At 37.9% G+C, this 62688-nt stretch overlaps 2 protein-coding genes, 1 long non-coding RNA gene and 1 other non-coding gene across 4 annotated transcripts; 2 read left to right on the plus strand and 2 right to left on the minus strand.

Annotated features, from left to right (window-relative positions):
- Positions 1 to 2009: 2009 nt before the first annotated feature.
- LOC121382042 (caspase-3-like) lies at positions 2010 to 4077 on the plus strand. Its single transcript, XM_041511517.1, has one exon. The coding sequence runs from the start codon at positions 2506 to 2508 to the stop codon at positions 3421 to 3423; it is 918 nt and encodes a 305-aa protein (XP_041367451.1). The 5' UTR covers positions 2010 to 2505; the 3' UTR covers positions 3424 to 4077.
- A 7572-nt stretch (positions 4078 to 11649) lies between these two features.
- On the minus strand, positions 11650 to 11872 carry LOC121382393. The gene has a single exon (XR_005959165.1). It is a non-coding gene; the product is annotated as a small nucleolar RNA U3 (small nucleolar RNA).
- Positions 11873 to 25267: 13395 nt separating this feature from the next.
- Positions 25268 to 27645, plus strand: LOC121380444. The gene is made up of 2 exons (XR_005958933.1): positions 25268 to 25836; positions 26820 to 27645. It is a non-coding gene; the product is annotated as an uncharacterized LOC121380444 (long non-coding RNA).
- A 1048-nt stretch (positions 27646 to 28693) lies between these two features.
- LOC121381685 (visual pigment-like receptor peropsin) lies at positions 28694 to 60337 on the minus strand. Its single transcript, XM_041511028.1, has 3 exons — positions 59528 to 60337; positions 43512 to 43716; positions 28694 to 30065 (listed from the first exon to the last, which is right to left on the minus strand). Exons 1-3 carry the CDS (start codon positions 60335 to 60337, stop codon positions 29716 to 29718), a joined length of 1365 nt encoding a protein of 454 aa, XP_041366962.1. The 3' UTR covers positions 28694 to 29715.
- Between the last annotated feature and the right edge of the window lie 2351 nt (positions 60338 to 62688).

Genomic DNA, 62688 nt, shown 5'->3' on the forward strand with positions numbered 1-62688 from the left:
AATTACGCGTTTTTCATTTGTTAAAGCGTCAGTATGTCTTGGTGGTCCGGGTATGCATCTTTCCAACACATAAGGCTCTTGTTGGAGTTTAGTCTACCTTTAATGCCAGAAATCCACTGCTGAGGATTTCCTCACCAAATTGTTCAGATTATGTGCGAAAGGATCCTATTGTTTTGAGTTATTAGTTTTGTAATAATTATTTGCCATTTTCATTGAAAAATATAAAATAGAAGTTAATTTAGCAATCATTTAATTTGTTTTAATGAATAATGGATTAAATTGGAGAATGCACTCGGGAGTGTAGATTCATGGAAAATAATTAACTCTACGGCGCTCGTGAATAATATTTTACGAATCTACACCACCGCGTACATTCTGCATTACGTAATTCATTATTTTAAAATCATACATGAGTATGATAACCTCATTTTAACTTATTCATATATCCATTTTATAATTTTATCTATATATATTTTAAATCATTTCAATGAGACACTATCAATTATTAATTAATGGGAAGTGTACCTATAACACATGTTCTGTAAAGAAACGGGATATCCAGTGAATTAGGTTGTTTTTTCCTTTTTCAGATTGTTGTTGTTGTGGGTGGTTTTGTGTGTATGTGTGTGTGTTTGTGTTTGTGTGTGTGTGTGTGTGTGTGTGTGTGTGTGTGTGTGTGTGTGTGTGTGTGTGTGTGTGTGTTGTTTGTTTGTTTGTTTGTTTTTTTAAAGGCCAAAACGGGCTTGGGGAAACATTTATTTATTTATTTATTATTATTATTTATTTATTTATTTCGGGTTTTAACGGCTTAGGGAGATACTGACTTACTCACACTTTATTTATTTATTAATTATGTAATAGCTATAGCAGGGTTTTGATGAGTTAACTATTTAGACGGGGTCGAGTAACAACCGTCTAAATACCGTTAACGAATCAAAACCCTGCTATAACTGTTTTGTACCGTGTCTGACACACATCAGTCACGCCTCTCACAGTAACAACTGACAGCGCAGTCTTTGGGACGGTTTGGGATCGATCCCCGTCAATGGGCCCGTTGGGCTATTGCTCGTTCCAGCCAGTGCACTACGACTGGTATATCAAATGCCGTAGTATGTGCTATCCTATCTATCCCTTGCTACTAATGGAAAAATGTAGCGGGTTTCCTTTCTAAGACTGTCAAAATTACCAAATGTTTGACATCCAATAGCCGATGTTTAATATATCAATGTGCTCTAGTGGTGTCGTTAAACAAAACAAACAAAATCTAACTAACTGTTGTCATTTGCTATCCTTTTGGTTTAGTCAGTAACCTATAACCAGTGTCGTGTACTCAATTAATCACCGACAAAACAATTGTTAAAAGTTTTTTTGGAAGTCTGTTTTGTACGTCTCAACCGGCCTCGGTGGTGTCGTGATTAAACCATCGGACATAAGGCTGGTAGGTATTGGGTTCGCAGCCCGGTACCGGCTTACATGCAGAGCGAATTTTAACGACTCAGTGGGTAGGTGTAAGACCACTACATCGTCTTCTTTTACAGTAACCACTAATTGCTAACAACTAACCCACTGAGCTGGACAGACATCCCAGATAGCCGAGGTGTGTGCCCAGGATAGCGTGCTTGAATCTTCGTTGGATATAAGCACGAACATATGTTAAAATGAAATGAATGTACGTCTCTTTAAATTTAGCGTCATGAAATATTAGCTCGCTAAATTCACTAAAATATTATGCTGTCTAATATTTTCTGACTTACAGTATTGAACGAAACATGATAATTAGTTAGTTCAGTTCTACATTATTTTGGTGCTTATATCCAGTTAATGTTCAAAACGTGGTAAGTGTACTAAAAGGAATATCCGTTTAGATCTTTTTTATTTTATTTATTATGTTTGAATAGCTTAATTTAATATGTGCATGTTATTATTAGTTATGGGTATTTCCATGTTTATAAATGGGTATTTCCATGTTATGACACGGCCACTCTGTTTAGTCATAGTCCATAGGCGCCCGAGAAGTTTCTACAAGACGACGATTGTTACCCCGTAATATTTAACAAAGTCGTCCGTAATATCTAACTACAATAAGTAGTTTGTAAAGAGACATTTCATGGGATTTGTAGTTACTACGAAACGGCGGCGTAAATAAAGGTATACCAGCTGTGCCTGTGGTCTCGACATTTCCATGGTCACACTTCATTCTTTATGGAGATGATGTACTACTGAGATTTTTAAAAAGGTGCAGAGCTACTAGAACACAATTCTTGGATTCCACCTAACGAACGACAGTTTACAGAAAGACAACGACTTTAAAATAATTGTTGCATACCCGGAGAAACGAGTTTCAAAACAAGTTTCTATTTCCTGGATTGCATACCCGGAGAAACCCATTTCCTGTATTACACATAGGTGACATTCAAACAAGGACACAACGAATTCCTTTCTGGATTTCAGGCAACAAACGTTTATTAAAAAGATACTGAAACAAAACCTTTGCATTACCGTGAAATGATGGAAATTATTTTTTATATGAGCAGATTGTTTCCACAAATAGCTTTGAATGAGACTTTGATTTACTACATTGGACTTATAATTTCCATTTTCTTTTTAAACTTGTATTTCGAGTGTGTCTCAGCAATTAATGAGCATTCCACAATGCAGGAACAGCCGAACGATGGAGACCGTGACATACGAACTAGAAGTGACAAATACTACGACATGGAAGCAAATCCAAAAGGCATCTGTTTAATTATTAACAATGAATGTTTTACAAATAGCCCAACCCGAAAAGGTAGCGCAAAGGACGTGGAAAGACTGAAATGTTTGTTCGAAAAATTCGGCTTCGTGGTGGAAATCAAAAAGAATCTGAAGAGCTCGGATCTGTTAGAGGAGCTGAAATCCGTATCTGTTGTTGGCGTTAAACCGGAGCACAACTGTTTCGTTTGCTTTATTTCCTCCCATGGAGTCGGAAAGTCCATTATTGGCACAGACGAGGAGCTGGTTTCGATATCGAAAATCAAAGAGTTCTTTTCTGCCTCACAGTGTCGTGCCTTGGTGGGAAAACCAAAAATGTTTTTCGTTCAGGCATGCCGAAATGACCAAAAAAAACCAGTTTCGTTGTGGCGTTCAGATGTAACAGGTGAACCACAAAGTGATTTCAGTGACCGACACACGGACTCCGATTTCCTGTTAGCCTTTGCAACCACACCTGGTTCAGATGCCTTTCGAGATGAGGCTCATGGGTCCTTGTTTATTTATCACTTGGTGAGAATTTTAGACGAGAACAGTCACGAGGATTTGTTAAGTGTTTTAACTCAACTGAACGACATATTTTCTGTCCCGGCCAAACTTGGGGTTAAACAGATGTCAAAATTTGAGTCGACACTCACAAAGAAAGTTGTATTGGGAAAACGCTCATGCAACTGAGGAAAAAAGAACAGAAAGGGAGACCAAAAGAGTGCGACGCGTTAAGCAAGACTAGCTATCCAGCAGTGGAAGGTGACCTCCCAACCGCAGAAGCGAATAAAGACATTAGCACCGTCGTAGTAGGTTTTGTTACCCAGCTTAAACCGTGTATATTGTGAACTGCATGTATATGTTATACTTTAAAAATAATTTATATACATTTGTATGTATACAACCATCCTGTAAACCATTCTGTCAGATAGGCAGGGCTCGAAATAGGAAGTAAAATATGGCTTTCTGTTATTTTAAAGCCTCTTACACATACAACAGTAAAATATACAAAACATGTTCACGCATTGATCGCATTCTAATCTCAGGTCAGTTTATTTTTGGGTTGAAAGAAGTTGGTGTTACTCAGTGCTTTTACACACAAGCTTGTATGGGTTGAGTTTATTTTTGACAAGACTAACAAAGGACCAGGACTGTGGGCTTTTGATAATAGTGTTTTGAAAGATAAGAATTACGTAAATCTAATTAACAACTTTTGGCAAATATGGCTGTGACGGTACATGCTCTTAATTTCTTTTCGCCTGTGGCGATATTAATTGTTTTAGAAGGCCGTGTGCAGTTCCATATGCACTTAAGCCCAGGTGGCCAGTAGTTACGTAATACCTCCGCGAGTGCGGTTTTTACAACCGTGATTTGGCGACTAGGCGTCATTAAGTCTGACGATCTGAGAAAAATATACCGACTCTGGGATAGGTGGAAATATCAGATGATAGATGAGGTACCGCGTTGTGCCCCCAGGCGATATTCGCTGTCTCTGAGAGTTTTGAATAAATAGCTAGGGTTTTAGAGATATCGCGGAGAAACATAGGAAGGCTTCCAGGGATCGCTGTCCGTCCGGACTGGTAAATAATTTTATTTCTGCTCTGTGTATAACCTTGATGTGATTGATGTGACTTTAAATATTTTAATACTGTATTATACCAATATTATTTAGACGGTGCTGCCGGTCATCTGACGCAGTATTCTGTAGGCTCACTGTCCTAAATAATTATAAAAAGCTTAACCAGTCATCCTAGAGGACCTAGGTAAACTGTAGGTTATTGTCTTTATTGTGATAGGTACCAGTATTAATTCTGTGTTACAAGGTTACTGAATGAGTAGTTAAGGGTTAATTAAAAATTAACCAGTTAGGAATAGAGTTGTAATTCCTTTATTAATTAAGTTCCCCTGGAAGCGTTTCTCAATTATCACACGTTATTGAACGAGTAGTAAGGGTTAATTAAAAATTAACCAGTTAGGAATAGAGTTGTAATTCCTTTATTAATTAAGTTCTCCTGGAAGCGTTTCTCAATTATCACACGTGTGGGTGTTGTTTCACGGTGAAGTGATTAGCATATTGTGTAAACTAGACACCTAGAGATTAACTAATTAAGTGATCAGTTCTGGGTTGTATTATTTGTTGTTGTTAATTAACTACTGCGGCAGTACATTTGTCAGCGTAGGTTAATACAGATTCCAAAGTGTATTGTGTTTTTGTTGTGTTTTCTAGTGAACTAAACGTGCTATTATAATATATACTTTATATAAGATCGTATCTCTGATCATACCTAGAGACGAGCCACAGCGGGTATAACTGCCTGTTACAGAGAGATCTAATAGATATACAGTTAGGAGAGATGTTTGGACAATCGTGTTTCATTCAGTTACGGGTATTATAGGATCCCCGTGACAATGGCAATTCAAAAAGGGCGATTATAATGATTTATTGTTTTGGTGGGATTTGGGTAAAAAAGAAAATTAAAATACTGACTGTTGATTATTGTAAACAAAAAACGCAGGACTGAACGGACTTACATTTATAACTTATAACAAGACGAAAAATTCTTAACACAGCTACATGTAGACGAACTCGGACAGTTGGACGACTACTCAGAATTAACTAATGTACAGGGAGCTAGAATTAGGGCTAAGGTTAATGAAATTGAACAAGGTGAAAGATGCACTTCTTATTTTGTTAAACTTGAAAAACAAAAAAGCTAAAAATAAAATTATGCATTCATTAATAACCGAAGATGGAACAGTAATTGACACACAAGACGAAATTTTAAATGAAACTACTAAATTTTACAAAACATTAAACACATCTGAAAAGACGGACGTTAAGTGACGAAGACAGACGAATGTGAAGGAGAAATAACTCTTGACGAAGTTTCTTCCGCGATTAAATGTTTTACCAATTATAAATCACTGGGCTGTGATGGCTTGACTGCCGAATTCTACCAGAATTTCTTAGGTTTAATTGGTAGTGATATGGTAGAAGTAATTAACGATGCCTTTGAAAAACTAACTTTCAGCATGCGTCGAGCTGTAATTGTACTAATTTGGAAAGGTAACGAAAAACAATTCCTCAAAAATTGGCGACCCATTTCTTTACTAAATAGCGATTACAAAATTATTACAAAAGTTTTTGCTAGAATTAAAGAATTTTTACCAAAAATTATTTACTCAAATCAAAAATGTTCAGTTAAAGGCAGATCAATTCATGAGGGAGCATCACTGATAAGAGACTTAATAGAATATGTTAATCGTAATAATTTACCTGGGTTAATACTTTCTTTAGATCAAACAAAAGCTTAGATAAGAGTAGAATGGGATTTTCTGTTTAAAGTTTTACAAAAATTTAATTTTGGGCCAAACTTTATAAAAATTATCACAACATGTTATACTGATATTCAATCAGCTGTTAAAGTAAATGGGAATGTATCAAATTTCTTTGATCTTTCTCAGGGTATTGAACAGGGGTGCCCGATCAGCACTGTTCTATATATTTTGGTAGCTAAAACTTTGGCCGAAGCTGTTCGGGAGGATTCCAAAATTAATGGGATAACTTTAAAAGATGGCTTCGTTAGTAAATGGGTAGGGTACTCGGACGACGGTAACGCAACCTTATCAGACTTAGACTCAGTTAAACAACTTTTCAAGATTATATTTATGAACATGCATCTGGAGCTAAAGTTAATTTTCAGAAAACCAACGGTTTTCTAATGGGGAAACTTAGGTACGAGAAAGACACTCCTCTTGGTCCAATTATAAGATTAAAATATTAGGTTTTTACTTTGGTAATAATATTGATGTTTCGGCAGATAAATGGGAACCCAAAATTAAAAAAATTAAAACAATTCTAAATACCGTTTAACCGGAAATTTGTTTGTGGGTTTCGAGAGTAAGTAGTCAGCATACTTGAAAATCCTTTAAAATATCTGAAAACATCAACAAATTCTATCTAAAGTATTTATTGTGAAAACCATAACACACTGACAATTTACCGGAACATTTTATTTCCTGACATGCGCAGTCCACCGGATACGACAAGAGAATAGTATAGTCAAGACAACAAGTGATAATTTAAAAAAAAGTTATTGCGTGAATCTCACTGTTTGTAGAATATAATGAAATATTTTTAAATTTCTATATTATTTTTGTCAATGTCTGTCCTTGATGGTTAATCACAAACTGCACAGTTACATAATAATAAATAAACATTACAGATCATTATTGATCAAATATGCACAAAATGTAGAAAAAAAGAGGCCGGGACCTCCCGGCTTGTAGCTTTGGAGGCCAGGCCCGCAAACCAGTTTAGAATTTTGTAAATAATTTTTAAACAACATACACTAAAGAAATTAAAAGGAAACAAAAACACAAGCATGCACTACATTATTTATTATGATACAAGCACAAACACTTCTATATGCACATATACATATTTTATCATTCAACGAGAACTCGTTCATTGTATATAGGTAGGGATTTCGTTGAATAAATGGGGTACCTGGTTTGTTCTTTGTTACTTGAAAGAGAAGAAAAACATGCGCGATGGAGTGGACTCAGTCTTACACGCCTTTTTTCACTGCGACAAAACTAGATCATTCATTAAACAAAGCGAACCTATCTTTAAAAAAACTTTGGGATACAAATTCAGATTAAATCCATATAGAATTATCTTTGGAATCAAACATAAACCTGGCAACTATGCGTCGAATTTAGGGATCTTTCTCTGGAGTAACGTTATAACGGTAATTTGGACTACACGAAAATTATTAGAGGGTGATAAGCCATGTAATAAAATGGCACTTTTCAAATATTTAGCATGCCTTTTGACTGCCGAGGGGCGGGATCTATTTAACTTTTTTTCTCGTTCCAACCAATGCACCACAACTGGACAAAGGCCATGGTATGTACTATCCTGTCTATGGGAAAGTGCATATAAATGATCTCTTGCTGCATTATGAAAAATGTAGCGGGTTTCCTCTGATGACTACGAGTCAGAATTACCGAATGTTTGACATCCAATAGCCGATGATTAATTAATCAATGTGCTCTAGTGGTGTCGTTAAACAAAACAAGATTTGTTTACTGTTGATTTGCAGGACGACCGGACCGAAATACAAGAACTCCGAGGAGAACTGTTCAACGTGGTAGCCCAACATTGATAAAATTAAACTTTTATTACATATTTGGACCAGCCTCAGTGGCGTAGTGGTAGGTACAGGGTTCGCACCCAGGTACCGGCTCCCACCCAAAGCAGTTAAACAACTCAATGGGTAGGTGTAAGGCCCATACACAGACGTGTGTGTGTGTGTGTGTGTGTGTGTGTGTGTGTGTGTGGTAATAGTCATTGTACATAATTCATATTCAGGCTAGTCTTCTTTTAGAATTTAATGCATTTACCAGTAATTTGTTTTATTAATTTACATAATTTCTAGAGAACACTTATTTTTGTTATTGGTCATCAATTGGTTCTGTTTCAGCGTATAATAATATGGCTTAAAACGATTTTCTGTTAGCCAAACAAGTTAGACTAAATTAATTACATTATAATCGTAGTTTATTTGTTTAAAACCAAGCTTTAAGCTACACTACCGTACTTTTCTGTTCAATGATATTCAAATTTTAGAACACATGCAATGGTCTCAGCAATTTTAAAGTTAAAATCCTATTTATAAATCCTTTGAACTATTTATTTTGTTAAAAAATCTGTGACTGTGTTTTTCAAGCTAGCATGAACGTTCAGGCAGCTTTTGACATCCATTTGGTACGGACAGTTTATATGTGACAGTGGAAAAGGGAATACAGAGATACAGACAGACACGCATTTTTGGCGTTTTGTGTGTGTGTGTGTGAGAGAGAGAGAGAGAGAGAAAAAAAGAGTTTGTGTATATCTGTGATATACATATATATATATATATATATATATATATATATATATATATATATATATATATATAAAATTAAATTTTATTTGCGTCTATATACTTTACGGCAATCTGATTGGTCCAGAGGTACTTACTTTTTTTCGTTCATATCTCGATGAACCGAAAAAAATTAAGCCACGCCTACTACCCCCCCCCCCCCCCCCCCCCCCCACTGACTCGCACTACTTTTGTAAAACAAGCTGGATTATTCTGGCAATCATATTTAGATATCTTGAAAAAAAAAAACGTGAAAGCTACACAAATTCTATACGATAAATTAATAAAAAAATGCTATAGCAGAGTAGACATGTAGATATATATATTATATACGCATTGATTTTTTGTTAAAAACACACCCAAAAACCCCAACCTCTTCGCTAATCATGACGAGACTCGGTCGGTGGCCAAAGAAATCATGTAGGAAACTTCACTTCTGTAACTTATTTTTTGGTTCATGCAAGTATGAACCGAAAAAACGATGTGCACATTGTATGAGCCCGCGTAGCGGGTCATACAAAAGTTCATACTTGCATGAACCAAAAAATAATTGCGGTCAATTCTTAAAAATATATATATATATATATATATATATATATATATATATATATATATATATATATAGAGAGAGAGAGAGAGAGAGAGAGAGAGAGAGAGAGAGAGAGAGAGAGAGAGAGAGAGAGACTGTGTGTGTGTGTTATGATTTGATTTGTTTAACGACACAACTAGAGACTAATTTATTAATCATCGGCTATTGGATGTCAATGTGTGAGAGAGAGAAAATGAGAAAGCGCGTGTGCGTGCGTACGTGTGTGTGTGTGATTTGACCATGTGAAAGCAGGTAATTAAAATGTCATTTGAGAACAAACAACCTGTTCGCTGGATGACTGAAGGTCATCATAATAAGTTATCGATAGAAAATCCAAATCGTCTCGTCTCGGAGATGGAAATATCCTAACAAACATGTCATGCTGAATTTATGTGTCCAGTGAAAATAACAAATTAAAAATATAAATTCCTTCTGACCAAAACTTAATTTCGAATCCAGATATTTCATCAATACAGCATTCCTAGGATTAGAAAATGATAATGAACGGGTAATTGTTATCTTGTTATTCCTTTAATCAGAAAGGTGTCCCGACACAAACTATAAATATATGTATATAATTTCCTTACAAAATGCAGCATTTTATCTAACATTTAATAACTTTAAAAAAATCAATACTACAAACCAAACTCCAAATAGAAAAAAATAAATTGAACGAGGAGACCAAATTTAATTTGTAGAAATATTTAGACGCTTTTTCCACCTTGGTAAAATGTTCTATTTTATGACGTTCTGGCAGCTATATTTAATTACAGTACACAAGGAACTAAATTACGCTGCATCATTCGATCTTTCAGAGACATGTCTATGGAAAGCGACATTGGGAATTTCATTATTTCACAAGTATATTTGCGTCAGAGTAAAATTTGGTCTTGTCGTTAAAAGATCGGGTCGGTAGCTAGACTGAGAGGAAGTCGTATGATATAAAGAAGGCATCCAATCAGCGGAATTATTAACAGTTTCAGTCTACTCGCGACGTAATCGAATCGGCGGAACTCAAGAGAGATTAATTCATTGAAACAAATTATGTTAAATGTAACAAGAAGCCGTCAAATGAGAAATCCTTTTGAACCCTTAACAGAAAACTGAACGAATAAAAATGTCCTGCCACAGTCGCGTGCTTTCATTAACTCTAAAGAATCAGGATCGAAAGAGGAGAAAGGAGGAAGGGAGGGAGAAAGAGATGGATAGAGATAGATAAACAGAGGAGAGAAAGAAAGAAGTGTTTTATTTAACGACGCACTCAACACATTTTATTTACGGTTATATGGCGTCAGAGAGAGAGAGAGAGAGAGAGAGAGAGAGAGAGAGAGAGAGAGAGAGAGAGAGAGAGAGCGAGCAGTAGTGCCACACGGTATTGAGAGAGAGAGCAGTGGCGCCACACGGTACTGAGAGAGAGAGAGAGAGAGAGAGAGAGAGAGAGAGAGAGAGAGAGAGAGAGAGAGAGAGCAGTGGCGCCACACGGTATTGAGAGAGAGAGCAGTGGTGCCACACGGTACTGAGAGAGAGAGAGAGAGAGAGAGAGAGAGAGAGAGAGAGAGAGAGAGAGAGAGAGAGAGAGAGAGAGAGAGAGAGAGAGAGAGAGAGAGAGAGAGAGAGAGAGAGAGAGAGAGCAGTGGCGCCACACGGTATTGAGAGAGAGCAGTGGTGCCACACGGTAGAGAGAGAGAGAGTGAGAGAGAGAGAGAGAGAGAGAGAGAGAGAGAGAGAGAGAGAGAGAGAGAGACCGGTGGCACCGCACGGTATACGTCTTAATTTTCCCACTGACAGGATAGCTCATACCACGGTCTTAGATGTATCAATCGTGGGACATAGGTTGGGACGGGAGAAAACCCCCAAGTTATCTCACCTCATGCGAGCAATACCACTGGGTTACAACCGGCCTCCAGACAGAAAGAAAGAGACAGACGGAGATAGTTAAAAGTGTGTCTTGTTTAACGACACCACTAGATGACATTGATATATTTATTGTCGACTACTGGATGTCAAACATTTGATAATTCTGACATACATATATTAGAGGAAACTCGCTACATTTCCCCCGTTAGCAGCAAGGGATCTTTTATATGAACTTCCCCAATAACAGAACGGGACATATCATGACCTATTATATGCCAGTTGTGGGGCACTGGTTGGGACGGGGAAAACAAAAAGAAATCGAAGATTTGACCCAACGACCACAGGCGCTCCATCCACCCTAACCCGTGTTGTCATCTGGATGATGATGACAATGACAATGATGAGAACACATTCAGAATGGACGTGCCTCAACACTAAAAAAACCCACTCAATTTTGACTGGATCTGTTTAGGTTACGTAGTACGAATCTGAATTAGGTTCTTCTAAACTCACTATTTTAGATTTATAAAAAAGGGTTGAGCCACTCAGAATGCCTCCCCTTCCCCCAACTCTCCAAAATAGAAGATGAGGAACGGTCATCATTGACCGGGAGCAAGTCACCGAGAAAACGGCGACACTCCCAGCCCGCTTCGCGCTCAGAAGAGGAGGCCGTGTCTCGTCCTTGTGGTCTCGATCGTTCGTCAGTGTTACTTGACGTCTTGGCGATGCATACTATAGAAATGATCCCTAAAAGTATGATCTTAAATAACTCACCTGCATATTTTCTTGTATATAGAAATTGTTTATGACTAACTATATGGTAGAAAAGACTCGCATATGAATGTGTTAATATTCATGTTAAATAGCTTCTATATTGTTAATGTGAGAACACCGCAAAACATACTACATAGTATGTTTTACGTTCTAGTTACTTTACTATATTACTGAAACTAAATGTGAAAATAATAATAAAATACGGAAAACAACAACAACAAAAAAACCGCAAAATATCTTGAAAGACTGAATTCTAGCCTCGGACTCATCCTTGTTTCTGATATATATATATATATATATTTTTTTTTTTCTGTTTCAAAAATTTATTTTTTCTATTTCAGATTCACGAAACAACAGGGACTTCTGGCAGCCCTACGCCTCACAGAACCTCGGAACGAACCGGTAAGTATATTATTTACAATTATTGACATAATTTAAATTGTTTGTTCAAAGGTAAGTATGAATTATTAAAAAATTAAATGTGCAAATTATATATTATTATGAAAAGGTGAGTATAAACATTATATGTTATTATTGTTTAAGTTCTTTTCATCATATTACATTAATTAAATGTTTCAATCACTGTTCCATAATGTCTGTGTTTGTATATCATTTTTTTAAAGCTATTTCTTTTTTGTACCTTTTAGTTTCCATGAAACAATTACGTTTTCTGTCTGGGTTTAGGTTGTATCTCTTTACTATTTCTTGTGTAACTGTCCTTCCTGTGTTTGTTTTGAATGTGTCGTTTGTTTCTGATAGATAGATAGATAACAATTTAACGTGTCCATATACCACTAGGGTTTCGAACACGCCCATCCAGAGTCCGGCCTCCGATAAGATCGGTGGCCTGACTCGGGATGAGGGGAGGATAGAGTTGAAAATGGGCAGAATTTTGAAAATAGCTATTAGTAAAAAAGTTAATAGAATAAAAAAAAGAATAAAAAAGAAAAGAAAAAAGTTACAAGCCAAAAATAAAAAGAATTGACTGCTCGGCCGAATATTTATATAATTTGGAGCATTTTAGATGGACAGTCCAAAATGACATGCAAGGTAGACCACCTTTCGTAAGATTGGATTTCAAAGGAATACACGCGCATGACGTTTGTACTGGTATGCATATTCAACGATATATAATGCACATTATTGCTTAATATGAAAAAGTATATTATTATATTTAATTAATAACACGGTTAAATGTGACGGCTATTATGTATAACGGGCGCAGCCATTTTGTTCCATCGCAGTGAATACGCTTTCTGGCGAGCCGGTGGTTACGTAATGCTTAAAGCGTCACGTCAGGAATTAGTCCTAAAATTGAAGAAACAAATGTACCTGATTTTTGAGTGATGATGAAACAGGCTGGCGTCGCAGTGTTCTGTAATAATATCCATGTCAGTAAGCCAGCAATAAGTATATATTATTTTTCAATACCAGACTAGGCAATTAATTACCGTCGTCTAGACACATACCGATATTATTAACATCACATGGTATGGTGAAATAACCTGCCAACCCTAAAATAGCAATAGACATTAGCCGTCATGCGTTATTACTGAAAATATTTCTGTAAAAAAAAAAACTTGATTAAGTAGACTTTTCCATCTAAAATCACAGAACTGACCAATTACGTAGTCACAAAGAAAAGAAAATTATCACTTGGGTAGCACGAGTGGTCGTTTTTGCTCCAACGTAGCCTACTAGTATGCTTTTGTTTCTTTGGTTTTTAAAGAGAGAAAAATATATAACCCCATTTCGTTCTGTTAATAAAAATTGAAATATATATAGTTATATAGTTTCCTATATTATCAAGTAATTTATGATGTTTTACAAGTTCGGTTGATCAAAGGGAAGCAGCGCATTGTCGTAAATTACTGCGTTTGTTTACACTGTGCATACAAGAGTTGGTAGGAGCTGACGTCACTTCCTTCCACCCTAGATCACCTGACGCGACGAAAACGAAACAAAATGTCTGCGCCCAGTTAGCAGGAATAATCACGTTTTGTTTTTTTATTAATTCTACAATTACGCGTTTTTCATTTCTTAAAGTGCCAGTATGTGTTGGTGGTCCGGGCATGTATCTTCCAACACATAAGGCTCATATTTGACGTTTTCTCCCATTCTTCTTTCTTTTAACTTATATTTCGTGCTTATATCCAATTAAGGTTCAAGCACGCTGTCCTGAGCACACACCTCAGCTATATACGCTGTCTGTCCAGGATAGTGGGTTAATGGTTAGATGTTAGTGAGAGAGAAGAGGGTGTAGTGTCCTCCCCTTTAAAAATGGATTTGTTGAGTCGCTGAAGAATGACCTGGCATTGTTTAGCACCTGCTGCAGTATTCATTAAGTAATTTTAACATATTTTTGTTCTTATATCCAATTGAGGTTCAAGCACGCTGTCACCTCGGTTATCTGGACTGTTTATCCAGGACAGTGGGTTAATGGTTAGATGTCAGTGAGAGAGAAGAGGGTATAGTGTCCTCCCCTTTAAGATGGATTTGTTTAAGATAAAACATTTATTAAAAGACAAAAACGGTGGTAAACATATGTATGATATGTTAAATTCACAAACTGTCATTCCAAAAGCACAATTGAAATATGCAAATGAAGGATACATGTATGATACAAAGAAATGGGAAAAGTATTATGTTATTCCTTTTCGATGTGTAAAAGACACAACATTATCATGGTTTCAGTATAGAATAGTACACAGAATCTTAACTACTAATACATTTTTGTATATGATACATTACGTGGATTCTAATGCTTGCGACTTTTGCAAAGCTTCATGTGAAACGTTACAACATCTTTTCTTTGACTGTAACAAGGTTAACCACATTTGGGAATCAATACGAGAATGGATATTGACTGAAACAGGAATTGACATTATTTTTAGTCAAGATATTGTTATGTTTGGTATGATCAATAACGAAAATAGTAACTTTGTAAATTGGTTGATTATCAGCATTAAATATTATATCTATCGTATGAAAGTACAGAATTTTTTTTAAAATATCAATGGAGTTAAAAACATTTTGCGAAACAAGTTTGAAATAGAAAGATTTATTTTATACAAGAATTGCAATTACGAAATGTTTAATCAACAATGGACACCATGGCTGAATCTCTTTGACTGAAACGTATTTCCTAACAATAGTTTGTTTCGAATTCCAGGTCTTTTTCATTTCGCGCTAGTATAGATTTACACCCCCCCCCCCCCATGTATTTATTTATTTATTTTATTTGTTTATTTATTTATTTATTTATTTTGTTTTGTTTTGTTTTGTTTTGTTTGTTTGTTTGCTTATTTATTTATTTATCAATTTATTATTATGTGTTTTAACCATTATATCTTCTTTCTTCTTCTCCTATATTTCCCAGTCCTTTCCATTATATGCGTCATAGCAATTTGTTTTGTTTTTTTTACCAATCTTTAATTTATACAGAAACATTACAAATGCATTTATGTATCAAATTGTTATATATGACTATATAACATTATTATACCACAAATTAGATATATGTACTTGTATATAAATTATATTACTTTGATGTAAGGCCATGAATTCAAGGCTCCCCAACCTTGACATGGTCAGAATGGACTGGGGAAAATATCCAATTGAGGTTCAAGCACGCTGTCATGGACATATACACCTCAGCTAGCTAGACTGTTTATCCAGGACAGTGAGTTAAGAAAGAAGTCGGTGTTGTAGTCTTACACTACCCACTGTGTCGTTAAAACTCGCTCTATGTGAAAGCCGGTACCTGGCTGCGAACCCAGTACCTAGCAGTCTTATGTCCGATGGCTTAACCACGACACCACCGAAGCAAGTTAATGCACTAGACAGTGTTAGGCTGCGTTAAGCCAGGCCGAGCGAAAAGAAACAAAAAACGTCCGCTAGACTGGTTTATGCGCTTCACGGTAAACCAAATGACCACACTGGGAACCAATCAAATATTTCGCGAACGTTAGCGAAAGTTTGTGGCTGAACTTGGAGTAGATGACTGTATACACGTCTCTGCTCTGGACTCATGGGAATTGTCACCAGTAATTCGGAGTAATCAGTAAGCGCATTAAGTAGGCTAAATGTTTTAATAATTGCGAAGTCTGAACTTGGAGTAGATGAATCATGGGAACTGTCACCAGTAATTCGGAGTAATCAGTAAACGCATTAAGTAGGCTAAATGTTTTAATAATTGCGAAGTCTGAACTTGGAGAAGATGACTGTATACACGTCTCTGCTCTGGAATCATGTTAATTGTCACCAGTAATTCGGAGTAATCAGTAAGCGCATTAAGTAGACTAAATGTTTTAATAATTGCGAAGTCTGAACTTGGAGAAGATGACTGTATACACGTCTCTGCTCTGGAATCATGTTAATTGTCACCAGTAATTCGAAGTAATCAGTAAGCGCATTAAGTAGGCTAAATGTTTTAATAATTGCGAAGTCTACAACAACACTACGGAAACTACCATAATAACAAGAAACGATTATTTGCTAACGATACCGACTAATATGTAATCTAGTATATAAGTGTGATATTAGATAGAAAGAAAAATTCAGCAACATCATATTGACTATCGCCCTTGCAAGAGGTTTTTAATATGCACTTTACACGTATATATCCCTTCTGTAAACCATCTTGTCACATACGTAATTTTAATTTTTGTATTCATTTATTTAAACCCCCCAAATCCCTCATATGCCGTTGCTAACGGAAACTGTAAATATACTGTTGTTAATTGTCAAATACATAACATAGCTTTTGATATACCAGTCGCGGAGCACAGGATATAAAGAAATGTCGAAATGTAGTGTGTCAAAACCAAGGTCTGGTGACTGCTTCATTCAATGCAAGTCTAGTGGGTAAAAATCCCCACCACTACATGGTGTAAAAATTAATTAATTCATTTATTCAGGGATGAATTGATAGGTGGTTCCGGATGGATGGATGGATGGATTGTCTGATAAACCGTAGCTTACCATGTATACGCTTCTCTCCATACACGTTACCTCCACACACAACAAAAAACCAAAACCAACCAAACAAACAAACAAAAAACAAACAGACACAACAACAACAACAACAAAACTTTAAAACACCCCACCAATCATATTTTAAATAATATAAATACATTGTATTCTAATTCCTGAGTTTGCTGCATTGTAAGATGTTTCCGACTAATAAAATATTTCTACGATTAAACTTACATATTAAATATATTTTCTTATTTAGAATATCAGTGTCTGTATATTCAGTGTGTTTCTGGTCGTCTTAATATTTGTAAAAAGCCCAATCTGGATTTTGTCTTCAAATAATTTCGTACGTATGAAAAAATATATTTTAGGAAATTAAATGAAATTTAACCTAGTACGAATTTTAGAACGATCAGAAACACGTTTAATATGCAGCCACTAATATTTTATGCAGAAAAATATATTTGATATGTAATTACAATCGTTAAAAAGTCTCTGTTAGTCGATAACATCTTAAAAATTGGAGCAAACTCAGAATGTCCATTTAAGAGTGACTACGTTCGTAATCGATGGAAAGAAGTAACACAGAAACTGAAATCAACTTCAGCAAAGATACTGTCATGTTAGCATAATATAATATCAGAAACAGGGGTGGGGGTGGAGTGGAGTTTGAGTTTGTAAGAATTCACAGTATAAAAGTATAAAGTATAAAATCAGTTTTGAACAAGAGTATCAAATCAACTATTTTGAAAGAGTATCAAATCAGCGCTTCTAAGACTTCAACAATACTGCCGGTTATTTTTGAAGCTGAAGTTGCAAAATGTCAAAATAGTTTCAAATCAGCGGTTTAAAGACTCTTAAAGATAAATATTAGTGGCGGATCCATAAAATCCCTTGGGGTGGGGGATGGGTGGCAATGATATATGGTGAAAAGCTAAAAACTTTCCCGGGATTCCTCGGATTCTCCAACATAAAACAAACGAAAAACGAAAAAATACAATAAAAATGTAACTGTCGCAAAATTTGGGGGGGGGGGGGGGGGGGGGCTTCCCACCCGCCCCAGATCTGCCACTGCACATGCTTACACGAGTAAACTGATTCTTGCGTTTGGGGTATCGTTGCTAGGACACCGACGTTCTCTCATTCAGACCATATGTTTGACGTCCAATAACCGATGATAGATAAAAAAATCAATGTGCTCTAGTGGCGTCGTTAAATAAAACAAACTTTACTTTTTCTCTCATTCAAGACTAGCCGTTAGCCTGATTCTGGACAAACATCCCAGATAGCTGAGGTTCGTGCCATACAAAACTTGCTTGAACCATAATTATGTATAACTACAACAATGCAAATTGAAATAAAATAAACTGTAACTAAACGTTACCAACTAAATATATCAGCAAACTTATCACCACGATCGTTTACCGCGTAACGCAAAACACATTATTTAATGAAACAACTCTAATGTCGGAATAAAATCTTATTAACTTGGCACGTTAAATAACAATCATTAAGACGATTTAGTGCGAAATATTTCCGAACAGCTTATATAACGATCCGACGTAAACACGTTTTGAGTAATGTTTCAGTTCCTGTGGCAATAGTCATCACATCGAGTAATCTCCCTTGAGTCTAATTTCTACTAACGCACCAATCAGATTACGAATCTTTATGCAACATCTATCTATCTATATATATATTTTTTTATGGACCATAGTTTCTTGCTCGAAGAAATATGAGACACTTACAATTCTCTCGTCACTGATAATCGAACAACAATAAAATAAAAGTTAATGGACGACACTGTCATAAAACCCTTGTTATTATGGAGAGCTATCAAATTACAATGCAGTTTACGATTCTTGAATGTTCGCGTCAGTTTCGTTTTTTCCGTCCTATCCAATGCCCCATGACTGAAACATCAACGGTCTTACGCGTGTGGTATGTGCTGTCCTGTCTATGGCAAAGTGAAGAATGGGATTTCCTGTTTTTTCGTTTTCTTTCTCACAACCGAATAACGAAATAAGCTTATATGAGAGAGATAAGAGAGAGGAGAGATAGAGAGAGATATTGTGCTTATATCCACTTAAGAGAGGGGGAGAAGAGAGAGAGGGAGAGGGAGAGGGAGAGGGATGATGGATAGAGGGAGAGAGAGATATATAGACATATAGACAGACATATATATACACACAGAGAGGAGAGAGAGAGAGAGAGAGAGAGAGAGAGAGAGAGAGAGAGAGAGAGAGAGAGAGAGAGACATACAGACAGACAGACAGACAGACAGAGAGGAAGAGAGAGAGAGGGGGAGACAGCGATTTAGAGAGAGAGAGAGAGAGAGAGAGAGAGAGAGAGAGAGAGAGAGAGAGAGAGAGAGAGAGAGAGAGAGAGAGAGAGAGACAGACAGACAGACAAAGAGACAGACAGAGAGGGACACAGAGAGGGGGAGAGAGGGGAAATAGAGGGACAGACAGGGAGAGAAAGAGGAAGACAAAAGACAGAAAGACAGACGTGCAGAGGATAAATATAGACACAGATAAAGACACACACAGAAAGAGAGAGAGAGAGAGACAGACACGGACAAACAGAATCAGAATCAGAGACAGACAAACATTAAGACAGACAGACAGACAGACAGTCAAACGGGCAGATTTTAAACGGAAGGCACCCATCAAGTTGTGCTCTCACACTAGTTTCTAGCCGGTACACATATACGAATCCAGTACCTACCAGCTCTACATCCGATGGTTTAACCATCTCGTGTTCTTTTATTGCAAAACGACACTCTACAAAGGTTCTTGTATGTGGACATTTCCACAGAAAGGTCTGTACTTACCCCGTTCTTTGATATGTCAGTCGTAAAGCAATCGTCAGAGTATTTGCTTTCACACGTCCCCGTTGAACCTGCCCTAAGCCTGGCATCTGAAAATCAGTGGTCCAACCTATGGTGGGCGTGCTTGAACCTTCAGTGGATATGGACATGTTAACGAATGCTCTAACCCAGTTCACTTACCCCAGACTGGATTCGAACCCCATGCCCGCAAGACGTTAACCTGATCACATGGTCACTACGGAGAAATCGATTTCATGCTCTTTTATTTTGCCTGTAAACAGAATTCTCCGTATCGTATTGAAAACCGTGTGATGAAACCAGGATCGCGCACTTGGCAGTCTGGCAAACAATGCCTTTTGAGTACATCATTTTACGTCATGGAGCTTCATTCAGTCTTAGATATCAATAATTAATCGTTGTCATGGTATCGTCACATAAGTATACACTTATTATTTTGTCAAAAAATAAAAGGATTGCTAAAAATGCTTGCGTACAAAAGCCTGGGTTCAAATAGGTACTTTATTGTCAGCAAGATGCAATAGTAAAAACACAAAGCGTGTATTGATGGGATTTGAACCTCTTGGGATCGATGTCCCGTTGTGGACATCTAGGCTCTTTCATATTGTAGCCAGTACTCTACGACTGGAATTTTTACGAATGCGTTGTCCTTTGTGTGAGTGAGAATGTATAAACAAATGTACTGATGCTAAAAAATCTGAACTATTACATGTGGTAACTGTCTATCTGGTCCTGAGTTGCAGCCGTAACATGCTTTTTTAATAATCGTCTTTTATACCAGTGTATAAACAGCGTGTTTGTTGTTTGTAGTGCCCAAACTGAATTTACCTCCAAATAATAGCGTACAAAATATTGTATATTACGAAGTTTGTACAAATGGCTGCTACAAATATTGTGACCGTTAAACATTTTTATCATTCATTTGTGAAACCCATTCGATTTCATTTTTGTCTGGTTTGTCGTTAAACATTCATTCATTCATTCATTCATTTCATTCATTCATTCATTCATTCATTGATACATTTGATAAGCAGATACTGGTATTCCTAACAAGAACATGTATTTAATATGTTATTTTAGTCGCCAAAAAGGTTCCGATAGTGAAAAATATCTTACAATGACTGCAAACGCAAGACAGTCCCTTTAAATCTACTAATAAGCTACGTATGACAATTTATTTAATATATATATGTTTAAAAACATTTTTAAAATCTGCGGGTTTTCCTTCAAGGGACAGTCATGAGATTGCTGCCATTGCAAGATGGTTTTGACTAACAAAGCCTTTTTGGCGATTAAAATAACATATTACATACATTTTCTGGTTTAGAATACCAATATCTGCATTCTAATGTGTTTGCGGCCGTGTGCTAATATTTGTACCAGTCATTTTTTATTATGTATACATGTACATTTTAACAATTAAAATCACGTAATATTCATTTTCTTGTTTAGAATATCAGTCTGTATATTCAATGCAGTGGCGTATCTATGGAAAATAGCGCCTATGGCAGGCACTGAAATTGCACCCCTGTCCAAACATCTGACACCCATCTTTTAGATAACGTCTGACTTTAATAGAAACTGCTCAGCGGCGCCCCCCCCCCCTTCAAATGGCGCCCAGAGCACCTGCCATACCTGCTATACCCTAGGTACGCCACTGATTCAATGCGTTTGTAGTAGCAAAAACTTCATATTACTTCCTAATATATATATTTTTTAGTATTGAAAAGTAAAATCTAGTCTAATGCTCGAAGCTTTAGTAGCATATGAGCATGTCTAAAATTTATCTGAATCTAGTCTAAGCTTCTAGAAGCATTCAAGAGATCAGAAACACTTAGAACATAGAGGATAATAAACGAGTTACCAGCTGTTATCAAATGTATGTCCCGAGTGAAATAATTTTCAGTTGTCACAAGCTTTAGTAAACCACTTTACACACTGTTCTGAGAATTACTATAACGTTGTAATTTAATCACGTTCATAGATAATTAAAAAAAACCCCAAGTTCTCTTTATTCTGCTTCCAAATGTATAATGAATTGCATTAAAATGACATTTTGTTATTAATTTAACACCAAAAAAAGAGACCCGTAAAGGCAAACTCTTTAAACTACATGACGTCATTTTGTGTGTTTGTCAAATCGTGATGACGTCATATTTAGTACCGACAATGAATGAATGAATGTTTAACGACACCCCAGCACGAAAAATACATCGGCTATTGGGTGTCAAACAATGGTAAATGCAAAAACAATTGTTTTATGATCAACATGAATATAAAAATTTAACAGTTAAATAAAAACACAGTGTAAAGGACTGTGTAAAAATAGAAATATCACTGATAGATATAATTAAAGAATAAAACTCGGTGTCACGTAAAAATTGTAAAATGCGTTCAGGATGGAATCGAAATGATTCCATCACATTACTTTGACCAAAAATATCTTTTCGAATTTCATGAAGATGCTTACACTCCACCAAAATGTGGTGTACCGTCAGAGTACACTGACAGTACTCACACTGAGGTGGAGGATCTTTCTTTAAGATAAATGAATGGGTGAAGTGAGTATGACCGATGCGGGCACGACACAAGACTACTTCATCCTTCCTGCACTGTCTATAGGAGGAGTACCGACAAAGTCATTGGTTTGTAAGCGTCAAATTGTCCAATAGTATTGTTCGTTAGACCAATGCAGAATATTTCTCACTGAGAAAATATGGAAAATATTTTCCCTGTTATGAGTGACCGCTGGGGTAATAAATAGAGGATAATAAACGAGTTACCAGTTATTATCAAATTTATGTCCCGAGTGAAATAATTTTCAGTTGTCACGAGCTTTAGCGACTGACAAATGAAAATTATTTCACGAGGGGCATAAATTTGATAATAACTGGTACCGAGTTTGTTATTCTATTTATTACCGTAGCTATTTTTTCGCTAAAAGCCTTTATTTTCGTCGCATATGCACGAAGGCCAACCTGTATAGGAACGATGTAAACCACTTTACGCACTGTTCTGAGAATTACTATAACGTTGTAATTTAATCACGTTCATAGATAATTTTCAAAAACACAAGTTCTCTTTATTCTGCTTCCAAATCTATAATGAATTGCATTAAAATGACATTTTGTTATTAATTTAACATCAAAAACAGAGACCCGTAAGGCAAACTCTTTAAACTACATGACGTCATTTTGTGTGTTACCTGGGATAATAAATGTATTTATTACCCTAGGGGTCACTCATAGCAGGGAAAATATTTTCAATATTTTCTCAGTGAGAAATATTCTGCATTGGTCTAACAAACAATACTATTGGACAATTAGACGCTTACAAACCAATGATCTTGTTGGTACTAAACATGACGTCATCACGATTTACCAAACACAAAATGACGTCATGTAGTTTAAAGAGTTTGCGTTTACGGCTCTCTGTTTTTGGTGTTAAATTTATAACAAAATGTCATTTTAATATAATTCATTATACATTTTGTAGCAGAATAAAGAGAACTTGTGTTTTTGAAAATGATCTATGAACGTGATTAAATTACAAAGTTATAGTACTGTAATTCTCAGAACAGTGCGCAAAGTGGTTTACATCGTTCCTATACAGGTTGGCATTCGTGCATGTGCGTCGAAAATAAAGGTTTTTAGAGAAAAAATAGCTGAGGTAATAAATAGAATGACAAACTCGGTACCAGTTATTATTAAATATATGTCCCTCGTGAAATAATTTTCATTTGTCACTCGCTAAAGCTCGTGAATACTGAAAATTATTTCACTCGGGACATAAATTTGATAATAACTGGTAACTCGTTTATTATCCTTTATATACAAACACTGATATTCTGAACAAGAAAACGTATTTCATATGCAATTTTAATCATTAAAAATGCTGTCGGTAGGAAACGAGCTACATTAGCAAAAATCCCTTTAATTCCTTCCCAGTTAATAATTATGTCTAGAAAGATCGCAACAGGTTTATTTGTTACACTGATTTGTCCAAAGGCTACGCTCTAGGTCATGAATTGTAGACTGGTACTCAGTAAAGAGAGCTTCTCACAGTAGCGTAATCGACTCCGTCATTTGTTCATTATCGTGGATGTAGTGGCGTCAAGGATATCTTATCTTACACTTGTTAGATGAGAGTGTTCATTAGGTTTGTAAATGTTTTCCATTAATAAGAATATAAGAATGAGACGTAGCCTATTGGCAAAGCACTCGCATGATATGCTAGCTGTCTAGGATCGATCGCCGACGGTGAGCCTTACTGGGCTATTTCTCGTTTCAACCAGTGCATCACGACTGTTACATCCCTTGCCACTAATAGACAAAATTAAGAGCGTTTCCTTTTTAAGACTATATGTCAGAATTACTAAATGTTTGACACCCGATAGCCGTCGATTTATGAATCAATGTGCTGTAGTAGTGGTGTCGTTAAACAAAACAAACTTCACGTCAGTCGAGCGCCCTACCAATGAAGCACACACAACTCGTGGCTTTAAATACACTCTAAGGACGGAGACGGTGGCAACATGATAAATGTTACTACTTCTTAGAAATGTCAGAAGCACCAATTAATCACTGATTTTCGCTGCAGGATGAACATTATATTGTTAGAACGCGAAACTTGTCACGTTTTGTTTCAACCCAGAATATGGTGTCATGTTTATCTTTCAAGTGATATGAACATGCGCTCAGAAAAAGAACACCCCATCATGTCATACGTTTAATCGATGATCTGACCTGCTGTTACGAAATATTCTGAACCGCCAGTGTTATAAAGATCATTGTTTTTGTAAAGTAGCAAGCAAGAAAGAATGAAAGATAGAAAAAAGAACTAAAGAAAAGACATAAAAAGAAATAAAGAAATATTTGTGTAACGACATCTCAACACGCTTTAGAGAGACAGCGAGAGACAGACAGACAGACACACACACACACACACACACACACACACACACACACACACACACACACAGAGAGAGACATAGAGAGAGAGACAGACGGAGCGATATAGTGAGGCGGAGACAGAGAGAGAGAGAGAGAGAGAGAGAGAGAGAGAGAGAGAGAGAGAGAGAGAGAGAGAGAGAGAGAGACTTGCTGTTACCATACATAAATATGAAATCTGCTAACGAAAAAGCGCGAAGGCTTTGGTTTTTTAATTTGCCCATAAATAGGAGATATACCGCGGTATTTAACATACAAGTCGTAAGGGTTAGGACTGGGGATAGCCGAGTACAGTGACGACGACCGACTTTAAGACCCATCTCACTTCAAGGCCCTTTAACTAAAAACATCCCATTTTAGCCAATGTTCTATGACTAATAGATCAGAAGTCGTGGTGTATGCTAACTTGTATACTATTTTATGGGTATATGCTATCGTTCGTAGGTGACACGTAAGGATGTATTCTAGAAACTCAAAGAACATGTCTATAGGAGCATGGTAGTAAACTTCCAGACATTCACCGTACTAAATTGGCGGTTACGTGTTCGTGACTTCAACGAAGCGCAGTCTTTTTCAGCCTTTTTTTTTATTTGTTTACTTCCAGGGCCCAGGTGAGCGCTCTACCATTGAACTACATCTCGCCCCTGATAAACGCAAACATTTGTTATCTGATAAAACTGCAGCCAGTCCAGCCGTTGGCGGACGTTTGTGAAACAATTCGTGTACTGAACGGAGATTGGTATAACATGTATATGGTTAATGAGAAGGAAAAACAACACGGTAACTCAGTTCGTTAGATTTGAAAAAAAAATCTGCTGAAACATATTTCTTTCTAATGATGATGGATTATGGGAAAACGACTGGTGGCATTTGTCTTTCTTATTCGACTACAAATTAATCTCTTAATTAGAGAAAGTTTCCATCATCTGTGAATCTGTTCAAGATGGCTACCTCGAGTAATCAACCAACTTGGCCATCGGCAGATACATATGCCATGCACTCGAGCACACTTGACCAGCAAGTGAAAACACCGACTCGATGCTGCAGGCAGTCACGTTCTTGTCATTATTCTGCGTGGTTGAAAGGAAAGAAAAGGAATATTACTTTAGCACAATTTTTGACCAAGGCTATTTAGTGTGTAGCAGACAAAAGGACGGACGGACAGAAATTCAGGAGAAGGTAAAGGTAAACAGAGACAAGGGAGAGAGAGAGAGGGGAGGGGGGGAAGGGACGGAGAGAAAGAGAGAGGGGAGTGAGAGGGGGAGGGAGAGACAGGGGAGCGAGAGAGAGAGGGTAGGGAGGACGAGAGAGAGGGAGGGAGGGAGAGAGAGGGAGGGAGGGAGAGACAGGGGGGAGAGAGAGAGAGAGAGAGAGAGAGAGAGAGAGAGAGAGAGAGAGAGAGAGAGAGAGAGAGAGAGAGAGAGAGAGAGACCCGTATATATATCCATCGTTTTTGCCCAAATTCGAGGATTTGCTTCAGTATTGGGGAGGGGGTCAGTTGCCCCCTGGTACCATCACCCCAGTCTACTCTAGTGTGTGCTCAAGACAGGCGTGCTTGAACCTTCAGTGGACGTAAACACGTGTCAAACGTTTGAATGAAACATTAATTAATTAATTAATTAATTAATTCATTCATTCATTCATTCATTCATGATTCCAGATAAATTTCAGTTTTATTCTTCTTTTGTGCCGCCGCCCGCCGCCCGCCGCCGTGTGACCTTTCTATTATACTGAAACAGCTAATGCAATATATTTGTTAGAGCTATTTATTCCATGTTTCAAAAATACATACCGTCAAATATCCATAAATAGCGATAGACTTTGTAAATAATTCACACGGTTCTGATTTAATATTTTATAATCATAACATCTCGTTTCGTGGTAGTGGGTTCTGAAATATACACTTGGCTAATCATACAAAGTGATAAACCATTTTGTAAATAGAGTTTTTAAAAGGTGGAAACGTAACAACCATGATGTATATTACGATATTCACGTCTGTAAAACGAGTTTATAAACAACTAATCGTCAATGTTCAGGCGCAGATACGGGTGTGGGGGTGGAGGGAGTCTGCCATTCCCCGCTCACGACAAAAAAGTTGTTTTTCTCTCTCTCATTTATTTCAAAGTGCATACACGGTTAATTTACAACTTCCATTTCAGCAGTTGCACGTAGACCACTCCCCCTGGAAACAATCCTGGATCCGCACCTGAAGTTTACTATCCATTTGCAACAGCAATTGTCCCACCGATGGTAGTTTACATTTTGTTTTATACTCCTGTTGCAGAGAACAGCATGGACTATTTTGGTATCACTAGTGGGATACCAATTTGATGATATCGGATTGGCTGCTCCACGTTGCAGACCCGGTTACTACCCTTTGACGTATAAATTATATTGAAACTGATTGCTCTGTGACGTACGATTAAATATAAATCTCTCGTATAATATAAATTGAAAATGACTGTTCTGTGACGTAGATCTGTAAGTTAACCAGCAAACACAAGCGCCGTACGTACATATTAGCTGGAAAAGACGTTTAAATTTATTTATGAGGATATTTAACAAATAAAATATTACAGTCGTTGTTTCAAAGCGTATCCGACTCGCTTTCGCTCGTTAGATACGTTTCTAAACAACTCGAGGTAAGATCAATGTTATCTAACGGACGCTCTTGTAGTATTCTTTATTTATTACCTACATGGATTACAATAAATGGTCACATAAATATCGTATTTTCCCAAGCTATCTTTACGACAAGGGTCATAAAAATACACTGAATATTGCTGTGGCACACTTTTGACGTAACTATAGCAGCGGCATGCTTGCGGCAGTTGCAATTGGTAAAACCGACATCATCCAGTGTCACTGTAAATTGTAATTGACCTCGTTGAATGTTTTTAACATCGATTTGTGAAAATATTACAATCATACTTAACGTCTGTTATAAACCATAGTTTGTTGATAATAAATAAATTATAACATTTGCGTTAATGCCACACGAAGTTTATGTAACTCGTTTGGGAATTGTCATCATCATCATCATCATCATCATCATCATCACAATCATCATCGTCATCATCATATCATCATCATCGTCATTATCGTCATCGTCGTCGTAGTCGTCATCACCATCAATAACATCATTCTTTTAATCATGATAATGATGATTATTGTCATCATTGCAGAAATTATGCTGTCGTCAAGGTTACAGATTGCTGAAAATATCGTCATCATTAAACACATCCATGACTGTGAAATGTGAAATTCATTGCACTGTGTTCGTTGTTCTTTGTTAATTAACGCAGCCTACGGGGAATACAATCCGAAAACCACTCCTCGGGGCTACGTTACAATGATGACTTTCCAAGAATGCAGCATTTCATTACGACTGTTTCAAAATGACCATATTGGGAGTTCGTTGGGATAAGGACGCGATGCATTGAAAATGGGTCGAGGTTTATTTTATTTTTTATTTGTTTCTCAGACTGATCTCAGGTTCGTCTACTAGTGGATCTGCTCGATTCATATTTTATGTATTCAAAATAATACCAAATTCAGTGGCATAGCCTGTTGGAGTGCGTGCATGCAGGGGACATATTATTGAAGTGTGTGGTGCATGTGTGTGTGTGGTGTGGTGTGTGTGGGTAGGGTGGGGGGTTATGGGGTGTGTGTGGGAGCAGCTAAACGTATCCTCACAACTGCGCGTCGTCAACAAATTGTTTGATTTAATTTAATTTTATGAGTGATAAATTCGCCTTCTGGAATTACCATGAATGTCAGTTTCCTCAAAGCTATGTCCATATCAAAATCTTCTAATGTCAGATTTCTATTTTGCCACACACTTTCTTTATGTTGCGAACTTAACCGCATGACCTGTTAAAGTGACAGACGCTAGTATTTAAGCACCACGACATAGTTGTCACCATTACAGCCGTTTTTGACAATTGAAATCAGATATTACTTCGATTTTAGTGTTTAAATTGTCAATTTCCATACATCCGTAGTGTTTCTGGTGATCATGGTGCTTCTAATACTACGAAAAGCATTTTTATTATTTTTATTTATAAACGCACGTATCTCTGTGAAATAACTGTTGTGGAGACGAGCTCTAGTCTACTTTTAAAGGTTATTTTCCCGTTCCAACGTCACAGACTCTTGTTTCACTCTGTTGAAAACTTCATCGAACTGTTTATAGCTACAGGTTTGTAGCTTGACCAACCCTATTGTAACTTTTTTTCATGATTTGAAACTAGGGTCTGTGACTTTAAGTAAAACAGCGAACAGTTTCAGATCTGTTTTAGCTGTTCTAGAAAGCACACCCACCTCGATGGTATAGTGGTTAAGCCATCGAAGTTAAGGCTGGCTTTCACTCAGGGTGAATTTTAACGGCGAAACATAAGCATAAAAAAATCGAGTTAAAATAAAATTTAAAATGTCACACATAGTGTTGGTTTAGCAGGCAATGTTTGTCAGTACCAATCATCCGTGGAAGACAGGGCTGTCAAAAAGAACTAATGTCAGCATCTTGTCCAGACACCTTCACCACACTATGCAGTAATCCACTAGATTACTTTAATATGTAGTTGCTTGATATGCGTCATATGCGCAAATTAGTTTATTCATCTACTATCTTTTTCGATATTTTAATATTGAGCATTTGTTGTTTAATTGTTTAATTTGTTTCCACCTTGAACCAGCAGACAGTGTTCTAATCTGTCTAAATTAAGGCGCCGACACACAATACGAGTGCCCCGTACGATAATAGCCACAAGAACAGCTGGCTGACAAGACAAACATTACGATGTCATCCGTGTGCAATCTCGTTCCAGCCAGTGCACCACGACTGGCATATCAAAGACCGTAGTATGTACTACCCTGTCTGTGGGATGGTGCATATAAAAAATCCCTTGCTGGTAATCGTATAACCGTAACTAAAATGTGTTGAGTGCGTCGTTAAATAAAACATTTCCTTCCTTTCTATGTGCAATCAGCCAATCTCACGTCTATTCTCGCATGAGGCAATCGTATGGTGTGACGTCGCCTTTAGTTAGTATGTCAAATAGCACTTTCATCTACGTAATTAACATGTATATTCGAGTCATCGGAGCCCAAAAGATATTCCTCACTGCTACACGATGACGTCATTTCCGCCTCGGATCCAGAATGAACCAATATTTCTTGATTTGTCTGGTCACGTGATGCCGTCGCGCCGTTCTTGTTGGTTTCTACGTCATTAGAAAGTAAGATCCCATCTTCTTCTGCCGCGGCGCCGTGAGTGGACAGCAGACAGCTGCGTGAAAGCCCTGAAACTAGGTCACCTTCAAACAGTGGGTTGTCAGTCCCACCGGTCTGTTTACAGTTCGTCTGAACGTCGCCGTCGATTATTATTCTGCAAAGACGACCACCTGTAATAATACAAATAATAATAATAATAATAATAATAACAACAACAATACTAATAATACCATTAACAACAACAGAAGATGATGATAATAATATTATTAATAATAGTAGTAGTGGCAGTAGTATTTATGATGATGGTGATTATGATGATCATGATGATCATGATGATAATAACAACAACCATAACAACAGCACCATCACAGCAGAACGACAATACCAATAACAAACAATATGCTTAACGTTTTGTAGTTGAAACACCTGAAAGTCAAACACATACAATTATGTGTCTGTCAACATATGATTAAATTTGTTTATCTTGATTTAAAAAAAGAAAGAAATAAAGACAAAAAACAACAACCCCCCCCAAACCTCCCCCCCCAAAAAAAAAACCACACACAAAAAACAAAAAAAACAAAAACAAAAAAACAACCCCAGAAGCCAAAATACTGGAAGAAAAATGCCCACAAATCTCCCACTAAATCTGTCAACAGTTTTGATGCTACAAATATAGGTTCCCCTACTCAGCAAAACCAAAACGTTGGGATGTCCCATTAATACAATGATTTATTCATAAGATATAAAATGCAATAACATGTCTGCCAAATCTAAAACAAATTGTTATATTTATTATTGATTAATGACGGAAATAAAACAAAGTCATTAGTTTAAGCTTTAAACCAGATTATTTTTCCACTTACACTAATAGTAACGGGAAATGCGTTTCAGAGCCAAAACCCCCTGAAGTGTCGTTAATGAAACATTCGTTTCCTTTCCCATAGCGAATGCTCAACCAAATCATCTTGAAACACAGTACAAACAAAAATATAGTTGTTTATCGATAGCTCATCACATTAAATTTAGGGCTGTTTGGATTCCAGAAAACCCTCTCGAATTCAACAGATCGTTTTCGAAAGCTCTCCAAAAACAGCAGAAACAGATATTGTGCATGCATTTATTCATGAGAATTTCCCCACAAACAGGACCACATATGCAACAGTTTTTAATATAATAGTTGTGGGACAAGGGTTGGTACGGGGGAAAACCCAATGGATTCTTCAAAGACAATCAATCCTTGAATCCATCACACCTCATTCGTGAAGTGCATGCGGCTGCCTCAAACGAAAACAATACAACACAACTTTACCATTTTGTAGTAAACCGATTGAAATGGAAGAACGACATATTCAACTGGTGCTCTGAATTGGATTGCTTCTTTTTTGACTGAATCTGTATTCGATCGCGATTCAACCCACAGCTGACAATTAAAGCCGCACGCCCTAGTTCCATCCAGCGAAAATAAATTATAATTTGGTTAATCTACAAACCTGTAACACACTTAGATCACGTTTTTATCAAATGGAGTGAAAAAACCAGGTTTTATGTCGATAAATACCATGGGAATCCTTATGTCCCAATTGCTTGAAATAATTTTGAAAGTTAGTATTCTGATGTCACCGGTATATGTCGCACGAAGCACAACAATGCCTACGTCACGACAAATTTCACAGAGTGCGCACAGACTTGGGGTGCGTTCCTTTCACCTCTCCTGGACATGTTCCAACTGTTCTGTCCTGGTTGTATCTTCTCTCCAGATATCGTAAGACTTAGCAAAATTATTGGTTTTAAGGGTTTGTAACGTTTTGTATTGAGATACTTACTTGTCTGAACTTTATTGTTACTGAAAATGTTCACGAACTGTGAAGAAAAATCTCACAAATGAACAACAAGCAAACGACAACAAATCGGATGTTGATTGCGCGAACCGTGCACGAGAAAACAAACCGAACCAAAATTATAACGGTCACGTGGTATACCAAGGTCTGTGACGTTTACACAGGAAGATTCCCTCTAAAAATAGATTGGACCTCGCTTGCTTTTAAGGGTTTTTTCTCGAGTGCACGCGGATTTTTAAGAAATACAAAAAATGCATTTCGTTTTTTTACAAACATCAGGATTACCAGGATTACCAAAAAGCACTTCAGGTGAATGGAAATGTGTATTCTAAATAATAAAATGTAAGTAAAGTGCAATTTTATTTGTAAAAAAAATGGGTTTAATAGCGAAAAACAACGCCGTAATGGTTAACAACTAGCCGTAACTAGGGCGTGTCCCTTTAAGAGTGACAATGTCAACTCCTCGCGAAATCCGAAGCTATATAACAGTAAATAAAATGTGTTGAGTGCGTCGTTAAATAAAACATGTTTTTGCTTCCTTCCTTCTAAAAAGTTTGCAAATTTTCTATCTTTAAAAGAAGTGTTTTTTTAGGTGAGGTATAGGTGGGGTGTTACGAGTGATATGTTAGACAAAGCTATATAAATGGAATAAATAAAGCTTCTTAAACGTGAAAGCTTGTTTTTTCTTCTTCTAAAAAGCACGAATTTGGATATATCCAGTCTATCATCCCTCGCACTGAACGCAAAACCTTCCTCATGAATAACTAATTTCAATGGAAGAAACTTTTAACTAACCCACCGACAGGGATCTATCGTACATCCTCTCACCTCTCAGCCACACGCTCCACCACGGAGCCAAATTTGACCTCTTTCGAAACAAAACGAAAACAATTCAATAAAAGATCTGCCTTGAATACTCGAACAATTCATTTAGGCCGGTGTAAAAGGAATGCAGGTCCGTAGGACCTCGGTTCCTAGGAACAGTAGTCCTATTGGACCTCCATAGCTTAGGAACCATAGTCCTACCCGGACTTTCATACCTGGTTTATTTTTAAGTTGTTTTTATTCTAGGACTTGTATTCCTACCGGACTTAAATTCCTTCTACAGCAGTGTCAGAAATACAAGTCCGGCAAATTAGATGTCCGTTTGTTATACTCTGCAATTTGCACGAGCTGCCAGAAAGACACGAGAAAAAAAGTGAGGTTTTGGCAGCCTTCCCTCGTAGTGTGATATATAAGTGTATGAGTCTCTTAAGAATATTGTGGGTTCAAATGTCTATGTCAAAATATAATTTTTAAGTTTGTGTATCAACTTAATTATTTTTTTACATCATAGACTTGTGGATCAGATACGTGAGTGAATTTTTGTAATCGTCTTACATTTTTGTCAGCATATTGAAGCAGGACGAATATCTTGCTTTTTTCAAATGCAACTACAGATATAAAGTAGGCTATGTGTTCATGTGTTCAACACGTAGAAATATATATATATATATATATATATATATATATATATATATATATATATATATATATATATATATATATAGCCCAAATTAAAAAAGTAAGTCACAATCTGATTATTTGTGATTTTTTAAAATCTTTGTCCGATCAGACTTCCATTCCTCGGAATCCTAGTCTGTGGAATTTAAGTCTGTGGAACGTGCAGTCCGTGGGACTTTTATTCCTGGTACTCCTAGTCCACAGGACTTTCAATCCTAGTATTTCTAGTCCTCTGGAATTTATTTCCGATATTTTTATTATTACATATATATGTGATTCCTGAAAATCCCTGAAATAAAACTTTGAAAACTGTACTTAGTTCTAGTAGTTAGTACTAATAACTAATACTATACATATGGAAATTAATTAAGCAACACCCGTATTTGCTCAGACTGAGCGACTTTATTGAACTGGTGCATGAAATGTGTCAAAGATTTCCATACCATATGAAATTTTCAATGAACAGAAAAGGATGAGGAGAAACAAAGCCAATAATACCATGACATAATGTGGTTTATTTGAAGATGGTACAGATTTGGAAAATGTCTTCATTTCATTCAAAAACATTACGAATTTCACTGTTGTTGCACAGACTTAACTGCCTGTACCATGCACACATCTGGTTCACGGAATTGAAGAATAATGTCTGGCAAGTCCAATTATTGACTTTCCATCAGTACCTCGTGTAACCTCCCTGCACACGAACAACTACTTCAAGACGCCTCCTCATTCCTTGGATCAATCTCTGGATTTGATTTTGAGGAATCCTGTTCCAATCCTCATGCAAAGCAGCAGTCAATTCATTGAGAGTCTAGACAGGTTGGTTTCTCTGTCGAACACGACGGCCAAAATGTCCCAAAGATGCTCAATGGGATTGAGATCTGGACTCATGGCTGGCCATGGAATGGTCTCAACAGCATTCTGTTGCAAGAATTGGGTGACAGCACGTGCTCTGTGAGGCCTGGCATTGTCATGCATGAAGATGGGTCTTGTGGCTAGAGGATGATTATCAAAATGGGAGACAATAGCTCTCTCAAGGATCTCGTTGATACCGAGGCCCATTAAGGTTACCACGAATGGTGATGAGGTCCATCTTGCAACCCAAGGAAATGCATCCCCATACCATGACTGACCCTCCCCAAAAGGGAACCGTCTCCTGGATATTGCGGGGAACCATGGCTGTGTTCCTTTGTCTCCAGACACGTGTACGACCATCCACCATATGCAATAAGAACCGACTCATGTCGGAAAAGTGAACCCTCCGCCATGATGCAATGTTACAGCGAACACGTTGACTACACCAGGAAAGTCGTGCTGCTTTGTGAGCTGGAGACAGTTTTATACGCTTGATGGGTCTTCTGGCCCTGTATCCTGCTGCTTTCAGCCGATTCCTGACAGTCCTGTAGGAAATAGCTCTCCCTGGTAACCACTGTTGTTTTAAAGATGTGCTTGAGTCCCATGAACGGCGCCTAACAAGTCTCAACAATGTTCTATCCTCTCTTATTGTTGTCTTACGGGGTCTGCCAGGTCATGGACATTCTTTAACATCATTGGTAGCCCTGTGTTTGTTCAATAGTCTTGAAATGATGGAAATATTGCGCCCAAGTTGACGTCCAATTTGTCTGAGGGACATTCCTGCATTTCTCATGCCAATAATTTGCCACCTTGTCGCCTCTGACAATTTACGACGTGCCATGACAATTATGGTACTGAATATTCAATGCAAATTGACAGGAGAGAGTGTGACATGTAATCATTACAAACTTGATTTCAACACTGTTGAGGGTATGACATTTCACATGCATTGTTCGTCGTTGCACGTGCATTAAATATCTCCACGAAAATCATGCTATTCAGCACGATGCCACATGTCAATAAATCATTCAAGAAAATGCTCTATTTTCGTAATTCACAGAATTATAGGTCTATGAGTTGGGTGTTGCTTAATTTATTTCTATATGTATATAATGACCAGTTAGGCCCTAATACAATATAAAAATAACAGGAATAATAAGCATGAAAAATTGCCTTTTATTGATGAAATTAATTATCACTGACTGTCTTATGGCTGTTTTGACCATCATAAGCATAGGAGACGAGTTTGGGAAAGGGTTTCTGTATTGTTATACCTGGCCGTCAGGAACATCATAAGCGTTCGAGACTGGGTAGAGGTGGGGTCGGGGGGAGGCGGTCACTTCCCCAGTGCTGTGGGGGGGGGGGGGGGGGCAATGGACACTTTCAGGCAAAATGAGCTGGTCTGAAATCTTTACCATGTATTTCCATCATTCTACTCACAATATTAGTTGTAATTCATGTACAAATGCAGACTGATTTGTTTGGAATCCTATATATGCGTCTTGGTAGTAATGCGAATATAAATATACGTTGTGTTCCTGATTCGGACATTTTCGTTTCATTCGGGCAGTAAAAATCAGTCTGCCCCCAGCCCACCCCTACTCCTAAAAAGGAAGCCGGAATGCCTATTGTGACCAAAACTGTCAGGTGTAAAAGTGTCATGAGTAGTTAGTCTATTTAAAAGTATCTTTGTAAATTGTGTGTGCATATTATTGACCGTATGATAATTGTTCAGGGGTTACTGATTTGTCTTAGTCGGTGTAGTGTCCCATTGAGCTGCTAAAACCCACTATTTCTATTAATTGATAAACCTTAATGAAAACCATTTAACTTAGTTTGTTGTCGATGGTATGGTTGGTTGGGACAAAGGTATCATAGAGCCAAAGAGTCTGATAAGTCATAATATGCTAGACCAAATTAATTTTTGAAAACGAGCAAAATTGACAAAGCAGGCACATGTTCAGTAAAATATGCGGGGGGGGGGGGGGGGGGGGGGGGGGGGGGGGGGGAGGGTGTCTAGAATGTGGCAAGTAGAAATTTGTTTTGAAGAGGGGTGTTTAGACCACGCCACCCCACACCACACCCTATGTACACGTGCCTGCAACATTATTTACAAAAAGGCACAAGCTTATTATTATTATTATTATTATTATTATTATTATCAAATACCAGTATATCATGTCTAACAGATAATTGTGTTGGTATATCAGATGGGCAAGTTATACTTATTTGCGAGTACTAATACATGCTTCGAATTATGGAAAATCTTTTCGAGTTACTTTTAAATGCTTAAACATTTATTAGTTGGAACAACACGCAATGAATAAAGACCTTAATTCTGCTCGTGTAATAAGGTCAACACAATGTGTACATACTCTTGCAAATGATATAAATTGAAAATATTGGCATGCATAAAAAATATTTAAATAAATAGAGGCGGCAGTATCCTAAGTTAATTAAATAAACGAGAAAGGAAAGTGCTGTTCGTTTTGTTTACATTTATATTTTTTTTTTTTACGTGTACCACCGGACTTAAATTTTGATTGTCCAGGAATGCAAGTCCGACCTGGACTTGATATCCTGGCAGTCAGACCAGTGTTCCTAAGGAACGTAAGTCCTAGGACTTGCATTCCTAGGTATATTAGACATAGGACATGCATTCCTAGGAGATTAAATTCGGGCAGACAACTGTTTCTACGGACTTGGACCGGGACGTGAACGGCTCGTGGAGAGTCACTGTAACAGATAGGACGAGTCACCAGAGTGTGATGGCGTGACATCTCCACCGCTATTGACTCCGGGGCACGCGGCGCCTGCCACGTTTGACGACCTCGTTGAACACTATTAACGCTTGACGTATATTGCTCTGCTATACTATAATAACCTCCTCTCTCGAATTCAACAGACTGTTATCGAAAACCACTCGAGAGTCAATTTCGGAGCAAACGGCAGCATGTCACGGAGATATCTATTTAGATAAACCGACGTTTCGAAAGAAAAACCCTTTTTTATATATACTTTTTATGTATGTTGTATATTGATCTGCTTATAAAAAGTCCTCATGTTTCGGTTTTGGTGTCTAACATATGGTTATGTCAACACTCGGTCGAGTCCAAGAGAGGAAACCAGTTTCCGCCACATGCGTTACTGCTTTCGAAAAGTAGCAAATGATTTTTTAAATGTATATTTTTCCATAGATAGGACTGTACATACCATGGTCTTCAATATACCAGGCATGAAACACTGGCCCATCAAAAGTGATCGAACAAGCGACCCATCGCACCTCAGGCGAGCACTCAACCAGAGAGCTTCCTACCTCCCCTGGTACCCAACACAAATGTACAGGGTATCACGAGAAAGTAACGCAGTCATCACCATCGTCATCATCATCATCATCATCATCATCCTTAACAGCAGCAGCAGCAGAAGCAGAAGTACAAAAGAGGAATATAATCATCACCATCATCATCATCATCATCAACATCATCATCGTCATGGGGCGAGACGTAGCCCAGTGGTAAAAGTAAAGTTTGTTTTATTTAACGACGCCACTAGAGCACATTGATTTTTTTATCATATCATCGGCTATTGGACGTCAAGCATATGGTCATTCTGACACTGTTTTTTAGAGGAAACCCACTGTCGCCACATAGGCTACTGTTTTACGACAGGCAGCAAGGGATCTTTTATTTGTGCTTCCCACAGACAGGATAGCACAAACCATGGCCTTTGTTGAACCAGTTATGGATCACTGGTCGGTGCAAGTGGTTTACACCTACCAATTGAGCCTTGCGAAGCACTCACTCAGGGTCTGGAGTCGGTATCTGGATTAAAAATCCAATGCCTCGACTGGGATCCGAACCCAATACCTACCAGCCTAACCACGACGCCACTGAGGCCGGTTCAGTGGTAAAAGCGTCCGCTTGATGCGCGATCGGTTTGGGATCGATCCCGGTCAGTGAGCCCATTGGGCTATTTCTCGCTCCAGCCATTGCACCACGACTGGTACACCAAAGGCCGTGGTATGTGCTATCCTATCTATGGGATGGTGCATATAAAATATCCCTTGCTGCTAATCGAAAAGATTAGCCCATAAAGTGGTGACGTCGGGTTTCCTCCCTTAATATCTGTGTGGCCCTTAACCATATGTTGCGTCGTAAAATAAACCATTTCCTTCCTTCATCATCGTCATCATCATCATCATCATCATCGTCATCACCAGCACCACCACCACCATCATCATCAGCAGCAGCGGCATTATCATCATCAGCAGCAGCAGCAGCAGCAGAAGAAGCGTACAAGTTAAAGTACAAAAGAGGAGCATTTGCAAATCGATACTTCCAGTTTGCTAATATCACAAAACATAACTTGAATTTGAAGCATTTTCTTTCATTTTATTTTTAAACCTGGTTTTTGAGGATATTTAAGAAATAGAAAACTACATTCGTGTCCGTTAGATACCATTTATCTTATCATTGTTTAAAAAACGAATCCATCTCGCTTTCGCTAGTTATATATACATACGTCTTAATCTAATCCAACTCGCTGTATTAAGATAAATTGTTTTGTAACGGCCACTCATGTTGCATTCCCTATTTCTAAAACGAGAGCCCGCTATATTTAAGGATTGTCTTTATTTCTTTTACGTTCATCGGGGTATGAAACAAAAATCATCCGCAAACTGTGTGAATCGGCGAAACCGTTCTCACATACGTTTGCAGATAAAAAAAAAATCATACCCAGATGAACGTAAAGAACATAACAGACAATACTTATAATTAAATTAGAATCATACTTGTTAAGAATAACACTTCAAACTTCATACTTTATTTCGAATTATTTTTGGTTCGTAAAGAATAACGCTCAATAAGACAACTTGCCCATATAAAATGACGTCATCAGATATGTCGTTCCCCGATGACATAATTTTTACGTTCATCTAGAAATGAACAAACTGCCGTTACTACGTCTGGACCAATTGGATGACGTTATATTGTAATGAATGTAACGGGAATTTAATTATATATACACGCATCTCATGCTACCCTCAAGCTACAACTATCAGTGGATAGACGAATTTTAATTAAAAAACCAGCGCTACACGACTGGTAAATTAAAAACTATTATTAGTTATTCATCAGTCTTTAGAAAAATTGAAATAAAAGACTCCTTGATAACAAGAGTAGCCCAAGGAGCGCGGGTGTCCTTTCTCATTTTCTAAAACAAAGTTTCGCAATTTTCGTGTGTTCATATAACCGTTGACCTAACAGTGTGCTAGAATAACGTTAACAATAACGAACTATTCCCCCACTCAACTGTTGCCTTTCCCATCACTGTTCCAGACCATGGCTTTACTTAGCCCGAGTACTCTGCCGTTCGAGAGCAAGACGGACATTTGGATTGTTACGATCGCTCTCTCAGCCAGGGATAACTCTATAGCGAAAATACGGAATTGCTGCCTATCACCAGTGTGACGGACCATGCTCTTATCTTTTCGCCTGTGGCGATGTTAATTGTTTTAGAGGGCCGTGTGCAGCTTGGTTACGTAATATCCCCGCGCGACGTGGTAGAGCTGCGTCCCAATATGCACTTAGACCAGATGTGGAGGCCATGTGGCCAGTAGTTACGTAATAACTCCGGTAGTTCGGTTTACGACCGGGGTAATTCTAGTGAACTGGCGACAGTAAGTCTGGCCAGCTAGAAAATATACCGTCTCTGGGAGTTGTGGAAATATCACATGATAGGTGAGGTACCGCGTTGTGCCCCCAGGCGATATTCGCTGTCTCTGAGATTTTTGAATAAATAGATAGGATTTTAGATATATCAGGGAGAAACATTGGAAGGCTCCCGGGGAACGTAGTCCGACTGGACTGGTAAATATATTTTTCTGCTCTGTTGTATAACCTTGATGTGATTGATGTGACTTTAAATATTTTAATACTGTATTGTACCAATATTCTCTAGATAGTGTCTCTGGTAATCTGACGAAGTAAATTGTAGGCTTCACTGTTCTAATATTTTTATACGAGTATTTGGTAAGATAAAGCTTAGCCGGTCATCCTAGAGGACCTAGGTAAACTGTATGTTATTGTCTTTATTGTGATAGGTACCAGTATTAATTCTGTATTACAAGGTTACTGAATGAGTATTTAAGGGTTAATTAAAAATTAACCAGTTAGGAATAGAGTTGTAATTCCTTTATTAATTAAGTTCCCCTGGCTGCGTTTCTCAATTATCACATGTGTGTGGGTTGGATCACGGTGAAGTGATTAGAATATTGTGTAAACTAGACACCTAGTCATTAACTAATTAAGTGATTAGCTCTGGGTTGTTATTATATTGTTGTTGTTAATTAACTACTGCGACAAGTACATTTGTCAGCGTTAGAGTTAATACAGATTCCAAAGTGTATTGTGTTTCTGTTGTGTTTTCTAGTGAACTAAACGTGCTATATTAACTATATTTATATAAGATCTTATCTCTGATTACACCTAGAGCCGAGCCACTCGGGTATAGACTGCCCGATACAGAGAGATCTAATAGATATACAGTTAGGAGAGATATTTGGATAATTGTGTTTTATTCAGTTACGGGTATTATAGGATCCCCGTGACAACCAGGTAGGCAAAGATTCCAGCTGCAATACAATAATAGCCCTATATGTGTTTGACGTTACATCACCCCCTTTCAATGATGTTCCGGGTTTCTTAATGTAGCGTGTATATTAGTGGTTAATATGTGAAATATTTGTTATCGGCGAAATCGAAAATTATCAATGTAATGGTATTTCGCGTCAAACATAGGGTTATAGTTGTATTAAAGTGGGAATCTTTGCTACCCTATGGTAGGCAGCAATTCCGTGTCGGACCGGCCTCGGTGGCGGAGTGCTTAAGCCATCGGACTACAGGCTGATAGGCACATGGTTCGCAGCCCGGTACCGGCTCCAACCCAGAGCGAGTTCTTAAGGGCTCAATGGGTAGGTGTAAGGCCACTACACTCTCTTCTCTCTCACTAACCTCTAACCAACTAACAACTAACCCACTGTCCTGGACAGACAGCCCAGATAGCTGAGGTGTATGCCCAGGACAGCGTGCTTGAAGCTTAATTGGATATAAGCACGAAGATAAGTTGAAATGAAATGAATTCCATGTCTTTGCTATAAAGATATCTCTGGCTGGGATCATAACCATTCAAAGGTCTGTCTAGCTATCGAACGGCACAGTACTCGGGCTAGCCTTTACTGAGAAGAGTTAACACAACCCGCATCCATAACCAATCACAGACGTCTTGTGGAATGCGATTAGAAACTAAACAAGAGTAAAGAAATGCACAACGCTGCCACATACATCCAAGTGATGACTTCATTACGTCTTCCAACACACGTGTTTATTATTCTCAAATACCCCGTGATGATTTATTGTGAAGTCCACATTGCATCGATTGGGTTTAGCGGGTTCCAATTAAAGAACTCGCCTGCCTGCAAGCAAATGCGAGTGCCACACGCATGGTGATGTGACACCGTCGTCAGATTAATCAAAGTGTGGGATTTTCAGAGGTATTAAGTACAGTTAACTTGGAGCAATGCGTCAGCCTCGATGGTGTAATGTTCAAACTATATCGGCCTGAAAGCTGGTAGGCACGAGGTTCGTATACCGGATGCCGCCCAGAGCGAGTTTTAACGACTCAGTGAGTAGGTGTAAGACCACTACACCCTCTTTTCTATCATTAACCACTAACAACTAACCACTAACACCTAACCCACTGAGTTGTGTGTCCAGGACAGCGTGCTTGAACCTTAATTGGATATAAGCACGACAATAAATTGAAATGTCATTAAATGAAATGGGTTCGTATGCCAGTACTGGATCCAACCGAGAGCTAGTTTTAAACTGTTCAATGATGCCAGTCCTGCCACTACTCCGACTTCTCTGTCACTAGGGGGCGGGACGTAGCCCAGTGGTAAAGCGTTCGCGTGATGCACGGTCGGTTTAGGATCGATCCCCTTCGGCGGGCCCATTGGGCTATTACTCGTCCCAGCCAGTGCACCACGACTAGTATATCAAAAGCCAAAGTATGTACTATCCTGTCTGTGGGATTGTGCATATAAAAGATCCCTTGCAACTAATTGAAAAATGTAGCGGGTTTCCTCTCTAAGACTATATATCAAAATAACCAAATGTTTGACATCCAATAGCCGATGATTAATATATTAATGTGCTCTAGTGGTGTTGTTAAACAAAAACAAAAAACCTCTTCTCTCTCACTATCCACTAACAGTTAGCTACCCATTCACCAAGTAGTTGGGCTGTGCGTGCAGGACTACGTGCTTGAACCGTAACAGGATATTAGCACAGAGAAATTGTATATGTTAAAATGAAAAGGAATAGTTATTAAACCATCGGGTTCAAGGCTGGTCCTGGCATCGATCGTTCTCCGTGTACGGGCCTGTCTAGTTTACGACCGTAGTGTATGCTATCATTCTTTCTCTTGAAAGTATCTCACCACCAGATATTTTACATAGAAAGATTAGCCGACGTAGCAATAAAACCTGGAAAATAATGTTCAATATTCTGCCTTAGGAGAATTAGAATATTCCTTGTGTAGTCGTTCTGCAAAAAGATAATAACAACAAGTTCGCCACCAAGAGTTTGTTAAATATTACTACCCGTTAATACGAGGAATCCGAAGAGGGAAGCAACGCTCACGAACCTTCAGTATACAGACAACAAACCATACAATTTGACAATCAGTTTTAAATGCAAATAAATCATCAACCTCGTTTTTACACCATGATATGGGACTCGGTTGTTGAAGCCCAATTGGGACTTCTTGGGCAAATGGGACATTTTAGGCTTCAACAGTCGGTCCCTTTTCAGCATTGCCTAACGTAACTGTTAAATCGGACCTCATTCCAACAAGATAAAATAAAGAAAAGGGCCACTCTTTTTAGTAAAACGACAATTGATTGGCTGCAATAGTGTCGTGAGTCCTGAAAAATGCGAATACATCCCTTGTTGATAATTGGCAGAAGATTTTTTTTTCTCACTATCTAAACCGCATTTTCATACGCACAGTATCGTAAAGCTAGATTCATACCGTACTTCACAGCCGACCCTTGTTGGTGAGTAGTTGACTCGCCCAGTTCTGCTTCTGTTGAAACATAACCCTCATTTGTCAGTCAATTCAGTGTGGTTTTAACACAGTTCATATTAAATTTTGGTGCGCGTTCGTTCAACATTTTTTATTTTACCTAATACAAATTTCAATTTCAGTTACGCATGAGGTCGGCAATCAAACTATAAATTGACCTTATTAAGTCATGCGTAGCTTACTAGGATATATCTATTCAACACCTAATTCTTCATACACATTTGATAGGCTTTTGGTTATTAAAAAAATTATTCTTTTTATACATACCTCGTAATTCCTGCGTTTGTACATCCTTGGGTTTACAACAAAAGAAGATTTTGAAAATGATCTTTTTATAACCATCTCTGTAAGAATCCAGGACGAGGCCATACAGAAGTGGGTTGAGCAATCCTGGAAGTGACGTTGCTAACAAGGCGTACATCATGGCTGCTTCACTAACTTTGAGTCCAACCTTTTGAAAAGTAATCATCGTCTGAAAAGACAAACAAAACGATGCATTTGGATGGGATATCTGGAAAACATTCATTAATGCTAATCCCAACCTACAAAATAATAATAATAATAATAATAATAATAATAAAAACTACACAAAAACCAAACAAGAAACACCACCACACACACACACACACACACACACACACACACACACACACGCACGCACGTATACACACAAAGAATACGAGCAAAACCTTCATTTACTCCCATTTAAAGGTAAACTCAAACAAGAGATTTATGTGTTGGAAAGATGCATACCCGGACCACCAACACATACTGACACTTTAACAAATGTAAAACGATTAATTTTAGAGTTAATAAAAACCCATTTTGTTTCGTTTTTGTGACGTCCGGTGGTATAGCTTGAGGCGAAGTGACGTCAGCTCCGTCCATCTGCTCTATGCACAGTGTAAACAAACGCTCTAATTTACGACAAGGCGCTTCGCTTTCATCAACCTGACTTGTAAAACAACATAAATGACTTGATAGTATAATAAACTATTTAACTAAATATATTTCAATTTGCATCAATAGAACGAAATGGAGTTATAGTATTTTTCTTTTTAAAAACAAATCCAAAGAAAAAAAAGAGCATATTATTAGGCCTATTGGTATGCTATGTTCGAGCAAAAAACGACCACTCACGATACCCAAGTGATAGTTTTGTTTTCTTTGGGACTACGTAATTGGTCAGTTTTGTGATTTTAGATAGGAAAATCTACTTAATCAAGGGTTTTACAGAATTACTTACAGTAATAAAGCAGGACGGCTGATCGATTACGATTAGAGGGGTGTCCGTGCGGTTAACACACAATACCCTGTGATCTTAATAAAAGAGGCACGTCTTTTTAGTGTGTCTAGACACAGTGTCTGGGGACCGTCTAAATATACACCTGCCAATCAGGAACCACAGGTACAGCCACGGAAAGAAAAGACCAATTAACTAAGAAAACACTCCGATTATTACTTCAGTACGTGGGTTAATTTATGTACAAACCATAATACAGTTATTTAAACACTTTGACAATGGTGGTTTATTTTGTATTAAAATAATATATAATTGTTGCTGGCTTACTGGGATGACTATTATTACAGAATATTGCGATGCATCCGCAAAAATCAGATATGTTTTGTTTCTTCAGTTCGAAGACTAATTCCTGACGTGACACGTTAGGTATTACGTAACCACCTCGCGTATTCACTGGGATGATACAAAATGGCTGCGCCCGTTATATATAATAGCCGTCACATTTAACCGTTTTATTAATTAACTATACGATTATACTTGTTGATATTAAGCAATAATGTGCATTATATATCGTTGAATATGCATACCAGGTCAAATGCCTTGATTGTCCCTCCCTTTAACTGCCATCCACCCCACAAAAGACAACAAAAACAACCCCACAACAACAAACAACCACCCACCCCACTGTTTCCCTCTGTCTGTCTATCTGATTGTCAGTTCGTATGTCTGTTTTTCTGGCATTAAACAATCATTCCTGTCCTTATTTCAAGGTAAAAACATTTACACGTAACATGTTTTATTCAGAATCAGGATTAACCATCATCCACGAATAATTCATCACTGTCAAACGTGCTGACGTACTTGCTAACTTAAAATACATCTAATACAACGATATCACCATTTTATCAGTAAATCTCGTCTGTGATGGCCACCCAAGAGATTTGAGACAGTCGGTAGCAGATGGTCGTCGTGTGCTTGTTAGCTAACATGTATTCACTTATAGCCAAACGGAATTATATCTTAAATAACTTCTATATAGATTGGTTTTATGAATAGGAAAAAAAGACTACAAAAAAAAGACAGTCTTGATTGTATAGTTGTTAAGCAATCTGTCTTGTGCAGGTTTAAACTTGTCGAACATGTAATATAATTACTATTTTAACAGTGATTGATGAATGCAAGCCACCAAAGCTGTTTATGTATGTATGCATCGAGTTCTATATTGTGCATATTTAACCTTGTCGAACATGTGCTATTATTACTATTTTGACAGTGATTCATGAGAGCACACAATCACAGCTGATGCTGTATGTATGTGTCCACCGAGTTCTATCTTGTACAGTTTTATAATTGTCGAACATATATCATTACTATTTTGACAGTGATCCATGAGTGTACGCAATCACGGCTGCCTGGGTACGTATCGACAGTGTTCTATCTTGTGCATGTTTAAACTCGTCGAATCAGTCCTGCAAATGGCGGCTAGTCCTCCAACTGGCGGTTTAGGAAGGATGCGTTGTCCAGGGTATTGGCAGTTCACCTATACACACGACACATGACTGTAACTACACTTTGTGGTAGAAGTCGCGATCATACAAAATGTTGAATTAGCTCTGTCTTGTGCACATATATGATTTTTGTCATTCAGATGGAGAACTGTATGTTAGGTGTTCGAGTCTCAGTAATACCGCTTGTTCCAGCCAGTGCACAACGACAGGTACATCAAAGGCCGTGGCATGTGCTATCCTGTCTATGGGATGGTGCATATAAAAAAATCCCTCGCTGCTAATCGAAAAAAGTAGTCCATGAAGTGGCGACAGCGGGTTTCCTTCCACAATATCTGTGTGGTCCTTAACGATATGTCTGACGCCACATAGCCGTAAATAAAATGTGTTAAATAAACCATTTCCTTCTTCTTCAGTAATACCAACGAAAGAGGTGGATTTTGTGCCCAATCCAGTATTATTATCCAACAAGTGGGTTTTTCATATATATGTTCAAGACCGCCATTAGTCAAGAAGGAAAGTGGGGGTTGGGGAGGCTGTCAGATCTAACATCCCTATTTGCCGAAACTGCCTACGCCTATCGCCCTCTATCCTGCTTTCCCATCCAACCCGATCCACCCAGTCCATTTGAGTTGCGTTCAGCGTATGACCAACAGAAGAGGTTGAAGTTATTTTATTCTTGAGAATTCCTCTTCAGATGGTGGAGATAACAAACGCGGAAGAAAATACGGGGCATCTAAAAAAAAAAAACATACCTCACTCAAGTGAAAATTTCACTGCTTTAATATTAATGTTGATACAAGTCAATCAGTTTAGCCATTTGTTCATCGGAAATATCCGCCATTCTATGCCTTTGGTAACCCTGAACTTTTGCTCATGTTCCTATTGGATGCAACATCCCTACGTGTCACACGAAATAGAATCGTTTCCATTCCGTTCCACACGCGTTGCTTTGGGCCGCGCCACAGCCAAGCAACGTTTTGTTCTGTGACTTCTGTCTTGCACACGGTGCCACAACACAAAATCTTGCTTCGTGCCGTGGCGTGTTACCTACGTGTGCAACAGTCAGGGTACCTGAAGTGTAACAATCACCTACCAGATACGATGAGTACCTAACACACATGAGTATGCCCGGTTGAATTTATATGGAAGACAGAATAATATATGCCACAACATTTCATATACCAGTGGACCATGAATAGAGTACCGGTTAGTACTTTTAGAAAGTGTCATTTATAACACTAAATACATTTTTCTGGTGTATATATATTTTTAAATCGGTATAATCAAACATTGCTCAGGAAGAAAACATTAAACATAAAGCTAGACATTTCGATCGATCGAATTACCAAAATAACAGGGACAGGTGCAGCCAGCCTGTTGCCTGTTAAGAAGGTCACCAAGAACAGGGCTGAGATGTGATTAATCGTAATAAGATGTCACTGGCAACAAAAACTGCAATTTAAAATACAAGAACAAACAAAAAAAGAAGCCAAAACAAAAACCAAAACAACAAAAAGAATAAAATTAATGAATCAATGAATGTCATTAAAAAAAAAAAAAAAAACCCCAAAAACTACCAAAAAAACCCAAGCACAAAACCCAACAAACAAACAAAAGACATCGGCTACCATGTGTCAAACTATAAAAAAGAAGAAAGAAATGTTTTATTTAACGATGCACTCAACACATTTTATTTACGGTTATATGGCGTCAGACATATGGTTAAGGACCACACAGATTTTGAGAGGAAACCCGCAATCGCCACTACACGGGCTACTCTTCCGATTAGCAGCATGGGATCTTTTATTTGCGCTTCCCACAGGCAGGATAGCACAAACCATGGCCTTTGTTGAACCAGTTATGGATCACTGGTCGGTGCAAGTGGTTTACACCTACCCATTGAGCCTTGCGGAGCACTCACTCAGGGTTTGGAGTTGGTATCTGGATTAAAAATCCCATGCTTCGACTGGGATCCGAACCCAGTACCTACCAGCCTGTAGACCGATGGCCTGCCACGACGCCACCGAGGCCGGTGTGTGTCAAACTAAGGTAACTGAGAAAATGAAATAATATATAACATCACTATAAACATATAAGAGTTAAATTAAAACACAGAGTAAAAAGCTGTGCAAGAAATACAAATGAAGGAAGGAATGGACGGACGTTTAACGACCTAGATAGAGGGGGGTAATTCAGCGGTAGAATAATCGCCCGAGATGCGGTGTGTTGGATTTCACTAGTCCCAGTCAGTTTCCAACAAATGGAGAATCAAGGTCCATGGTATGAACAGTTCTGTCTGCATTTTAGAAGAAGTAGTCTATGTGGCAGCAGTGGATCCCCATTTAGTTTTTTTCTCTCTCCCTCTTTCTCTACCTCTTTCTCTCCCTCTTTCGCTCTCCTCTTTCTCTCCCTCTTTCGCTCTCCTCTTTCACCCTCCCTCTCTCTCTCTCTCTCTCTCTCTCTCTCTCTCTCTCTCTCTCTCTCTCTCTCTCTCTCTCTCTCTCTCTCTCTCTCTCTCTCTCTCTCTCTCTCTCTCATCTTTCAATCTCATCTCTCTCGCTTTCACTCTTGTTTTGCTTCACTCTCTCTCCCAAATATCGAAATAACCATGTTAGACATCAAAATCCTTAATTTAAAATGCTCTGAGGGTTTCGTTAAAACAAAAATTCCTTTCCTTCTTTGAATCCATCACCGCCTTCTACAGTTATAATCCATCACTCAGGCCGAGCAAAATTAAATTCCCATAATAAAATCTGTGAAACCGAAGATTGGTAAAATTGGTTCCCATGGGTTCTATGGACGAAAATAAACGGAACAAAAAACCCCAGATTTCGCCAGCTTCAGAAATCCAAAGATCTCTCTCGCTGAACTCGGATGTCGATAGTGTTTAATACTAAATTACCGGGAAGCGCACTCAACTAAAAATCTATAGTGTGTTAACACTGCGTTATCGAGACGTCAGCTCAAACAGAATATCGTATTTCGATAACAAGTTACGGAGACGACTGCTCAGCGGTAACAGGACCTTCAGAAACTTTTAGTTTATTTGACGTCCGTTGCTCTTAACTATCCATGTTCTTTTTGGTCGTGATTGTTCAGACGTGATGATGATAAAAAAGCAGGCTAAATATTTTCGAAGCTATCTTAGCTCTACGATAAAGTAAAAACACCATGCCTACAATGGTTTTACGATATCGAAAATATGGGCCCAGTTTCGTATTTATGTCCAGTACGTTGTCTTGGCCTCTTAAATACCCATGATCTTTTAGTACATGGTTATTCAGACGTGTTGGTGATAAGACTTATTTTTGTGCTTATGTATCCAAGGACGTTGCCATCGGCTCTCAAATAGTCATGCTGATTTGGTAGCCTATATGGTTATTCAGACGTTATAGTGACATCAGATATATTCTTGCTTCATATGTCCCAGAACATTGTCCTAGGCTGGAAAACGTTAATGGGACAGGGTATGTATCACTGAAAGGGATTCGGTCACTTGCGTAGGCCTAACATGCCTGAACATCCAATGAATGAATGGATAAATGAATGAATGAATGAATGAATGCTTAATGACACCCAAGAATAATAATAAAAAATCCCACACATATTGCCTATTGGGTGAAGTAACCTTCAATGAATGTCTGACAACGTGTTCCTAACTTTGCCGGGGTTGGTAGGGAGGGAAGAAGGAAGGAAAGAAATGTTTTATTTAACGACGCACTCAACACATTTTATTTACGGTTATATGACGTCAGACATATGGTTAAGGACCACACAGATATTGAGTGGGCTACTCTTTTCGATTAGTAGCAAAGGATCTTTTATATGCACCTCCCACAGACAGGATAGTACATACCATGGCCTTTGTTACAACAGTTGTAAAGCACAGGCTGGAACGAGAAATAGCCCAATGGGTCCACAGACGGGGATCGATCCTAGACCGATCGTGGTGGGGAGTGTGACGAGCGGCGGCGAGAAAACTCGATGTTCTACTCTTAGTAACATTAGGTTACTCTTTCAACATAGGAAATATTCTAGACAATCAACTGAGCATATAAATATTTATGTGCTTTCCCACATTACACTCGAAAGGTGGTCATACATGAAAGATAAAACTAGGAATAACTGTTGAACGAACCCAGGAGAATATCAGTTAGCAACGACCATATATCGTGACCATGTTTCTGCAGTGTTGCGCAAGCCGAAATTCCCATTCTGCAATTCTTGTCTTAAAATTTATCATTTTGCTTTTGCCAAGAACATTACACAGCTGCAAATCAATATAACCTTGTTATAGACATAGCCGTGTAATATATAGTTCTACAGACACCATTAAAGTGATATTCGGTGAAACAGGTCATGTTTGATGTCTTGTGCTCTCTTTATTTCCGGTCTGAGGATTAATGGTGGCTTGACTCATGCCAATCATTTGCCTTGAGTATTTGAGGGTTTTTTTTCTTTCTAATAGTGGTTTTTCCCCCTCTCTTTTTTTGTCAAAAATTAAGAAAGATGTATATAATAAATAGACAATTTAATGGAGTGGATTTGTTTTCGAATACGATTTTATGTCCAAGTATGTAACCGCTATGTATTTGAAAAAAAAAGAGTCAGTTTATAGTTCCTGTACAAGCAAAGAAAAAAAGAAAAGAAAAGAAAAAAAGAAAGCAACGTTTGCTTAAAAAAAATATATATATTAAATTTATATGTATAACAATACCTTAAAAAACTACGTCTGTTAAATTTTGGTGTCGAACATATGGTTATTTCGACAAAGATGTTTAACAAGTCCTGGTGTGCTTCTATCAGAAAGCTGTTCAAGCACGTCTGTCGTGGGCACAACTTCTGACTTCGCCAGAGTTCAACCCACAACAGGAGTTTATATTATAGTTATCGTACATTTTTACTGAGTATATCTGTGATCAATGAAGAGTACACGTCTGCTTCAATCGGCAGTTGTTAGGTGAAGGAAAGAAATGTTTTATTTAACGACGCACTGAACACATATGGTTAAGGACCACACAGATATATATATATATATATATATATATATATATATATATATATATATATATATATATATATATATATATATATATATATACAGAGAGAGAGGAAACCCGCTGTCGCCACTTCATAATCTACTCTTTTCGGTTAGCAGCAAGAGATCTTTTATATGCACCATCCGACAGACAGGATAGTACATACCACGGCCTCGCATCAAATGAACGCTTTACCACTGGGCTACGTCCTGACAGTTGTTAGGGTGTCCAACGTCTGGGAATTGTCATACATTTTACTGAGCATATCTGTGATCAATGTAGAGTACTCGCCTGCTACAATCGGTAGTTGTTAGGGTGTCCAACTCCTGGGAATTATCGTGCAGACGCCAATTCGTGACGAGCGCCATTGTATCGCGCGCATCTCCGGCGTGTTTTAATGATATTGCCCCATGGCCTGGAGATTATCCCCACCACGAGGGTGTGGATATCTGACAGATTAGAGGCCTGTAAAGGAGATGAATTACTCCCCGGCGCTGCAGGACGCGTGCAAGTCTGGTTATCAGCGGAGCTGGACATAATAAAACACCAATCAGCCGGCCGGGTCAATCACATCTCCAGGCCAGGATGATGGTCATGGTCACACACCGCAGAACAAAATTACAACAATGGCACAAAGAAGAGCGACGTTTGAAGAATCACAGGAAGGAAATGTTTTATTTAACGACGCACTCAACACATTTTACTTACGGTTATATGGCGTCAGACATATGGTTAAAGGAATGCTAAAGCAAGGATTTTGGACTGGTGTGCATATTCAACGATACATAATGCACATTATTGCTTAATGTCAACAAGTATAATCGTATAGTTAATTAATAAAACGGTTAAATGTGACGGCTATTATATATAACGGGCGCAGCCATTTTGTACCATCCCAGTGAATACGCCCTCTGGCGAGCTGGTGGTTACGTAATACCTAACGTGTCACGTCCTGACAAAACATACCTGATTTTTGCGGATGCATCGCAATGTTCTGTAATAATATATATCCCAATAACACAGAAACGTGTATATGTGGTTTATTTTTCAATACAAAATAAACCACCATTGTCAAAGTGTTGAAATAACTGTATTATATTTTGTATATAAATTAACCCACGTACTGAAATAATAGTCGGAGTGTTTTCTTGCTTAATTGGGTCTTTTCTTTCCGTAGCCTGTACCTGTGGTTCTTGATTGGCAGGTGTATATTTAGACGGTCCCTAGACACTGTGTCTAGACACACTAAAAAGACGTGCCTCTTTTATTAAGATCACAGGGTATTGTGTGATAACCTCAAATCGTAATGGACTTTACCAGCTTTATTACTGTAAGTAATTCTGTAAAACCCTTGATTAAGTAGACTTTCCCCATCTAAAATCACAAAACTGACCAATTACGTAGTCCCAGAAAAAAGAAAATTATCACTTGGGTATCGTGAGTGGTCGTTTTTGCTCGAACGTATCCTACCAATAGGCCTAATAATATGCATTTTTTCTTTGGATTTTTTAAAAGAAAAAAATACTATAACTCTATTTCGTTATATTGATGCAAACTGAAATATATTTAGTTAAATAGTTTATTATACTATCAAGTCATTTATGTTGTCGTAAATTAGAGCATTTGTTTACACTGTGCATAATAGAGAAGTTGGACCTGAGCTGACATCACTTCGCCCCAAGCTATACCACCGGACGTCACAAAAACGAAACAAAATGGCAGCTCCCAGTTAGCAGGAATAATCACGGTTTTTTTATTAATTCTAAAATTACGCGTTTTTCATTTGTTAAAATGTCAGTATGTGTTGGTGGTCCGGGTATGCATCTATCCAACACATAAGGCTCTTGTTGGAGTTTAGTCTACCCAAGTGATAGTTTTCTTTTCTTTGGGACTACGTAATTGGTCAGTTCTGTGGTTTCAGATGGAAAAGTCTACTTAATCAGTAGTTTTACAGAACTATTTACAGTAATAAACCATGTCCAGTACAATTTTAGGGGCGACAGGTAATATTCCACAATACCGGTATGTATTTTTGTGTCTAGACAGCGTCAATTAATTGGCTCGTCTGGTTACCAATCAAATACACACCTGCCAATCAGGAATCACAGGTAGAAGCAACTAACAGCATAGACCAATTAACTAAGAAAACACTCCGTGTATCATTTCAGTATCACTTTTAGCAAATTAAATAATTTTAAAACGACCAAGGCTCAATTAAAACATCAAGAAACTAAAGCTATGTATTTTGTATTGGCGAAATCTAAAGACAATAATCTATCGATTGAGTGTAAACTTAAAATGTTTGAATCAATGGTTCTCCCAATCTTGTTATACGGTTGCGAAGTTTGGGGATATGGAAAAAACGATATATGCGATTCTGTTCAAATAAATTTCTTCCGACACATCTTGCCAACAATAAAATCCACCCCATTATTTATGTTATACGGAGAATTGGGGAAAGTGCCCGTGGAATTAAATATTCAAAGAAGAATGGTTTGTTACTGGGCACGCATTATTTCAGGGAAACAATCAAAATTATCATTTCTTCTATACAGATTTATGTTGACAGATCATGTTACAAATAGAATAAATTATAATTGGCTCACTAGTATTAAAACTATTTTGGAGCATTTAGGAATGAGCGATGTTTGGATATCACACACCTTTTTATCGTTAACTTGGCTCTCACAACAAATTAAAATTAGGCAAAATGATCAATATTTACAAATATGGAATAATAGCGTATCTATGTCATCAAGAGGCAAAACCTATCAACTTTTTAAAGAAGAACTCATTTTTGAAAACTATTTAAATATAATTCCCGAAAGGTTGTGGAGATTAATTATAAAATTTAGAACGTCAAATCACTATTTACCTGTCGAAACTGGAAGGTGGAATAACATATTATTTGAAGACAGATTGTGTACTCTATGTGATGAAAGTGACATTGGTGATGAATTCCATTATTTATTTGTATGTATATTTTTTCATAATTCCTGAGTAAAATTTTTACATCCCTATTATTATACTAGACCAAGCACCTACAAATACAAAGAACTAATGAGCAGTAAGAAAATAAGTGTATTAAAGAAGTTGGCGAAATTTATAAATGTAATTTGCCAGGTTTTTAAACGTCCTTGTAACTGAATAACTCATGTCACAATCAAAACTGTTTCCTAGCTATATTACAATTATTATTATTATTATTATTACTATTATTACTGTACCATGTACTACCATTACTATTACTACTACTGCTACTATTATTATACTACTACGACTACCATTACTGCTACCACCATTATTATTATTACTACTACTACTACTAATAATACTAATACTAATACTACTAATGTTACAGTTATTATCAATTAATATCATATACAAGTATTATGTATTATGTATTATCATATGTTATTATTTCATCCTCCTGTAAACCATCTTGTCATGTTTATACTATTTATTATGTATGTTCCTCTAACGACGTTGTGGAACGGCCTGAGTGTAATAAAGTTCTGTTCTGTTCAGTACGTAGGTTAATGCATGGGCAAAGCATTAATTGTTTCGACTTGTTGTGTAGCCACTTTGACAATGGTATTTTATGTTGTATTGAAAAATAATATATATAGTGCTGGATATACTTATTGTTGGCTTACTGGGATGTGTATTATTACAGAACATTGCAATGTATGACTATTTATCATCCCGCAAAAAACAGGTAGATTGTGTTTCTCTAGTTCTAAGGCTCATTCCTGACGTTACGCGTTAAGTATCACGTAACCACCAGCTCGCCAGAGGGCGTATTCAGGTTGGACTATACCAATTCAAATCCCATAGGCGACCATGTTAACGTTTGTGTTTAAAAACACTATATGCAATATATCAACCAAACTGTGACCCATAAATATCAGTACTACAACCCCTACCTCAAAGTATTAACTGCAGAAAATGGTACCTTTCATGGCTCATTTTCGGTATAACCAGATGTTTCTGCAACACCCCTAGTTTCGCACAAAATTTGAGTACTTTTTTTTACAGGTACCCCATAAATGTTCCAAGCACAAGGCTACTTGACACGGTGGTACTACATCAAATAAAATTGCATACATTTTTAGCCCAGATGAAATTAATTTTTTTTACAACCAACACACTCACATTTATAACCAATCACAGGACTTGTGGTGTTAACTTCTCTATCAAAAGTTCGGTGCACCTCGAACTTCGACCCAGCCGGAAATTAATTGGTATAGTGCAACCTATACTGATAACATACATGTTTCAAAAGGTGGCGAATCATGTGTTTTTCTGACAAGCAGGATCTGGTGTCTTCTGACATAAACTGACAACCACACTGAAACTGTTGTTTCTACAGTGCAACCTAATGTAATGTACACCTCACAAAGCACATGTATTTTGTACAGATTTGTACAAATGCAATATGTCATATTTGAGAAAATATTTTTTTTAAAAATAATACTCCTGAAGATATTTACTGTCAGATGTGTGTGTGTGCTCAGCTATACATGTAGAGACAGCATGGCTATTCAGAGTACCTCAGCTCCTTAAATGTATTCCATTGAAACACATGTACTTGACTGACCCCTAGATTATGAAGACCTCAATAGGCACATCAAAGAAATATCAGTATTAAAAAAATACAATGTCTGAGGAAGGAAAAACCAACATGACTGCATCTGTATGAAGTAATGACTTAATGTCCTGCACATCACTGTTGGAAGAAAATCCTGTATGCTGAGTGTGGGCATCTTCAAGTTACCATGTGCGGGAATTTCAAATCCATCAGCTATGCAGATTTTCAAACTGGACCATCAAAACCATTGGCAGCCACCAATATTCCTGACTATATTTTATGTATACCCTACTGTAGTTGGAGGTTTTAAATATTTGTGATATCTGGAATTATCATGCAGCTTTCGCATATTTATTTTTGATTCATTACTAAAAAAACTCCTGTTTTTAAGTGACATAATTACCCAAACATCTATTTTATTGCATTATTTTCTAATCCAGATCAATACAATATGTATATTGGATGTATTCCTACAATCTGTAATCCAGCATATCATTTAGCTATTAACACTGGATAATACAGCATTAACAATAAAATAAATCATCAAATTACACCAAGGTAGATAATCAAATCTGGAAAAATTGGTTCTAAATCTAGTATACACTTAAAATACACTTCATGGGAGCAAACTAAGTGATTATTTAAAAAAAAGATTTGATCTGGAGACCTAAAGATATGTTTAACAAGCTTATTGTTATGTATAAATGAGAACAGAAGGCACAATAGTGACCAAAATTTTAATTATGGCTTTGGTAAACAATTTCTTCAAAGTAAAACAAAATTTCCCCTAAAACTACAAATTTGTTTAAAATATGACTTAGCACCCTATAAATATGCCAAAAGGACAATAAAAATCAAGGTCTTTAAAAAGTTAAGCTATCAGAAGTACATACATGAAACATTAACTATGTTTATAGAAGTTAAAGACATTATCCCAATATTGGCACATGTTATTTTTAATATAAAAATAAATTGCTATTAAAATCTAAGTTCAGACTGCCTAGATATATTAACATATTTAAGAGCAGTTGTATATGGCAAGTCAAACACCATGTAAATAAAAACATTCAAATCTTTATAGTATGAATTATAGGCCAAAACCAACTTTTCCTCAGTGCTAATTTTTGTTCAAACTCCATTCAGAGCTATGCACAGTAATTATTGTCAAGGTCAAGGTCATTGTGAACTTGCATGGCCGAGTGACGGCTAATTAATCAAATAGTGTAGTTTAATTTAATTAAATCACAAAAATCATTTTTTTTTTATTATGCACTGAATATGTGCTATAGGTTGGACTATACCAATTCAAATCCCATAGGCGACCATGTTAACGTTTGTGTTTAAAAACACTATATGCAATATATCAACCAAACAGTGACCCATAAATATCAGTACTACAACCCCTACCTCAAAGTATTAACTGCAGAAAATGGTACCTTTCATGGCTCATTTTCGGTATAACCAGATGTTTCTGCAACACCCCTAGTTTCGCACAAAATGTGAGTACTTTTTTTTTACAGGTACCCCATACATGTTCCAAGCACAAGGCTACTTGACACGGTGGTACTACATCAAATAAAATTGCATACATTTTTAGCCCAGATGAATTGTTTTTGTTTTTACAACCAACACACTCACATTTATAACCAATCACAGGACTTGTGGTGTTAACTTCTCTATCAAAAGTTCGGTGCACCTCGAACTTCGACCCAGCCGGAAATTAATTGGTATAGTGCAACCTTCAATGAGATGGTACAAAATGGCTACGCTCGTTATATACAATAGCCGTCATATTTAACCGTTTTATTAATTAACTATACGATTATACATGTTGATATTAAGCAATGATGTGCATTATATATCGTTGAATATGCATACCAGGCCAAATGCCTTAATTGTCCTCTCCTTTAAGGACCACACAGATATTGAGAGAGGAAACCCGCTGTCGCCACTTCATGGGCTACTCTTTCCGATTAACAGCAAGGGATCTTTTATAAGCACCATCCCACAGACAGGATAGCACACATCACGGCATTTGAAACACCAGTTGTGGAGCACTGGCTGGAACGAGAAATAGCTCAATGGGACCACCGGCGGGGATCGATCCCAGAGTGGGTTCTGTGCAGCAACAAACTGACGGACAGAGAACAAAGTATCGGCCATGTGTATGTTCGTGTCGACTATAGTCGGTAGTCTATATGCAGGGCTCACATAGGAAATAACTTAATTTTAGTACGTTTTTCAGATATGTAGAAGATTTCTTTGAAAATAATAAAAAAGTAGCACATTTTATTAGCCAAGTACTAAACGTTATAGCCACTTTGGATAAACAAAAAAAAATAGCAGTTGGGTAATTTGGACATGGCTCACCCTGTATATAGTGACATCGGGTTTCAGGGGCTATATAGCCGTAATTTAAATAAACATTCCTTTCTTTTTGATAATATAGTAGTTAATTAGTCGAACTTAGGCTGATAGATACTGAGTGCGTAGCCCGGTACCCACCATGAGATAATTTTAACAGTCCATTGAGGGAGGTGTATGACCATTACATTGGATATAATATCTCTCAGAACTACTTCGCAAACAGTCAGACTACAGCAGATCGTCACAGACTGCGGTAGATCATTACTCACTGAGACAGATCGTCACAGACTAAAGCAGATCGTCAATTACTGATGCAGATCGTCACAGACTGCGGTAGATCGCCACTCACTGAGGCAGATCGTCACATACTGCGGTAGATGATCACTCACTGAGGCAGATGTCACAGACTGCGGTAGATCGTCACTCACTGAGGCAGATCGTCACAGACTGCGGTAGATCGTCACAGACTGCGGTAGATCATCACTCACTGAGGCAGATCGTCACAGCCTGCGGTAGATCGTCACTCACTGATGCAGATCGTCACAGACTGCGATAGATCATCATTCACTGAGGCAGATCGTCACAGACTGCGGTAGATCGTCACTCACTGATGCAGATCGTCACAGAAAGATCGTCACAGCCTGCGGTAGATCATCACTCACTGAGGCAGATCGTCACAGCCTGCGGTAGATCGTCACTCACTGAGGCAGATCGTCACAGACTGCGGTAGATCATCACTCACTGAGGCAGATCGTCACAGACTGCGGTAGATCGTCACTCACTGGTGCAGATCGTCACAGACTGCGGTAGATCATTACTCACTGAGGCAGATCGTCACAGACTGCAGAAGATCGTCAGTTACTGAGGCAGATCGTCACAGACTGTGGTAGATCATTGCTCACTGAGGCAAATCGTCACAAACTGCGGCAGATCGTCACAGACTGCGGCAGATCGTCACAGACTGCAGAAGATCGTCAATTACCGAGGCAGATCGTCACAGACTGCGGTAGATCATCACTCACTGAGGCAGATCGTCACAGACTGCGGTAGATCATTACTTACCGAGGCAGATCGTCACAGACTGATGCAGATCGTCACAGATGGCAGAAGATCGTCAATTACTGAGGCAGATCGTCACAGACTGCGGTAGATCATCACTCACTTAGACAAATCGTCACAGACTGCGATAGATCGTCACTCACTGAGGCAGATCGTCACAGACTGCGAACGATTATCACTCACTGAGGTAGATCGTCACAGTCTGTGGTAGATCGTCACAAACTGTTGTAGATCGTCACTCACTGAAGCAGATCGTCACAGACTATGGTAGATTGTCATTCACTCAGTTAAATCGTCGCAGACTGAGACAAATCGTCATAGAGTGCGGGAAGAGTGTGGCGTAACTTATAGTTGTAAAGCGCTCGCATGGTGCGTGGTGGGTCTAGGATCAATCCCCGTCGGTGGGCCCATAGGCTATTTCTCGTTTTAGCCAGTGCTCATATGACCGTAATTAAAATGCGTTGACAGATACTTACTAAAGTTGGTATCCACGTGACCTGATTGAGGAACACCAAGGCAAGAATCACCCACGTGCTGCTCGCCGACGAGCTGCTGTGAAGCACCTCCGACTCACTGTCCTCGTTATTAGCACCACTCTCACAAATCTCGACAGTTCTTTGAGGTCTGTGTAGCAACACGATTAGGTATAAACTGGACACGGTCGATAGGAAAATGTTCAAAAACCCGAACGATAAAAACGATATAAAATAGATCTCTCTCTTGCCCGGCTCTGGGATTAGTATGATCCAGGCGTCGCACGTATCATTTCCCGCCATTATCTGCGGGCCCAGTCCGATTACAGGCATCGTGGAGATGGTGAGGGTACACACGAAAAGGAAAAACAGGATCACTCCGAAGCTGTCTCTGCATTCCGTGCGGAGCTTGAATCCTGCGCACGGGCACGCCGACAGATGGCGATCCATGCACATGTAGGTCACGAGCGCCATGGCGGAGAGACTGCAGAATGTGGTCGTCACCTGGAAACACTCGCACGTCTCCTTCCCGCCATACCAGCTGCCGTGGAAGTACGAGACGAGTCCAAATGGAGTTGGAATGATGGCTGACGTGATGTAGGTGAGGGACAGGGCCGCGATGAGCTTGTCGCAGATGGATCGCTCGCCCGGCCGCTTCCACCAGACGACGACAACCAGCGGCAGCATGTTCTCCAGCAAGAGGCTGATTTCTAGAAGGACCGTCACGAACCCCGTGAAGTGCACCTCGTTCTGGAAAAAAACATGGCGGCCATTGTTCGAGCTGGAAGGCCTCGGCATTAATCTGTCGGTCATTTTCAGAATCTGAAAAGATGAAAATAAACATTTTGACATGATAATAACAATCATTTACATTATTATAAAAAGGCCTATTATTATTATTATTATTATTATTATTATTATTTTACGAAGAATTATTAAAGCTCGATTACTTGGTTGGAGAAAATACAATGGGTAATGAACAGAATAATATAGCGTATACTTGAAGAACAGTCAAGTTTAACGTCTACGAATAACAATATATACATGAATACGCATATTTTGGACTCTATACTGTACTGGGATACGAGTAAAATGCGATAGCAGTTGAGTTGTGTGTTTTTAATGTTATCACCATGATCAGCAATATAAAACATTCACTGCCTTAGCATTAAATGACATTTAAAATGTAACTTGTCAAATGTAATATTAATTTCTGTCAAAAAGGAATACAATGGCGAAACAGCTATTAAACTTTTGTTTGAAAAAGGGGAAAAAAGCCACGAGTTGAAATTTTCGATCTAAAGACATAGCTTTCCAACTTTAAAAACACAAGGTAATATCTATTAGACTATTCGAAACGAAAAAAAGAAGAAGAAAAAAACAGAGCACGCGTTGTGCTAATCAATATGCAGTTTCATTTGAATGATCATCATTTCCTTTTGTTAGAAGCGAACAATATATTATCGATTAAGTTCATGAAAAAAAATCTGTAATAATCGTAAAATAAAATACAGTCTTCGAAATCGAATACTCTGCAATTATATTGTTACGAAACAGACTGATATGAGTGGGTTGCTTTCTGCAAAAAGCGAAACTTACGGAGTTCAATTAACAGTATCGTATAGCATATTTAAGCTTAAAGGGACAGACCCAAGTTTTTAGACACTTAAAACATATTTTTCGCTATTAGAGCCGTTTATGATGACTGAAATCAAACATTACTTATATTTTATTGTTTAGTTTATCCATTTCCGTACAACCGAAGTCTTTCTGGTTATCATGGTGTTTCTAATACAACAAAATGCATTTTTCATATTTTTAAAAACGCACGTACGTCTGAGAAGTAACAGTTATGTAGTCGCGTCTTAGTCTAATTTTAATGGCATTTCAACGTCACAGTCTCTTGTTTCACTCTGTTGTATCCAAATGTGTTACAGGTTTGTAAATTAACCAAACTTAGTGTCCCTTTTTAAGGGTTGAATCTAGGGTCTAGGTCAATCTAATTAAAATTAGCTCCACTATTACATGTGGATCTAACAGAAGCCCGTTGGAGCTCATGTCCAGTTGACCTTTCATTCGACCAATCAAAACCTTACTTGCAAAATCATGCCAGTAATTTGAAAAGAATTTGAAAACATACGGGATTATGCCGAGAGTATACGATATGATTTGGGTGAATTACGAAGTATGCCGGAAACTAATTGCAGTATAAAATTTTATATAATAATTCGTTTCAAGACGAAAACTCCCCCCCACCCCCCCCCCCCCACACCCCCCCCCCCCCCCCCCCCGTGATTGTATAGCCATAAAATCTGTTTATACTAGTATGCAATCCAGAGTTTATTACTGTACTTTTCCTCCTGTTTTTTTCAATGTTCAGTGTTCGAGATTAACAGTATCCCGATATCCCGGGGATACCAGAATTTAATTTTGGATACCAGACTTCAAGAACCCAGTATCCCACCGGGATACCATATAATACTAAATTCTCAGGTGGGATACCAGATTTTGAAATGTTAGTATCCAACTGGGATACTGCCCCAAAATTTTAATCTCGAACACTGAATGTTGAATTATTGCATAAATAGTCTCGCCGATATTTTTAGAATTTGTATGCTCCCAAATAACGCTATAAAAGGCGAAGTGTAATAGGTCGATATTTAAATTGTTATTTATAGATGAAATGTCACCTGGACATAGGAGTGCACGCAATGCTGTTATATCTACTGGTAGACCCAGTAGATCCAATTTTAATCAGATTGGATCTAGGTGAAAAAAAATATACCTTAGTGTTTAAGAACTAGGGTCTGTCCCTTTAACAGAAATAGGTGGAAAAGAAATAAAATATGGCGAGAAGAAAAAAACAAAACAAAAACAAACCCTGCAATCTTTAGATATTATATATCATATATTCGTTTGTCGCTTAACCTTTAAGATGGACATGTTATTTTTTTTGACGATTTGAAATACCAACAATTTTCTTTCATTATACAGCTTTTGAATAGACCAAGTCATAGTTACCAGGTTTTATTTATTTATGTTGGAGGCGGGCTCTAGCACAGTCAATAGAGCGCCTGTCTGGGGTGCTTTGGTCGTAGGATCGAATCCGCTTGGTGGACCCATTATATGAACAGAGGAGTCTCTCTCTCACTACCCCTCTCTCT

This window comes from Gigantopelta aegis, chromosome 9 (assembly GCF_016097555.1).
Source record: "Gigantopelta aegis isolate Gae_Host chromosome 9, Gae_host_genome, whole genome shotgun sequence".
Classification (NCBI taxonomy): Eukaryota; Metazoa; Mollusca; class Gastropoda; order Neomphalida; family Peltospiridae; genus Gigantopelta; species Gigantopelta aegis.

Coding starts and splice junctions, on each gene's coding strand:
- LOC121382042 (XM_041511517.1), top strand. CDS start 2,506: ATGATGGAAATTATTTTTTATATGAGCAGATTGTTTCCACAAATAGCT.
- LOC121381685 (XM_041511028.1), bottom strand. CDS start 60,337: ATGACCGACAGATTAATGCCGAGGCCTTCCAGCTCGAACAATGGCCGC. Junction 43,717..59,527: donor TCACGTGGATACCAACTTTA/GTAAGTATCTGT, acceptor TTGTCTTTTCAG/ACGATGATTACTTTTCAAAA. Junction 30,066..43,511: donor ACAAACGCAGGAATTACGAG/GTATGTATAAAA, acceptor GTATTATTACAG/GTGGTCGTCTTTGCAGAATA.